At 45.2% G+C, this 72,089-nt stretch overlaps 2 pseudogenes across 2 annotated transcripts; one reads left to right on the top strand and one right to left on the bottom strand.

Moving 5' to 3' along the window:
• Nucleotides 1-12,295: 12,295 nt before the first annotated feature.
• Nucleotides 12,296-40,543, top strand: LOC311149540 (voltage-dependent L-type calcium channel subunit beta-3-like; annotated as a pseudogene). Its single transcript has 13 exons — nucleotides 12,296-12,376; nucleotides 21,514-21,606; nucleotides 31,345-31,467; nucleotides 34,503-34,618; nucleotides 35,718-35,794; nucleotides 35,931-35,950; nucleotides 36,090-36,167; nucleotides 36,760-36,818; nucleotides 37,059-37,159; nucleotides 37,324-37,475; nucleotides 37,658-37,753; nucleotides 37,994-38,164; nucleotides 40,095-40,543. The product of its transcript is annotated as a voltage-dependent L-type calcium channel subunit beta-3-like (transcript).
• Nucleotides 40,544-45,748: 5,205 nt separating this feature from the next.
• Nucleotides 45,749-63,405, bottom strand: LOC311149539 (putative ATP-dependent RNA helicase DDX23; annotated as a pseudogene). Its single transcript, XR_014615668.1, has 15 exons — nucleotides 63,338-63,405; nucleotides 60,908-61,053; nucleotides 60,078-60,203; nucleotides 59,691-59,768; nucleotides 59,542-59,605; nucleotides 59,219-59,357; nucleotides 58,463-58,596; nucleotides 57,456-57,524; nucleotides 53,089-53,233; nucleotides 52,801-52,977; nucleotides 47,578-47,820; nucleotides 47,245-47,396; nucleotides 47,062-47,173; nucleotides 46,789-46,963; nucleotides 45,749-46,627 (listed from the first exon to the last, which is right to left on the bottom strand). The product of XR_014615668.1 is annotated as a putative ATP-dependent RNA helicase DDX23 (transcript).
• Nucleotides 63,406-72,089: the final 8,684 nt, after the last annotated feature.

The raw sequence follows: 72,089 nt of genomic DNA, 5'->3' as shown, positions 1-72,089 counted from the left end.
TTCCTCACCGTTCTCATGATCATTGCAACTCCACGAGGTGAGATCTTGCATGGAGCCCCAGACCGAGGGAGATTGACAGTTATTTTGTGTTTCTTCCATTTGCGAATAATCGCACCAACTGTTGTCACCTTCTCACCAAGGTGCTTGACGATGGTCTTGTAGCCCATTCCAGCCTTGTGTAGGTCTACAATCTTGTCCCTGACATCCTTGGATAGCTCTTTGGTCTTGGCCATGGTGGAGAGTTTGGAATCTGATTGATTGATTGCTTCTGTGGACAGGTGTCTTTTATACAGGTAACAAGCTGAGATTAGGAGCCCTCCCTTTAAGAGTGTGCTCCTAATCTCAGCTCGTTACCTGTATAAAAGACACCTGGGAGCCAGAAATCTTTCTGATTGAGAGGGGGTCAAATACTTATTTCCCTCATTAAAATGCAAATCAATTTATAACATTTTTGACGCGTTTTTCTGGATATTTTTGTTGTTATTCTGTCTCTCACTGTTCAAATAAACCTACCATTAAAATTATAGACAAATTATTTATTTGTCAGTGGGCAAATGTACAAAATCAGCAGGGGATCAAATACTTGTTTCCCTCACTGTATCTCTTAACACCATCCATATTGGATTTCTATTTGCCATATATTTTTCAACTGTACTGTGATGTTTCACAAAAGTTCTGAACCCTTCTATTATCATTGTTTCTACAGATTGTAAATTGAAAATAAACATTTTTGCTAAAAGTATTATTATATTATTGATCGATTGCCTATGACTTTTCAGATCACCCAGTTGTTGTGTTACTATTTGACTGGTTCCAAACACTACAAACTTGCCAATAGGGTACACACACTTCATCACAGAAATTACACTCCTACCATACAATGCACCATCCAATGCACAACGAGGTAAAGATGCTTTTTGGAAGAAACAAAAATATGTTCTATCTGTCTGGTTGTGTGTGTCTCTGTGTCTTTGTGTGTGCGTGCCTGTCTCTTTGTTTGTCTGTCTGTCTGTCTGTTGGAGGGCATTGGGGGTTGAATGGCCACCCACAGGCTCATTGTCAGGTGATTGAAAGCTGGGGTGTTTGATTGTGACAGGCGTGAAACTCAGGAAATGGCCCCGGGGTGTCCATATGTCACCGTACACTGATGTACCCGTCACTGAGATTTAACTGCTAACCCATCTCTCTCTCTCTCTCTCTCTCTCTCTCTCTCTCTCTCTCTCTCTCTCTCTCTCTCTCTCTCTCTCTCTCTCTCTCTCTCTCTCTCTCTCTCTCTCTCTCGCTCTCTCGCTCTCTCTCTCTCTCGCTCTCTCTCTCTCTCTCTCTCTCTCTCTCTCTCTCTCTCTCTCTCTCTCTCTCTCTCTCTCTCTCTCTCTCTCTCTCTCTCTCTCTCTCCCAATTCAATTCAACTAACTCTCTCTCTGTTGAAGAGAGCCAAGTGGTTTTGGGTGTAGGAATATCTCAATCTTTAATCAAGCTACTGCCACGCTGTTGCACACAAATGGTTAGTGCCAGCAGGAGGACCTATACTAATCAGAGGCCACAACAATTAACCCTTTATAGTTAACATTGGGGTCATCAATGCACTTCACGTGAATGTACAAAACGTGACAATTTCATTAAAAAATGTCACAGCAAAGATTATTATATTATAAATGTTAGATGTTGCTATTTTTTATAGAAGAATCACAGATACCCTGTATGCTCATTGTTGCTAGAGGGCGCTGTAGGTCACAGATGCATTAAAGGATTCCAGTAAATGCTATGGGGCAATTCCATGGTAACAGAACGATGCTGAGACTCAGATTCTTAAATGTATGTCAAACAAAAGCCAATAATTGCAAAATTAAACAAACCATACAACTCTATGCATTTGACAAAAGCACATTTACTTGAACAACAGTGAAGATGCAAAGTTTGGTAACAGAATGACGGTTTGTGCTGGTTGTGCTGTCATTCCATTGCCAAACTTTGCATCTTACCCTATCCAGCCCCCCTCAGTGAGGTGAGTGAGGTGAGCTGGGCGCAGTAAAATAGGTGTGGCGCGGTAACATAGGTCCAGGGCTGTCCAGCCGCCTATGGTGCTGAAATCCTATATTTTCTTTGCACTGATCTGTCCATGGTGCTGAATGTTTGTGCGGCGGTTGAGGGCCCAATGGATTCACGCAGACTACTTTAGTATGTCCTAAGTAGTCTATGTCATTATCTACCTGCAGCCTTTGACATAGGTTACTCAAAAAATTTACTGATTAATTGACCTAAAGTACAGTACCAGTCAAAAGTTTGGACACACCTACTCATTCAAGGGTTTTTCTTTATTTTGACTATTTTCTACATTGTAGAATAATAGTGAAGATATCAAAACTATAAAATAACACATATGTAATCATGTAGTAACCAAAAAAGTGTTAAACAAATCCAAATATATTTTGTAGCCACCCTTTGCCTTGATGACAGCTTTGCACACTCTTGGCATTCTCTCAACCAGCTTCATGAGGAATGCTTTTCCAACAGTCTTGAAGGAGTTCCCACATATGCTGAGCACTTGTTGGCTGCTTTTCCTTCACTCTGCAGTCCAACTCATCCCAAACCATCTCAATTGGGTTGAGGTCGGGTGATTGTGGAGGCCAGGTCATCTGATGCAGCACTCCATCACTCTCCTTGGTCAAATAGCCCTTACACAGTCTGGAGGTGTGTTTTGGGTCATTGTCCTGTTGAAAAACAAATGATAGTCCCACTAAGCACAAACCTGATGGGATGGCGTATCGCTGCAGAATGCTGTGGTAGCCATGCTGGTTAAGTGTGCCTTGAATTCTAAATAAATCACAGACAGTGTCACCAGCAAAGCACCCACACACCATCACACCTCCTCCTCCATGCTTCACGGTGGGAACCACACATGCGGAGATCATCCGTTCACCTACTCTGCGTCTCACAAAGACACGGCAGTTGGAACCAAACATCTCAAAATTTGTCTCATCAGACCAAAGGACAGATTTCCACCGGTCTAATGTCCATTGCTCGTGTTTTTTGACCCAAGCAAGTCAATTCTTCTTATTGGTGTCCTTTAGTAGTGGTTTCTTTGCATCAATTCGACCATGAAGGCCTGATTCACACAGTCTCCTCTGAACAGTTGATGTTGAGATGTGTCTGTTACTTGAACTCTGTGAAGCATTTATTTGGGCTGCAATTTCTGAGGTGCAGTTAACTCTAATGAACTTATCCTCTGCAGCAGAGGTAACTCTGGGTCTTTCTTTCATGTGGCGGTCCTCATGAGAGCCAGTTTCATCATTGCGCTTGATGGTTTTTGCGACTGCACTTGAAGAAACTTTCAAAGTTCTTGAAATCTTCCGGATTGACTGACCTTCATGTCTTAAAGTAATGATGGACTTGTCATGATTTAACTGGATATGAACCCAAATACAGACAACTACACTGAGCCAGAGAAGGTTTAACAGGTTTATTGCAAAGTAAAATTGTCCAGGTTTCCAAATATAGGGGGAAGAGCAAGTCCAGGTCTACAGGGAGGGTAACAGATCCAGGTTCTGAGCAGGAGTGGTACCGTAACGTCCTAGTGTCCGGGGGGAGTCCAAAAGGGAAGTCCAGTAGTGGTAAACGGAATGGTGGTGGCAGGAGTGAAGCGGAGGCAGGAGTCAGGTTCCAATAATCTGTGGCACAGGAGAAATGTAATAGAACAGGCCAAAAACACAAAGAGCGAAAACAAGCAGGTGGAATCAGCAGCGAGACTAACATGGTTGTCTTGACTATGATCTGACAATGAGTGGCAAGTTTGACCGGGTCTTAAAGGCTGAGGTGATTATGGTGAATGAGCTGCAGCTGGAACCCTGACTCCCGCACACCAGACTTCACTCCTGCAATCAAGAACAGACAGAGGGGAGGGGGAGAGCAGAGAGAGAGCTACCTAGCAGCAGTAGGCCTAACAGTACCCCCCCCTCTACGGACGCCACCCGGCGGCCGACAGGGTTTATCAGGATGTAACCTATGAAACTCACGGACCAGAGCAGGATCCACAATGAAGCTCCTGGGAACCCAGGAACGTTCCTCAGGACCATAACCCTCCCAATCCACCAGGTACTGGAACCCACTGCCCCGGCGGCGAACATCCAGAAGTCGCCGGACAGTGTAGACAGGACCCCCACCCACGATCCTGGGCGGAGGAGGGGGACGAGAGGGCGGGCACAGAGGGATAACAGACACAGGCTTGATCTGGGACACATGAAAAGTGGAATGAACCCGTAGGGAGGCAGGAAGCTGTAGTTTAACCGCGCAGGGGTTAACAATAGACAGTATCTTGAACGGTCCTATAAAACGCGGTGCCATCTTCTTAGATTCCACTTTCAATGGAAGATCACGTGACTTAAGCCATACCTCTTGACCAGGAGAGTAACCGGGAGCCTGGGACCGGTGACGGTTGGCTTGCCTCTGCATGTACGCCGAAGCTCAGGACAGAGCTACCCTGGCCTTCATCCAGACCTTGAAGCAGCGGTGCATGTGTGACTGCACCGAGGGTACCGCCAGTTCCCTCTCTTGAGAAGGGAACAGGGGAGGTTGGTAACCAAGAGCGCACAGAAAGGGAGACAAACCAGAGGAAGCGTTAGTCAAGGTGTTATGAGCATATTCCACCCAGGGGAGCATGGAGCTCCATGACCCAGGGTTAGACCCTGTGACACAGCGGAGAGCGGTCTCCATCTCCTGGTTCGCTCTCTCGGCTTGCCCGTTGGTCTGGGGGTGATATCCAGAGGACAGGCTGAATGTGATGCCCAAAGCCTTACAGAAAGCTTTCCATACCTGGGAGACAAACTGGGGACCCCTGTCAGAGACAATATCAGTGGGTAGACCATGAGAGCGGAACACATGTTCCACCAAAATATCAGCAGTTTCTCTGGCAGTGGGCAGTTTAGGTAGGGCCAAAAAATGAGCAAACTTAGAAAAACGATCAATTACAGTAAGAATGACAGTCTTTCCAGTCGAGGGGGGAAGTCCAGTGACAAAATCCAATGCAATGTGGGACCAGGGCCGGCTGGGTATTGGCAGAGGTCGTAGATGACCAGCACTGGCCTGGGTGGAGTTCTTACTTCGTGCACATACCGTACAAGCAGCAATGAAGGCTTGAGTGTCCGCCTCCATCCTGGGCCACCAGAACTTCCGTCGCAAAAAGTCAAGGGTCCGCGTAACTCCAGGGTGACAGGTAAGGGGAGACGAGTGAGCCCACTGAAGTACCTGGGAGCGAACAGACTCAGGGACAAACAACCGGTTAGGAGGACCGCTCCCAGGGTCAGCTTGATGATGTTGAGCCTGTCTAACAATCCCTTCGATGTCACATGTAATGGCAGCAATACTGCAGGTAGGAGGCAAGATGGGTTCAGAGTTACTACCAGTATCAACAGCAGAATGTACACGAGACAGGGCGTCAGGCTTGACGTTGCGTGACCCAGGACGGTAAGACAGGGAAAAATTTAATCTACCAAAAAATAGTGCCCACCTGGCTTGACGGGGATTGAGCTGCTTCGCTGACTGGATGTATGCCAGATTTTTATGATCCGTCCAAACGATGAAGGGTTGTTCCGCCCCCTCCAACCAATGCCGCCACTCCTCGAGAGCCAGCTTAACGGCGAGCAGTTCACGATTGCCAACATCATAATTCCTCTCTGCCTGAGAAAGTTTTCGTGAAAGAAAAGCACAGGGATGCAGTTTGTTATCTTCAGGTGAACGTTGTGACATCACCGCACCTACCCCAGTGTCGGAAGCGTCCACCTCCACGACAAACTGGCGGTCGGGGTCAGGCTGCATCAGAATGGGAGCCGAGGCGAAGCGATGTTTCAGCTCTTCGAACGCTGATTCGGCCCCTTCATTCCAAGCGAACGGTAGTGAGATGGAGGTGAGAGCGGTGAGTGGCGCAGCAATGCGGCTGTAGTCCTTGATGAACCTCCTGTAGAAGTTCGCAAACCCCAAGAATCGTTGAAGTTGTTTGCGGGTGGAGGGGGCTGGCCAGTCCGTGACAGCAGAGATCTTAGCTGGGTCCATCCGCAACTCCCCCTGAGCTATTATGTAACCAAAAAAAGAGGTTTCAGACACATGAAATTCACATTTCTCCATCTTCACAAATAGTTTGTTCTCCAACAACCTTTGCAACACCTGGCGCACATGCAGTTCATGTTCCTGGGAGGACTTCGAGTAAATCAAGATATCATCCAGATAGACAAAAACAAAACGATTCAACATGTCCCGAAGGACATCATTCACCAGTGCCTGAAAAACAGCAGGGGCATTAGACAAACCAAAAGGCATAACCAGATACTCAAAATGTCCCAAGGGTGTGTTGAAGGCAGTCTTCCATTCATCGCCTTTACGAATGCGCACCAGGTGATACGCATTTCGTAGATCCAGTTTCGTAAAGATGGTTGCACCATGAAGGAGGGGAAAAGCAGAATTAATTAAAGGCAGAGAATATTTGTTCTTAATGGTGATGTTGTTAAGTCCACGGAAATCAATACAGGGTCTGAGGGTCTTATCCTTCTTTCCAACAAAAAAGAATCCCGCTCCTACAGGTGACGAGGAAGGACGAATAATACCTGCCGCCAAGGAGTCCCGAATGTAGTTCTCCATAGCCTCCGTCTCCGGGCGGGAGAGATTGTACAGGCGACTGTTAGGGAGCGGGGCTCCTGGCTGGAGGTCAATGGCGCAGTCGTATGGCCGGTGAGGAGGAAGAGAAGTAGCTCTGTGTTTGCAGAAAACGGATGCCAGGTCATGATACACGTCAGGGACAGCAGAGAGATCCATGGACTCCAGTGGAGGTTGAGGCACAGTGCTGGCAGGGGTCTGAGCAGAACACAAACAGTTCACATGACAAAATGTGCTCCATGAAACAATTCTACCTGTCACCCAATCAATGTGTGGATTGTGTCTTATGAGCCAGGGGATACCAAGGACCAGGGGGGTCTGTGGGCAGTCAATTATGTGAAATTGAATGTTCTCCTGATGATTACCCGACACTCTGAGACAAACAGGGACAGTCTGATGAGTAATACGGGTCAACAATTGTCCATTTAGACCCTTAGCCTGCAGCGGACGGTCCATAAGAACAGTCTCTAAATCCATTTGTTGAGCCAACTCTCGATCCAAAAAGCTTTCATCGGCACCAGAGTCAACCAGCGCACTAACAGGGAAATTCTGGGACTGCCACTGGAGGGATGCCTGGAGCAGAATGCGGGGAGAAGAGGAAGAATCCGCTGCTCGGCTCACCAAAACTTCTCCCATTAATGATGAGCCGGCCCTTTTCCCGGACGAACTGGGCAGGAAGGAACGAAATGACCAGCTTCTCCACAATACAGGCAGACACGAGCCTGAATACGACGTGCACGCTCCTCTGAGGACAACCGTGCCCGACCCACCTCCATGGCTTCGGGTTCAGTGCTCCTAGTATTGACTCGGGAAGACTCGGCCTTCTCCGTAGGGAAGAGGCGGGGAGGAGTTGGTTGACGACAGACAGGTTGCTTGGAACTAACACTCCTCTCACGGCGACGCTCCCGAATCCGATTATCCAACCTGATGGTGAGTGAAATAAGATTATCCAGCGTAGGCGATTCATCATATGACACCAATTCATATTTCAAAGTCTCAGACAAAGCATTAATGAACACTCCTTGTAATGCCTCGTCATTCCAACCACTCACTGCCGCTAAGGTCCGAAACTCCACTGCCATCTCCCCCACACTGCGAGACCCCTGCCGAAGAGAAAACAACCGTTTAGCAGCCTCCTTGCCCCGTACGGGGTGGTCGAAAACCTTCCTCATCTCAGTGGTGAAGGCAACGTAAGCGTTGCAAATGTCCGACTGACTCTCCCAGACCGCGGATCCCCAAGAACGAGCGGAACCGCTAGTAGAGTTGATAAGGTAGGCAATACGGGCTCTTTCTGAGGCGTAGGTGAGGGGCTGTTGTTCAAACACTAACGAGCATTGAGTCAAAAAATCACCACAGGTTCCCATGTTCCCGTCATAGCGCTCTGGAGCAGGAAAAAAAGGCTCTCTGATCTGGGCTGGAGGAGCAGGAAAAACAGGCGGAGCAGGAGAAGGAGCAGTCTGTATGCCATGAACGAGGGGTGCATTATTAACTTGGGTAGTAAGGGCAGACACTTGATTGGTGAGTACTTGAACTTGATTAAGCAGCATCTGTCTGTTCTCAGAAATAGTCTTAAACAAAGTATCATGTTGGCCAAGTAAAATGCCCTGATTGGCTATGGCAGTCCGAATTTGAGTGCACTCTGGGGTGGTATCTGAGCTGCTGTCTGCTGGGTTCATGTTGGTCAGATCATACTGTCATGATTTAACTGGATATGAACCCAAATGCAGACAACTACACCGAGCCAGAGAAGGTTTAACAGGTTTATTGCAAAGTAAAATTGTCCAGGTTTCCAAAAATAGGGGGAAGAGCAAGTCCAGGTCTACAGGGAGGGTAACAGATCCAGGTTCTGAGCAGGAGTGGTACCGTAACGTCCTAGTGTCCGGGGGGAGTCCAAAAGGGAAGTCCAGTAGTGGTAAACGGAATGGTGGTGGCAGGAGTGAAGCGGAGGCAGGAGTCAGGTTCCAATAATCTGTGGCACAGGAGAAATGTAAATAGAACAGGCCAAAAACACAAAGAGCGAAAACAAGCAGGTGGAATCAGCAGCGAGACTAACATGGTTGTCTTGACTATGATCTGACGATGAGTGGCAAGTTTGACCGGATCTTAAAGGCTGAGGTGATTATGGTGAATGAGCTGCAGCTGGAACCCTGACTCCCGCACACCAGACTTCACTCCTGCAATCAAGAACAGACAGAGGGGAGGGGGAGAGCAGAGAGAGAGCTACCTAGCAGCAGTAGGCCTAACAGGACTGTCATTTCTCTTTTCTTATTTGAGCTGTTCTTGCCATAATATGGACTTTGTCTTTTACCAAATAGGGCTATCTTCTGTATACCACCCCTACCTTGTCACAACACAACTGATTGGCTCAAACGCATTAAGAAGGAAAGAAATTCCACAAATTAACTTTTAAGAAGGCACACCTGTTAATTGAAATGCATTCCAGGTGACTACCTCATGAAGCTGGTTGAGAGAATGCCAAGAGTGTGCAAAGCTGTCATCAAGGCAAAGGGTGGCTACTTTGAAGAATCTCTGATATAAAATAGAGTGAGGGAAAAAAGTATTTGATCCCCTGCTGATTTTGTACGTTTGCCCACTGACAAAGATATGATCAGTCTATCATTTTAATGGTAGGTTTATTTGAACAGTGAGAGACAGAATGACAACAAAATATTCCAGAAAAACGCATGTCAAATATTTTCTACATTGATTTGCATTTTAATTAGGGAAATAAGTATTTGACCCCCTATCAATCAGAAAGATTTCTGGCTCCCAGGTGTCTTTTATACAGGTAACGAGATGAGATTAGGAGCACACTCTTAAAGGGAGTGCTCCTAATCTCAGCTTGTTACCTGTATAAAAGACACCTGTCCACAGAAGCAATCAATCAATCAGATTCCAAACTCTCCACCATGGCCAAGACCAAAGAGCTCTCCAAGGATGTCAGGGACAAGATTGTAGACCTACACAAGGCTGGAATGGGCTACAAGACCATCGCCAAGCAGCTTGGTGAGAAGGTGACAACAGTTGGTGCGATTATTCGCAAATGGAAGAAACACAAAATAACTGTCAATCTCCCTCAGCCTGGGGCTCCATGCAAGATCTCACCTCGTGGAGTTGCAATGATCATGAGAACGGTGAGGAATCAGCCCAGAACTACACAGGAGGATCTTGTCAATGATCTCAAGGCAGCTGGGACCATAGTCACCAAGAAAACAATTGGTAACACACTACGCCGTGAAGGACTGAAATCCTGCAGCGCCCGCAAGGTCCCCCTGCTCAAGAAAGCACAAATACATGACCATCTGAAGTTTGCCAATGAACATCTGAATGATTCAGAGGAGAACTGGGTGAAAGTGTTGTGGTCAGATGAGACCAAAATGGAGCTCTTTGGCATCAACTCAACTCACCGTGTTTGGAGGAGGAGGAATGCTGTCTATGACCCCAAGAACACCATCCCCACCGTCAAACATGGAGGTGGAAACATTGTGCTTTGGGGGTGTTTTTCTGCTAAGGGGACAGGACAACTTCACCGCATCAAAGGGACGATGGACGGGGCCATGTACCGTCAAATCTTGGGTGAGAACCTCCTTCCCTCAGCCAGGGCATTAAAAATGGGTTGTGGATGGGTATTCCAGCATGACAATGACCCAAAACACACGGCCAAGGCAACAAAGGAGTGGCTCAAGAAGAAGCACATTAAGGTCCTGGAGTGGCCTAGCCAGTCTCCAGACCTTAATCCCATAGAAAATCTGTGGAGGGAGCTGAAGGTTCGAGTTGCCAAACGTCAGCCTCAAAACCTTAATGACTTGGAGAAGATCTGCAAAGAGGAGTGGGACAAAATCCCTCCTGAGATGTGTGCAAACCTGGTGGCCAACTACAAGAAACATCTGACCTCTGTGATTGCCAACAAGGGTTTTGCCACCAAGTACTAAGTCATGTTTTGCAGAGGGGTCAAATACTTATTTCCCTCATTAAAATGCAAATCAATTTATAACATTTTTGACATGCGTTTTTCTGGAGTTTTTTGTTGTTATTCTGTCTCTCACTGTTCAAATAAACCTACCATTAAAATTATAGACTGATCATTTCTTTGTCAGTGGGCAAACGTACAAAATCAGCAGGGGATCAAATACTTTTTTCCCTCACTGTATATTTTGATTATTTTTAACACTTATTTGGTTACTACATGATTCCATATGTGTTATTGCATAGTTTTGATGTCTTCACTATTATTCTACAATGTAGAAAATAGTAAAAATAAAGAAAAACCCTTGAATGAGTAGGTGTGTCCAAACTTTTGACTGGTACTGTACATGTTAGCAGCATACATTTGCAGTATATTCACATATCATGTATCATTACACATATCACACATAGAATATCACCATATGTTATGAAGGGAATGTGACCAATCAATATTACTGTGTCCAAACTTTTGACTGGTACTGTAGGTCTGTAAATGTGAAAGAAAAATAATCAAAATCGTATATGACCTACTGATTTTTTTACATATATTTTTGATAATGCATATTCATCAATATAGTTATGTAAGAGGACAAACTTGTTAAATCCACTCTCACATTTAGCATGAAAAAAAGTGCTATAACTTACCCATTCCATGGTTACAACTAACCTCGACTAATAGTGTAGACCTAGCCTACTCTTAATTCTGCCAATAGTTACATTTATGTCATTTAGCAGACACTCTTATCCAGAGCGACTTACAGTTAGTGAGTGCATACTGGCCCCCCGTGGGAATCGAACCCACAACCCTGGCGTTGCAAACACCATGCTCTACCAACTGAGCTACATCCCTGCCGGCCATTCCCTCCCCTACCTTGGACGACGCTGGGCCAATTGTGCGCCGCCCCATGGGTCTCCCGGTCGCGGCCGGCTACGACAGAGCCTGGATTCAAACCAGGATCTCTAGTGGCACAGCTAGCACTGTGATGCAGTGCCTTAGACCACTGCGCCACTCTGGAGGTTGGTAGATGAATTGTTATTATGGTACATTTTCATCATAAATAGTAAAAGAAAACACAATTTATGTTACACCTGTCCCCAGTATCCCCCTGACCTATAGGGCCTACTAGATAACTATAGTTTAAAGGGTATTCCAAATTATGAAACACATAATTCAACCATAATCATATAGGAAACACCAAGCCTTTATACAGTATTGAAATAGTACTAAAACAATATGTCTGTTGTTGTTTATTTAAAAAAATATCATTTGCACAAATGTATAACCTACACTTTATAATACCAGCTTGAAAAACAGAAACATTTCATTTCTGTACGGATTAGTTGTGATGCCAATTAAGCCGCCTTCTGTAAACCAGCAAGACCCTCTCAAAGCGCGTGCAGAGTGAGAAAGAGAGAGCACGAGGATGCGACGCATATATAGGCTACTGGGATGCTCGATTGACAGCAACTGAGAGCTTATCTTCTACTATAGTAAACATCTTGACTCGATATCTTTTTATATAGTACATTTTGTTTATCATACATCCATGTAGAGCTATCGCCCCTACACCCTCACACTATTCTACTACCGTACACCCTTCCTCTTCACTGCACATTTATTTGGTATCACTGCTTCTTCCAATGACCCATGTCTGTGTGCATCCCGCCTCCCTGCGCTCTCAAATAGATGGTGCAAGTCAAAATGTCAAAATCGTCCGCAGACCCACTGTCTGGTGTCGGAACAGGCTCACAGTCTCACCATTTTCAGGTAAGGGTCTCTTCTTTTTGGATTCCATAGCACTCAGCAAAGTAGAGCTTTAAAATGGTGAACATCTTGCTACTTGTTGTTTAAATGAAAGCGTATAGCCTTGGCATTACTTTCTACCTACGCCAGTTAAACTGCCGATTGATGCCAATACAGCAGTATAAGCAATTGGCTATGCCACACGATATGATATGTTATCCGTTGAACATTATAAGTTGTCTAGGCAATTTAATTGTCGTTATAGAGACAAAGTAGACAAGATCATTTGATACAATGTTCATTGCTGAAGTGGGTTCTTCACTCACTGATTTCTAACCCCAATTCAGGCCTCTGATTATCTAAGCATTGTGCAATGGTGTTTTATTATTTATTTTAATGCATTTCCTGCTTAAGCTCTGCCTATAATGCGTTGTACTCAACCAAATCAGATCAATATTATCATGTGTCTTATATTCATCTGTAGCTGGAAATAAACCGTAAATATCAAGCACTTCTTGACAGGTGTATGTTGGAGTAGTTTAGATCACCTGTAGCCTATGTCTGCGAGCGCTTTTATTGAAACACCATTGCAAAAGCACTCTACCATCTGGTTTTGGCATTAAAGAGACTTCGGGGATTCATTGGCCTACAGTGCGATATTATGTTTAACAGTTTGTCCATATTCTGTATAGTGAATGCATGTCCATTTTCAGGTCCAAAAACCTTTCCTCCATTAAAATGCTACGCTCGCAATCACAGTCCTCTGGGCACAGACTTAATTTTAACGTCTAGTTTTGATTTACATTTGGTTGAGTTGTCAAATTGAGTTGATTAAATTGAGATTTTGTGTGACTGATCTACACACAATACCCCAAAATGTCACAGTGGAAATTAATAATATAAAATAAATAATAATGGCAAGCCTAAATACTTTCTGAAGTAGAATTGTGCTTAACAAATCACATAATAAGTTGCATGGACTCATTGTGTGTTCAATAATATTGGTTAACATGATTTTTGAATGACTACCCCATCTCTGTACCCCACAATTTCAATTATCTGTAAGGTCCCTGAATCGAGTAGTGAATTTCAAGCACAGATTCAACCACAAAGACCATGGAGGTTTTACAATGCCTCGCAAAGAAGGACACCGATTGGTAGATGTGTAGAAAATAAAAAAAGCAGATGCTGAATATCCCTTTGAGCATGGTGAATGGGGGTAGCCATTTGGTTAGATATTCAGGAGACTTATGGCTTGGGGGTAGAAGCTGTTTAGAAGCCTCTTGGACCTAGACTTGGCGCTCCAGTACCGCTTGCCGTGCGGTAGCAGAGAGAACAGTCTATGACTAGGGTGGCTGGAGTCTTTGACAATTTTTAGGGCCTTCCTCTGACACCGCCTGGTATAGAGGTCCAGGATGGCAGGAAGCTTGGCCCCAGTGATGTACTGGGCCGTACGCACTACCCTCTGTAGTGCCTTGCGGTTGGAGGCCGAGCAGTTGCCATACCAGGCAGTGATGCAAACAGTCAGGATGCTCTCAATGGTGCAGCTGTATAACCTTTTGAGGATCTGAGGACCCATGCCAAATCCTTTCAGTCTCCTGAGGGGGAATAGGTTTTGTCATGGCCTCTTCATGACTGTCTTGGTGTGCTTGGACCATGTTAGTTTGTTGGTGATGTGGACACAAAGGAACTTGAAGCTCCTCTTCTTTTTCCTGTAGTCCACAATCATCTCCTTTGTCTTGATCACGTTGAGGGAGAGGTTGTTGTCCTGGCACCACATGGCCAGGTATCTGACCTCCTCCCTATAGGATGTCTTGTCGCTTTCGGTGATCAGGCCTACCACTGTTGTGTCATCGGCAAACTTAATGTTGGTGTTGGAGTCGTGCCTGGCCATGCAGTCAAGAGTGAACAGGGAGTACAGGAGGGGACTGAGCACGCACCCCTGAGGGGCCCCCGTGTTGAGGATCAGCGTGGAGTGGCGCATACTAACCTAAATGACAGAGTGAAAAGAAGGAAGTCTGTACAAAATAAAAATATTCCAAAACATGCATCCTGTTTGCAACAAGGTAAGTCATACTGCAAAACATGTGGCAAAGAAATAAACGTTTTGTCCTGAATGTAAAGTGTTATGTTTGGGGCAAATCCAAGAGAACACACTTTTTAAGCATGGTGGTGGCTGCATCATGTTATGGGTATGCTTGAGTTCTGTCATGAACCCTGCGTCCTGAGTCGGTTCCTGCCTGTGTTGCCAGTTTTCTGCCCTGAATCTCCTGTTCCTGAAGGTTCTTGAACGCTCCCGGCCTGGTTGCCGGGCGACGTTGCTAGGCGGGAGATCTCCCGATTACCCGCACCTGCATCTCATCAGCCATCTGCACACCTGGTCCTGATCATCACCCTTCATAAGCTCTGACCTGACATCCATTCCCTGCCGGATCGTTAGCCATGAACAGTATGTTTGTCAGCGTATCAGCCCTTGAGTTTCTAGCGTTAGTTTTGTTGTTTTGCACCTTGTTGGCTTGTCGTGTACTTACCTCCGTTTGTTTCTATCTACAGTCAATCTCCCGGAACCTTCACCCAACCCCTGCCTGGTTGTCGGCGGCTGCCGAGCCATTATTGGATCTGCCACTGCACCTCCACCAACTCATCTCCGCCGCCCGCTCTGTCCCCTGGATTATTCTGCATCGTTTTGTTGAATCTGTTAATAAATACTCACCTTCGTTTCAACTCACCTTGTCCTGGTCTGCTTCTGGGTTCTGGCTTAGAAAACCGTGACAGAACGATCCGGCCAGAAATGAACCCAGCGGACCTGGACTCTGTTCGCCATGCCGTTACCCATCAGGAGAGGATGTTGGGACAACATAGCACAGCACTACAGGAGATAGCGTTGTCAGTTCGGAACTTTTCTACCAGTCTGACGAAGATCCAGGCTCAGCTCAGTTTGCCGGTGGAGAATCCACTACCGGTTTCACCCATCTCGCCTGCCGCTTCTGGAGCTGTGCCCTTCCGTGAGCCCAAGGTTCCGACGCCTGATAAATATGAGGGGGAGTTGGGAAGATGCCGTTCTTTTCTTATGCAGTGTGGATTAGTGTTCGATCTACAGCCCCACTCTTATGCCACAGACAAGGCTAGGATAGCCTTTGTCATTGAATTGCTGCGTGGTAGAGCTCTGGAGTGGGCTTCAGCCGTATGGGAACGACAGGACACCTGCATGGCTTCATACCAGGAGTTCACGGCCGAGATGAGGAAGCTGTTTGACCATCCCGTCCGAGGTAAGGACGCAGCTAAGCGCCTGTTTTCTCTTCGCCAAGGAACTCGCAGCGTTGCCGACTTCGTTATCGAATTCAGGACATTGGCTGTGGAGAGTGGGTGGAATGAGGAGTCACTGCAAGCGGCCTTTTACCAGGGGCTGTCGGAGCAACTCAAGGATGAGTTGATCTCCTATCCGGAGCCTAGTGACCTGGACAGCTTGGTAGCCTTGTCTATTCGGGTGGATAACAGAGTTCGAGAGAGAAGGAGGGAGAAGCAATGGGGCCCGTCCAATCAATCAGCTTCTCAGTTTCCAGTCGGGTCAGGGGGTGGACCAGAATGCGTCGATCATTGTCCACCACACAGGATTAGTGGAGAGGTCCTACCTCCAGATTCTGAACCCATGCAAGTGGGGCGGCACGGGTTAACCAAGGAGGAGCGCCAACATAGACGTAAGACCAACCGCTGCCTCTACTGTGGTAGTTCGGGACATTACATCTCCACTTGTTCCCGGCGGTCGTCAAACTGCTCGGCTCGCTAAAGTTGGGAGGACTTTTAGCGAGCCAGTTTCAACCTCTCAATACCTCTGTCAGACCCCGTTTCCCGGCTACCCTCATGAACAGGAGTCAGAGTTTAGCGATTAACGCTTTCGTCGATTCAGGTGCCGATGGAAGCTTTATTGATGCCGACGTGGTGGAACAGCTGGGGCTTTCCAAGGAGCGATTACCGGAAGCCATTGAAGCTACCACTCTGAACGGCAGTAGTCTGGCACGTATCACGATGAGGACTGAACCGGTTAAGATGCTGTTGTCAGGGAATCATTCTGAGGTTATCTCATTCTTCATTCTGCCTTCTTCCCATGTTCCTCTGGTCCTTGGATACCCCTGGCTGAAGGAACACAATCCCACGTTCGATTGGGTGACTGGCAAGGTAACTAGTTGGAGCATTGATTGTCATGCTAACTGCCTCAAGACTGCCTGTTCCCATTCTGTTCCCAGTCAGGTGATTGAGGCTAAACCCCCAGATTTGTCCCTGGTTCCCGAGACATATCACGATTTGGGGGAAGTGTTCAGTAAGCAGAGGGCTCTGTCACTCCCTCCCCACCGACCATATGATTGTGCCATAAACCTGTTCCCTGGAGCTGTCTATCCCAAGGGACGGTTATACAGCATCTCACGACCTGAACGTGAGGCTTTGGAGACCTACATCAAGAAGTCCCTAGCTGCTGGTCTCATTCGTCCCTCGTCATCACCCCTGGGGGCAGGATTCTTCTTTGTGGGTAAGAAGGATGGCTCTCTTCGACCGTGTATTGATTATCGGGGGTTGAATGATATCACGGTCAAGAACAAGTATCCCCTGCCCTTGATGAGCTCTGCTTTCGACTCCTTACAGGGTGCTACTGTGTTCACCAAGCTGGACCTACGCAATGCGTATCACCTGGTCCGGATCAGAGAGGGGGACGAGTGGTTGACGGGTTTCAATACACCGATGGGTCACTTCGAGTATCAGGTGATGCCGTTTGGACTGACCAATGCTCCAGCAGTGTTCCAGAGTATGGTGAATGACGTCCTGAGAGATATGATCGGTCTCTTTGTGTTTGTTTACCTGGATGACATTCTTATTTTCTCGAAGGAACCTTCCAGCCACGTCCAGCATGTCAGGCAGGTTCTGCAGCGATTGTTGGAGAATCGCCTGTTCGTGAAGGCCGAGAAGTGTGAGTTTCACGCCCACACTACATCCTTCCTCGGGTACATCATCTCCAGGGGAGAGATTAGGATGGACCAGGAGAAGGTTAGGGCGGTTCTGGATTGGGCCCAGCCCGGTACGAGATTGCAGCTCCAGAGGTTTCTGGGGTTTGCGAATTTCTATCGCAGATTCATCCGGGATTACAGTCGTGTGGCCGCTCCTTTAACTGCCCTGACTTCCAGTACCAGGACCTTCAGTTGGAATCCTGAGGCGGACCGAGCGTTCCTGGATCTGAAGAGGCGATTCACCAACGCACCGATTCTCTCTCAACCTGACACGGCCCGTCAGTTCGTTGTTGAAGTGGATGCGTCTGATGTGGGGGTTGGCGCCATCCTGTCCCAGCGATGCTCCACTGACGGTAAACTCCATCCCTGCGCCTACTACTCTCGTCGTCTTTCGTCTGCGGAGAGGAACTACGATGTGGGTAACCGGGAGCTTCTCGCAGTGAAGCTTGCCTTGGAGGAGTGGCGCCACTGGTTGGAGGGGGCGGAGCAACCGTTTATTGTCTGGACTGACCACAAGAATCTTGCTTACCTGCAATCGGCTAGACGTCTCAACTCCCGTCAGGCCAGGTGGGCTTTGTTTTTCGGACGCTTTAATTTTTCCCTGATGTTCCGACCTGGGTCTAAGAACGGCAAGGCGGACGCCTTGTCCCGGCTGTTCTCCAAGACGGAGGAGAGTGGGGCCAAGACCGAGACGATTCTTCCCCGGAACTGTGTCGTGGGGGCAGTTATGTGGAGGATTGAGGAGGAGGTTATGGCGGCCCTTCGGACGCAGCCCGGTCCCGGTAACGGTCCACCCGGTCGGTTGTTTGTGCCTGAGTTGGTTCGTTCTGCTGTCCTCCAATGGTCCCATGCCAGCAAGATGGCTTGTCACCCTGGCGTGGCTCGGACGATGGCGTTACTTCGCAGACGATTTTGGTGGCCTGCCATGGGAGAAGATACTCGGAGGTTTGTTGCTGCCTGTCCAGTGTGTGCGCAGAATAAGAGTGCCAATCGGCCCAGCTCTGGACTACTTCACCCCCTCCCTATTCCCCGGCAACCATGGTCGCATCTGGCCCTGGACTTTGTCACTGGGTTGCCCTCTTCTGAGGGGAACACGGTCATTCTGACTATCGTGGACAGATTCAGCAAGTTCGCCCACTTTGTGCCCATTTCCAAGCTTCCCTCTGCCTCTGAGACGTCCGAGATCCTGGTTAGGGAGGTTTTCAGGGTCCACGGGTTGCCCAGTGACATAGTTTCCGACCGTGGTCCTCAGTTTACCTCTGCTGTCTGGAAGTCCTTCTGTTTGGCCATTGGAGCTACAGTCAGTCTCACATCTGGTTTTCACCCCCAATCTAATGGTCAGGCGGAGAGAGCCAACCAGAAGATGGAATCCACGCTACGCTGCCTTGTCTCCTCCAACCCCACCTCCTGGGTCTCTCAGTTGCCTTGGGTTGAGTATGCCCACAATACTCTCCCTACATCTGCCACTGGGATGTCTCCCTTCCAGTGCCTGTATGGCTACCAACCTCCCTTGTTTCCTTCTCAGGAGAGGGATCTCTCAGTGCCCTCTGTTCAGGCCCAAATTCGTCGTTGCCACCGGACCTGGCATCGGGCCAGAAAGGCCCTCCTTAGAGTTTCTGACCGGTATCAGCTCCAGGCGAATCGTCGCCGGATTCCCGCCCCCACCTATACCATCGGAGATAGGGTCTGGTTGGCCACACGGGATCTTCCTCTGCGGACTGAGTCTAAGAAACTGTCACCGAAGTTCATTGGTCCGTTTGTGGTGGAGAAAGTGATCAATCCTGTTGCGGTTCGACTCAAGTTACCCAGAACGCTCAGAGTCCATCCCACCTTTCATGTCTCCTGCCTCAAGCCTGTTCTCCTCAGTCCTCTGTTGCCCCCTCCGCCTCCTCCTCCTCCTCCTCGGATGATCGGAGGTGGTCCTGCCTACACGGTGCGCCGCATTATGGATTCCAGACGGCGGGGCCGGGGTTTCCAGTATCTCGTGGACTGGGAGGGGTATGGGCCTGAAGAGAGGAGTTGGATTCCTCGGCGTCAGATCCTTGATGCTGACCTCCTTCGTGACTTCTACCGCCTCCATCCTGGCGCTCCGGGTAGTCCGCCCGGTGGCGTTCGTCGGAGGGGGGGTACTGTCATGAACCCTGCGTCCTGAGTCGGTTCCTGCCTGTGTTGCCAGTTTTCTGCCCTTAATCTCCTGTTCCTGAAGGTTCTTGAACGCTCCCGGCCTGGTTGCCGGGCGACGTTGCTAGGCGGGAGATCTCCCGATTACCCGCACCTGCATCTCATCAGCGATCTGCACACCTGGTCCTGATCATCACCCTTCATAAGCTCTGACCTGACATCCATTCCCTGCCGGATCGTTAGCCATGAACAGTATGTTTGTCAGCGTATCAGCCCTTGAGTTTCTAGCGTTAGTTTTGTTGTTTTGCACCTTGTTGGCTTGTCGTGTACTTACCTCCGTTTGTTTCTATCTACAGTCAATCTCCCGGAACCTTCACCCAACCCCTGCCTGGTTGTCGGCGGCTGCCGAGCCATTATTGGATCTGCCACTGCACCTCCACCAACTCATCTCCGCCGCCCGCTCTGTCCCCTGGATTATTCTGCATCGTTTTGTTGAATCTGTTAATAAATACTCACCTTCGTTTCAACTCACCTTGTCCTGGTCTGCTTCTGGGTTCTGGCTTAGAAAACTGTGACAAGTTCTTTAGGATAAAATGAAACGGAATACAGCTAAGCACAAGCAAAATCCTAGAGGAAAACCTGGTTCAGTATTCCTTCCACACTGGGAGATGAGTTCACCTTTTAGCAGGACAATGGCCTAAAACACAAGGCCAAATCTACACTGGAGTTGCTTACCAAGACGACATTGAATGTTCCTGAGTGGCTTAGTTACAGTTTTGACTTAAATCTAATTGAAAATCTATGACAAGACTTGAAAATGGCTTTCTAGCAATGATCAACAACCAACTTGACAGAGATTGGAGAATTTGAAAAAGAATAATGTGCAAATATTGTACAATCCAGGTGTACAAAACTCTTAGAGACTTACCCAAAAAGACTCACAGCTGTAATCGCTGCCAATGGTGTTTCTAACATGTATTTTCTCAGGGGGTTGAATACTTATCTAAAGAAGATATATAAGTGTTTTATTTTCGTACAATTTTAATAAATCTTTAATAAGTCTTCCACTTTGACATTACTTTGCCCCCCTCGTATTTTGTGTAGCTCGTTGACCAAAAATGACAATTAAATCCATTTTAATCCCACTTTGTAACACAACAAATTGTGGAAAACGTTGAGGGGTGTGAATACTTTCTGAAGGCACTGTATGATCCACTAGGCTACTAGACACACTTATTATTAGCCAGACAGTAATTACATATATCCAGCCAGAACAACACCATGCAATACAGTATGATTTGAGAAATGTAGATTTGAAGATTTGAGGATGCACTTGGCTTGTTCTAGTCTCTATCTTTAGAAATGCTTGCGTAAACATGTATATGATATAACTTATTAATATATACTGAAGCCACTAATATATTAATATACTGAAGCCATTTGTTTTAGGAAAGCATAATAGGCTAGGTGAAACCTACCAATCTATAGCTCTGCACTGCAGCCATAACACTGGTGAATGTGCCCAAAGAGAAAGTGGATAAATTACAATAGTTCACTCAGGCTTTTTACCATTGAAAAAAAAGGTAATTTCCTGTCTACTTAAGGGGGTGGCTCTCCCATAGACACCAATGTGATAGCAGCTGGGTCTGGTCTACTTAGTTCATTAACTTCCATTGAAACATAAAAAATGAAGGAGTGGGATGTCTCGCTTCCTCTTCCGTCATTGATGTGCCTACTCCAGGGTGAAGAGACAACAATGTTTATAATAATGGTGCCAAAGCCAGATATCTTGTACGATCGACTATCCCCTCTTCCCCTTCCACTCGCTTCTCTTCTTTTCTCATTCTCTTTCATCCTTTACCTTACTACTCTCTCTCTCCTCCTCCTTCCCTTTGTTCTCTTGCCTCATAACTTTGTCCTCACCTTTGTTTATACCCTTTCTTTCCCCCTGTCTTTTTATATGATTCCTGTCTGATTCCTGTCTCATCTCTCTTTGCCCCTCTTGCTTTCTTTCCTTTCTCATCCCTCTCTCCTCTGCCAAAGCTGCCCAGGAAGTTGCCTAAGAGGAAAAGTCGGTTCAAACGTTCGGATGGCAGCACGTCCTCAGACACCACCTCCAGCGTCATCAAAAGACAGGTAACTTTAGAGTTCTTCACTATCTCTTGTTACCATGTGAATGACATAACCAAGGATCTTGTGTCAATTCAGTACTCTCATACCACATTCCACAAGCACTAATAAAATGAAAGGGTGTCAAAAAGGTTTTTGGGATGCCTCCAGATTTAAAAGTGGCCATTTCCTTTGTCTTCTTCCGAGTCTTATGGGAACCAATCTCTGTGATGTCTTTATTATGAGGCTTTTAATTTGGTTTCATTGGCTTTTACTAGTATGAGTTAATTTTTTCAGTATTGTAATTCTCAACATGTCCAATAGAGTGCAGTATTGGTGTGTTAGATGAAAATCCCAACCCAGCCCTGTTTTTAAATTAATGTTTTCAGGTCAAGCAAGCGTGAGTGGCAGGGGTGGAGATTTGCTGTTATTTAAGAAAATCTCAAGAACTGGTGAGAAAAAGGAGAGAGAAATAAGGTTAAGATAACACTGCCACATAATTTAGATTCATCACCACGCCTAAACAGCACCCTTTTGGGTCTCTTTTACCCTAATAATTTCATGCAGTGAATTCAGTATGGGGAGTATGGGTGTTTTATTTCATTCTGTATGTTTGATGTATGTTTGATTGCCTGGTTCTGCATGCTCTGTGTCTGGTGATGAATCTGGCTTGGTAAGCGTGTCAGTGCAGCAACCAGCCAGGCAGCTGCAGTTTAGTGCCTGGCCCAGTAGAGGGGATCCCTGGCCTCTGTAGAAGCTCTATGTGGATAAATCAGAGTTAAGAGCTTCAATCAGGTTACAGTGCATGAGTCCAAGACTGACAACAACACTGTGGTTCAGGGGCCTCTTCTTCACAATGATTATGGGAGCAGAGGGAATGCCAAAAGCCAGGGGGTAGATTCTTACTCCCCTCGGCAAATGGAATAATGTGTGTGTGAATGCATGCCAGCCACCAGTTAGCAGGGAGAAGCTAGTGTTTTATTATGCCTAAGTAGCTAGATGTTGGCAAAATACCTATCTCCCTGCAGGTTTATAGACCCATAAAGATGCAGATTAGGAGCAGCGTGTGGAGATGTGTCTGTGTGTCCTGTCCTCAAAACATGCAGCAGGCAGACAAGTTTGCTGTCACTCAGTCAGAATGCTCATCAGCGTTTCTTCTTCTTTCCCTACTCTTGCTTCACTTGTTAGATATTATGCACATTGATAGCTTGCTAGCAAACGTCTTCGCCGATTGATTTATCATAGTAGCAGGCTAACAGGAGGCAGCAGCAATCTAAATGATCAGACCGAAACATAAGATGAGAAGTGATAGGTGAAATAAGAAGCCAGTCAATGGAGGGAGCTTCGCTCTATCCAATCAGAGCAGCTGGATCAACATACAGCCCGCCCTTTACAGACAGGCAAACTAGCCAATTTAGTTATTTAGAACACGGTGCACGATGCTGAGAAGGAAGACGATGCGCTGTTGCCTTGGCTGCCTCCTTGTAGCTGCTATTTTGGTGTTCACAATTCTTCATCATTATTACACTATTGTTCTAAATTCAATCACCCTCTTCACCCTCCTCATAATTTTTGCCTGCGCTGCCCCATGCGCTCCTCTGTGTGTGTGAGTATCCATAGCAACAGCTCCGTTTGGGCTGCTCAATGACAAAACATGAGAGAGCTGTTAGCTAACATTAGCTAGCTACTTTTTGTCACGCTAAACTCCGACAAATAGCTGTAACTTTTGATTGGTAGAAGATCATTCTGTTCTGATTCCTGATTTAAATAGCCGAGAAGTAGACCAAGATGCCATACCCTCTAAGTTTTTGTCTAAAGTGCTGCAAAAGTTGTCAACATTTCAGTTGTTTATAAAACGTTAGAGGAAATGTGGTTGATGCAGTTTATTAAACAGCTGTATCGTTAGATTGCTAGGAGATATTTTTGTTACGATTTCAGATCTGAAGAGGTGAGAAGTAAAGGAAGATTTCTTGTTTCGGAAAGTGGTCAAAGTAGCTGATTTGTGTCAAAAGTATCATTGTTCACAATGAATGGAATGTTGGAAGTCTGGGAGTTGATTATGTCACAATGGGACCTTTAGAATGTTGACTAAATCCCATGAAAGTGAATGAAGATGGACAAAAAAGGACAAAAAGCTTAATAGTTTAAAAAGTATTAAATATATCAAAAAGTTGTATGCAAGCACACTGGTCCTGACCGCTTTGCACGTTTTAAAGTTTGAATTATGTTTCTAGCTTAAACAGTATAAGAAGTTGCGTTCAAAATAATAATAATACGTTTGACGAAGAAGTGGGGACTCATTTGGAGGGCCAGGGTGAGGTGGTGTGTTTAACCTCCTATATCTCATCAGCTTCACGCCTTACATTTATACAAATACAGCTGTATTGCTCCTTCTTACCTTCCTCATTGGGGATTTGTGTTTTTTGTGTTTGTGTTTGTGTGTGCGTGCGTGCCTGCATGCATGCATGTACTGTATGTGTGCATGTATGTGTGTGTGTGGTGTGTGGTGTGTGTGTGGTGTGTGAGTGGCTCTGTATTTGTTGGATTGTTGTCACTACTTATTAGCACTTGATAATACCTTAATATTACAAATTATTAACTTTTTTTGTTAGACTATGTTTTCCTTGTGATAGGGATGGTATGGGGTTCCTTCCCATAGTGGAGCAGTATGACTCATTGCTGCAGTAGAATACAATATACTTTTAATATGTACAATGTATATGAAATATATACCACCTGATAGTGGAAATAGACATTTAAAACACTCTCATGGACATAGCTGTGTTAGAAATCTTGCTTATAATGCTGTGGAGTTAAATGCTGATCTGTTCCTATTCTCAGATGCTCTTGTGAGAGTGTGTGAGTGGAGGGGAGGGGAGGGCTATGTTAACACTGTACATGACATAACATAATGTACTGTAGGTTTCAAGTTTCAAGTTTTATTAGTCGTATGTACGGGATACACATGGTATACACCATCCAACAAAATAATTACTTGCAGGTTCCTTCTCGACAATGCAACAACAATAAGAAATAAGAAATTATAAGAATTCGAACACAAAGTAAATGGCTCAGTAGAATAGAATAGGTAGGATATAATAGGTAGGTACAGAGAGACAAAGACATAGAGAAAGAGGTGGATTTGATCAAGTGACGTACTTCAGCTCTCAGCAAAAGGTATGTGCGTGTGTCTGTGTGTGTGTGTGAGGGAGAGACAGAGAGAGAGAGAGAGCGAGAGAGAGAGAGAGAGAGAGAGAGAGAGAGAGAGAGAGAGAGAGAGAGAGAGGAGGGAGATAGGGGATCATAGGAGTATGTTCCAGTGCATGTCTTCCCTGGCTCGGGGAAGAAGCACAGTACAGTACAGCATGTAGCCTAGAGGAGGGACAGGCTGGCTCTATCATCACAATGAGTAAGTACACATCTCTTCCTCTCTCTATTTCTTTCTCTTCCTCTCCTCTCCTCAATGTCTCTCCATCTCTTCTGTTTCTATCAGCCTTTCTCCTCATCTTCCCTGTTCTTTATCTTTCATTCTCCTCTCCCCCTCCACATCTCTCTCCCTCCACTTCTCTCTTTCATTCCCTTCACATCTCTATTTATCTGTGAAGCCCCCTAGTCTTTCTGTTTCTCCATCTCTTCTCTGTCTCTTACATCTTATTCTTCCGCTTCCTACTTCATTATTTTCATTGAATCCAAATACCTCATGAATTAAAATGATGGATACTACACTCCTAGAGAAAAGGGTGCTATCTGGAACCCAAAAGAGTTATCCTATGGGGTTCTCCTATGGGAACAGCCGAATAACCCTTTTGGAACCCTTTTTTCCAAGAGTGTATAAGTTGTCCATTTCAGATCAGTTCAGATCAGATCTTAGTTGGTAGTGATTGTTGTGGCTGTGGTCTGTGATCTATGAGTGTATGTACGCCTTGTTGACTGTTAAAGGAGAAACCTGCCTTTACTTAACCACCTGTTTTACAACTACTAAGCAGATGTACCCAGTTTGCATTAGCACCTGCCTGTGTCGTATTGGAAACAGCATAGAGTCATCATCTTTCAAGACGTGTGTGTGTGCCTGCGTGCATGTGTATGCGTGTGTGTATGATGATGATTTTGGCCTCCAGAGGACTTGATTGGCTGATGACTGATACCCTTGTCACCCTGTCTCACCCACCACCACCCCCCAGTAGAGTCGGGGGTCAAAAGCTCTGGTGTGAAGGCTAGAAGACTAATCACAGAGAGGCAGAGGACAGGGGAATGGAGTCCAGGCTAAATATAGCCTGACTGAGATTAACTCCAATTCTGGAGTCTGGGTTTCAGCCAAACGGCAGCCCCGCCACTTGGTTTGGAACAGAACAAGCTACATTGTCAGGAAATTTATTAATTTGTCAAATGTATAGATGGCGCTATGAATGTAAGGGTTGATACTCCGCCAGATCAACATATACATGACAACGGAACATTAACAATGGAGTAATACAACCTTAGATTTGGGGTTATGATAGGGTAAGACGGTTGTAAAAGTGTACAGGGCTTATACTGTAAGTTACAGTGCATTTGGAAAGTATTCAGACCCTTCCCTTTTTCCACATTTTCTTACGTTACAGCCTTATTCTAAAATGGATGAAATAAACATTTTCCTCATCAATCTACACAAAATCCCCATAAGGACAAAGCAAAAACAGGTTTTTAGAAAAGTTTGCAAATTAAAAAAATTGCTATGAGACTCGAAATTGAGCTCAGGTGCATCCTGTTTCCATTGATCATCCTTGTGATGTTTCTACAACTTGATTGGAGTCCACCTGTGGTAAATTCAATTGATTGGACATGATTTGGAAAGGCACACACCTGTCTATATAAGGTCCCACAGTTGACAGTGCATGTCAGAGCAAAAACCAAGCCATGAGGTCGAAGGAAAACTCCAAATCAGGATTGTGTCGTGGCACAGATCTGGGGAAGGGTACCAAAACATTTCTGCAGCATTTAAGGTCCCCAAGAACACAGTGGCCTCCATCATTCTTAAATGGAGGAAGTTTGGAACCACCAAGACTCTTCCTAGAGCTGGCCGCCAGGCCAAACTGAGTAATCGGGGGAGAAGGGCCTTGGTCAGGGAGGGGACCAAGAAGCCGATGGTCACTCTGACAGAGCTCCAGAGTTCCTCTGTGGAGATGGAAGAACCTTCCAAAAGGACAACCATCTCTGCAGCACTCCACCAATCAGGCCTTTATGGTAGAGTGGCCAGACGGAAGCCACTCACCTAAATGACTCTCAGACCATGAGAAACAAAATTCTCTGGTCTGATGAAACCTAGATTGAACTCTTTGGCCTGAATGCCAAGCGCCACGTCTGGAGAAAACCTGGCACCATCCCTACGGTGAAGCATGGTGATGGCAGCATCATGCTGTGGGGATGTTTTTCAGCGGTAGGGACTGGGAGACTAGTCAGGATCGAGGCAAAGATTAACGGAGCAAAGTACAGAGAGATCCTTGATGAAAACCTGCTCTAGAGTGCTCAGGACCTCAGACTGGGGCGAAGGTTCACTTTCCAACAGGACAACGACCCTAAGCACACAGCCAAGACAAGAGTGGCTTGGGGACAAGTCTCTGAATGTCTTTGAGTGGCCCAGCCAGAGCCCGGACTTGAACCCGATCGAACATCACTGGAGAGACCTGGATATAGCTGTGCAGCGACGCTCCCCATCCAACCTGACAGAGCTTGAGAGGATCTGTAGAGAAGAATGGGAGAAACTCCCCAAATACAGGTGTGCCAAGCTTGTAGCGTCATACCCAAGAAGACTCAAGGCTGTAATCACTGCCAAAGGTGCTTCAGCAAAGTACTGAGTAAAGGGTCTGAATACTTATGTAAATGTGATATTTCAGTTTATCTTTTTTTATAAATGTGCAAGAATTGTCTTTTTTTTTTTTTTTTTTCATTTTGGGTTATTGTGTGTAGATTGATGAGGGGAAAAAACAGTTTCATCCTTTTTAGAATAAGGTTGTAATGTAACAAAATGTGGAAAAAGTGAAGGGGTCTGAATACTTTCCGAATGCACTGTATATTCTTCAAGATGAATGAAATTGAAAGTGATAGGGAGAGAGGGAGTAAGAGAAAAACGTGATGTCTATGGTTTAAACACAAACCAACACGAACAAGAAACCACAAACACAAAGTGAAAGACAGACAGTTAAATATGGCTCCCAATCAGAGACAACCAGCTGACACTCGTTGCCTCTGATTGGGAGTCACTCAGGCCAACATAGATAGACAACGACTAGAACCTAAACAAAATAAACACCCTGGCTCAACATACGAGAGTCCCCAGAGCCAGGGCGTGACAATAGTGAAGACATCAAAACTATGAAATAACACATATGGAATCATGTAGTAACCAAAAAAGTGTTAAACAAATCAAAATATATTTGAGATTTGAGATTCTTCAAATAGCCACCCTTTGCCTTGATGACAGCTTTGCACACTCTTGGCATTCTCTCAACCAGCTTCACCTGGAATGCTTTCCCAACAGTCTTGAAGGAGTTCCCACATATGCTGAGCACTTGTTGGCTGCTTTTCCTTCACTCTGAGGTCCGACTCATCCCAAACCATCTCAATTTGGTTGAGGTCGGGGGATTGTGGAGGCCAGGTCATCTGATGCAGCACTCCATCACTCTCCTTCTTGGTAAAATAGCCCTTACACAGCATGGAAGTGTGTTTGGTCATTGTCCTGTTGAAAACCAAATGATAGTCCCACTAAGCCCAAACCAGATGGGAAGGCGTATCGTTGCAGAATTTTGTGGTAGCCATGCTGGTTACAGTGCCTTGCAAAAGTATTCATCCCCCTTGGTGTTTTTCCTATTTTGTTGCATTACAACCTGTAATTTAAATGGATTTTTATTTGGATTTCATGTAATGTACATACACAAAATAGTCCAAATTGGTGAAGTGATATGAAAAAAGTTACTTGTTTCAAAAAATTCAAAAAAATTAATAACGGAAAAGTGGTGCGTGCATATGTATTCACTCCCTTTGCTATGAAGCCCCTAAATAAGATCTGGTGTGGCCAATTACCTTCATAAGTCACATAATTAGTTAAATAAAGTTCACCTGTGTGGAATCTAAGTGTCACATGATCTCAGTATATATACACCTGTTCTGAAAGGCCCCAGAGTCTGCAACACCACTAAGCAAGGGGCACCACCAAGCAAGCGGCACCATGAAGACCAAGGAGCTCTGCAAACAGGTCAGGGACAAGGTTGTGGAGAAGTACAGATCAGGGTTGGGTTATAAAAAAATATAAAAAACTTTGAACATCCCACGGAGTACCATTAAATCCATGATTTAAAAAAATGGAAAGAATATGGCACCACAACAAACGTACCAAGAGAGGGCCAACCACCAAAACGCCCGGACCAGGCAAGGAGGGCATTAATCAGAGAGGCAACAAATAGACCAAAGATAACCCTGAAGGAGCTGCAAAGCTCCACAGCGGAGATTGGAGTACCTGTCCATAGGACCACTTTAAGCCGTACACTCCACAGAGCTGGGCTTTACGGAAGGGTGGCCAGAAAAAAGCCATTGCTTTAAGAAAAAAATAAGCAAACACGTTTGGTGTTTGCCAAAAGGCATGTGGGAGACTCCCCAAACATATGGAAGAAGGTACTCTGGTCAGATGAGACAAAAATTGAGCTTTTTGGCCATCAAGGAAAATGCTATGTCTGGCGCAAACCCAACACCTTTCATCACCCCGAGAACACCATCCCCACAGTGAAGCATGGTGGTGGCAGCATCATGCTATGGGGATGTTTTTCATCGGCAGGGACTGGGAAACTGGTCAGAATTGAAGGAATGATGGATGGCGCTAAATACAGGGAAATTCTTGAGGGAAACCTGTTTCAGCCTTCCAGAGATTTGAGACTGGGACGGAGGTTCACCTTCCAGCAGGACAATAACCCTAAGCATACTGCTAAAGCAACACTCGAGTGGTTTAAGGGGAAACATTTAAATGTCTTGGAATGGCCTAGTCAAAGCCCAGACCTCAATCCATTTGAGAATCTGTGGTATGACTTAAAGATCGCTGTACACCAGTGGAACCCATCCAACTTCAAGGAGTTGGAGCAGTTTTGCCTTGAAGAATGGGCAGAAATCCCAGTGCTAGATGTGCCAAGCTTATAGAGACATACCCCAAGAGACTTGCAGATGTAATTACTGTAAAAGGTGGCTCTACAAAGTATTGACTTTAGGGGGGTGAATAGTTATGCACGCTCAAGTTTTCTTGTTTGTGGTAGGCATGTTGTGTAAATCAAATGATACAAACCCCCCAAAAATCAATTTTATTTCCAGGTTGTAAGGCAACAAAACAGGAAAAAATGCCAAGGGGGGTGAATACTTTCGCAAGCCACTGTCAGTGTGCCTTGAATTCTAAATAAATCACAGACAGTGTCACCAGCAAAGCACCCCCACACCATAACACCTCCTCCTCCATGCTTTACGGTGGGAAATACACATGCGGAGATCATCCGTTCACCCACACCGCATCTCACAAAGACAGAGCGTCTGGAACCAAAAATCTCCAATTTGGACTCTAGACCAAAGGACAAATTTCCACCGGTCTAATGTCCATTGCTCGTGTTTCTTGGCGCAAGCAAGTCTCTTGTTCGTATTGGTGTCCTTTAGTAGTGGTTTCTTGCAGAAATTCGACCATGAAGGCCTGATTCACACAGTCTCCTCTGAATAGTTGATGTTGAGATGTGTCTCCCGGAACCTTCACCCAACCCCTGCCTGGTTGTCGGCGGCTGCCGAGCCATCATTGGATCTGCCACTTCACCTCCACCAACTCATCTCCGCCACCCGCTCTGTCCCCTGGATTATTCTGCATCGTTTTTTTGAATCTGTTAATAAATACTCACCTTCGTTCAACTCACCTTGTCCTGGTCTGCTTCTGGGTTCTGGCTTAGAAAACCGTGACAGTCTGTTACTTGAACTCTGTGAAGCATTTATTTGGGCTGCAATTTCTGAGGCTGGTAACTCTAATGAACTTATCCTCTGAAGAATAGGTAACTCTGGGTCTTCCATTCCTGTGGCGGTCCTCATGAGAGCCAGTTTCATTATAGCGCTTGATGGTTTTTGCGACTGCACTTGAAGAAACGTTCACATTTCTTGAAATGTTCCGTATTGACTGACCTTCTTGTCTTAAAGTAATGATGGACTGTCATTTCTCTTGGCTTATTTGAGCTGTTCTTGCCATAATATGGACTTGGACTTTTACCAAATAGGGCTATCTTCTTGTCACAACACAACTGATTGGCTCAAACACATTAAGAAGGAAAGAAATTCCACAAATTAACTTTTAAGAAGGCACACCTGTTAATTCAAATGCATTCCAGGTGACTACCTCATGAAGCTGGTTGAGAGAATGCCAAGAGTGTGCAAAGCTGTCATCAAGGCAAAGGGTGGCTATTTGAAGAATCTCAAATATAAAATATATTTTGATTTGTTTAACACTTTTTTGGTTAATACATGAATCCATATGTGTTATTTCATAGTTTTGATGTCTTCACTAGTATTCTACAATGTAGAAAATAGTAAAAATAAATAAAAACTCTTGAATGAGTAGGTGTTCTAAAACTTTTGACAGGTAGTGTACATACTGCAGGAACGCATGCACACACAGACACACACACACACACACACACACTGTTAATACTAATTCATGCCCACACACACACACACTATTGGCAACACTAATTGAAACGTTAATGTTTGCTGTGCCTGCAGTCTAAACTTGTAGCGTTTGCAGTAAAGACCAATGTGAGTTACTGTGGAGCTCTAGATGGCGACTGTCCTGTTGAAGGAGCTGCAATCAACTTCGAAGCCAAAGATTTCCTACACATTAAGGAGGTGAGGAACACTCCTCAAAAGGGGAGAACACACCTCTTACGTTCTCCCCACTTCATCTCACTCCTCTTCCGGGCTCCACTCTTCTTCTCACTCCTCTTCCGTTCTCACCTCATCATCTCACTCCTCTTCCTCTCTCCCTTCTTCCGCTCACTCTTTGTCCTCTCACTCCTCTTCCTCTCTCCCTTCTTCCGCTCACTCCTCGTCCTCTCACTCCTCTTCCTCTCTCCCTTCTTCCGCTCACTCCTTGTCCTCTCACTCCTCTTCCTCTCTCCCTTCATCCGCTCACTCCTCGTCCTCTCACTCCTCTTCCTCTCTCCCTTCATCCGCTCACTCCTTGTCCTCTCACTCCTCTTCCTCTCTCCCTTCATCCGCTCACTCCTCGTCCTCTCACTCCTCTTCCTCTCTCCCTTCTTCCGCTCACTCCTTGTCCTCTCACTCCTCTTCCTCTCTCCCTTCTTCCGCTCACTCCTCATCCTCTCACTCCTCTTCCTCTCTCCCTTCTTCCGCTCACTCCTCGTCCTCTCACTCCTCTTCCTCTCTCCCTTCATCCGCTCACTCCTCGTCCTCTCACTCCTCTTCCTCTCTCCCTTCTTCCGCTCACTCCTCGTCCTCTCACTCCTCTTCCTCTCTCCCTTCATCCGCTCACTCCTCTTCCTCTCACTCCTCTTCCTCTCTCCCTTCTTCCGCTCACTCCTCGTCCTCTCACTCCTCTTCCTCTCTCCCTTCATCCGCTCACTCCTTGTCCTCTCACTCCTCTTCCTCTCTCCCTTCATCCGCTCACTCCTCGTCCTCTCACTCCTCTTCCTCTCTCCCTTCTTCCGCTCACTCCTCTTCCTCTCACTCCTCTTCCTCTCTCCCTTCTTCCGCTCACTCCTCTTCCTCTCACTCCTCTTCCTCTCTCCCTTCTTCCGCTCACTCCTTGTCCTCTCACTCCTCTTCCTCTCTCCCTTCATCCGCTCACTCCTCGTCCTCTCACTCCTCTTCCTCTCTCCCTTCTTCCGCTCACTCCTTGTCCTCTCACTCCTCTTCCTCTCTCCCTTCATCCGCTCACTCCTCGTCCTCTCACTCCTCTTCCTCTCTCCCTTCTTCCGCTCACTCCTTGTCCTCTCACTCCTCTTCCTCTCTCCCTTCATCCGCTCACTCCTTGTCCTCTCACTCCTCTTCCTCTCTCCCTTCATCCGCTCACTCCTCGTCCTCTCACTCCTCTTCCTCTCTCCCTTCATCCGCTCACTCCTCATCCTCTCACTCCTCCTCCTCTCTCCCTTCATCCGCTCACTCCTCGTCCTCTCACTCCTCTTCCTCTCTCCCTTCTTCCGCTCACTCCTTGTCCTCTCACTCCTCTTCCTCTCTCCCTTCATCCACTCACTCCTTGTCCTCTCACTCCTCTTCCTCTCTCCCTTCATCCGCTCACTCCTCGTCCTCTCACTCCTCTTCCTCTCTCCCTTCATCCGCTCACTCCTCATCCTCTCACTCCTCCTCCTCTCTCCCTTCTTCCGCTCACTCCTTGTCCTCTCACTCCTCTTCCTCTCTCCCTTCATCCGCTCACTCCTCGTCCTCTCACTCCTCTTCCTCTCTCCCTTCTTCCGCTCACTCCTTGTCCTCTCACTCCTCTTCCTCTCTCCCTTCATCCGCTCACTCCTCGTCCTCTCACTCCTCTTCCTCTCTCCCTTCTTCCGCTCACTCCTTGTCCTCTCACTCCTCTTCCTCTCTCCCTTCATCCGCTCACTCCTCGTCCTCTCACTCCTCTTCCTCTCTCCCTTCTTCCGCTCACTCCTCGTCCTCTCACTCCTCTTCCTCTCTCCCTTCATCCGCTCACTCCTTGTCCTCTCACTCCTCTTCCTCTCTCCCTTCATCCGCTCACTCCTTGTCCTCTCACTCCTCTTCCTCTCTCCCTTCATCCGCTCACTCCTCGTCCTCTCACTCCTCTTCCTCTCTCCCTTCTTCCGCTCACTCCTCTTCCTCTCTCCCTTCATCCGCTCACTCCTTGTCCTCTCACTCCTCTTCCTCTCTCCCTTCATCCGCTCACTCCTTGTCCTCTCACTCCTCTTCCTCTCTCCCTTCATCCGCTCACTCCTCGTCCTCTCACTCCTCTTCCTCTCTCCCTTCTTCCGCTCACTCCTTGTCCTCTCACTCCTCTTCCTCTCTCCCTTCATCCGCTCACTCCTCGTCCTCTCACTCCTCTTCCTCTCTCCCTTCTTCCGCTCACTCCTTGTCCTCTCACTCCTCTTCCTCTCTCCCTTCATCCGCTCACTCCTCGTCCTCTCACTCCTCTTCCTCTCTCCCTTCTTCCGCTCACTCCTCGTCCTCTCACTCCTCTTCCTCTCTCCCTTCATCCGCTCACTCCTTGTCCTCTCACTCCTCTTCCTCTCTCCCTTCATCCGCTCACTCCTTGTCCTCTCACTCCTCTTCCTCTCTCCCTTCATCCGCTCACTCCTCGTCCTCTCACTCCTCTTCCTCTCTCCCTTCTTCCGCTCACTCCTTGTCCTCTCACTCCTCTTCCTCTCTCCCTTCATCCGCTCACTCCTTGTCCTCTCACTCCTCTTCCTCTCTCCCTTCATCCGCTCACTCCTTGTCCTCTCACTCCTCTTCCTCTCTCCCTTCATCCGCTCACTCCTCGTCCTCTCACTCCTCTTCCTCTCTCCCTTCTTCCGCTCACTCCTTGTCCTCTCACTTCTCTTCCTCTCTCCCTTCATCCGCTCACTCCTCGTCCTCTCACTCCTCTTCCTCTCTCCCTTCTTCCGCTCACTCCTTGTCCTCTCACTCCTCTTCCTCTCTCCCTTCATCCGCTCACTCCTCGTCCTCTCACTCCTCTTCCTCTCTCCCTTCTTACGCTCACTCCTTGTCCTCTCACTCCTCTTCCTCTCTCCCTTCATCCGCTCACTCCTTGTCCTCTCACTCCTCTTCCTCTCTCCCTTCATCCTCTCACTCCTCTTCCTCTCTCCCCTCATCATCTCACTCATCTTCCTCTCACTCCTCTTCCTGTCACTCCTGATGTGTTTCATGGTGTAATGTTGAGTTATGTTGTATTGTAACAGAAGTACAATAATGACTGGTGGATTGGTCATCTGGTGAAGGAGGGGGCAGACATCACCTTCATCCCCAGCCCTCTACGCCTGGAAGCTATGAGACTCAAACACGTGCAGAAACAAAGGTGAACCAAAACTAACACTAAAGTTACATTATACACAATTCTTGCCACAAATGTTGTGTTCATACGATGTCCTGATGTTTGTAAGAATTTGGGACATCTAGGGAATATCGGGGGCACAATGTAATATTGTATTGTGTCCTCACACTAACATTGAACTGGCCTTCTTTACACTTAAGCCTTAACATCATAACCATAACAGTAACCTTAAACCCCAACTATGACCCAGGCTGTAACCCCTGACCTTTGTTCTGATTTGTCTGTTGTCAAAGATTGTCTATTATATTGACAAGATAGTCAAGTGACTGCTCTAACAATGGAAATACATGTCCTCAAAGATGAAAGGCAGGCAGCAGGAGGTGAGATCAGGTAAACTCAAATCAAATTGTATTTGTAATGCTTCATAAACAACAGGTGTAGAATAACAGTGAAATGCTTACTTACGGGCCCTTCCCTACAATGCAGAGAGAAACATTTTTAAATAATAGAAAGATAATAACATGAATAAATACACAATGAGTAACGATAACTTGGCTATATACACAGGGTACCAGTACCGAGTCGGTGTGCAGGGGTATGAGGGAATTGAGGTAGATATGTAAATACAGTTAGAGGTAAAGTGACTAGACAACAGGATAGATAATAAGCAGCAGTAGCGTATGTGATGAGTCAAAAGAGTGCAAAGGGGGGTCAATGCAGATAGTCCGGGTAGCTATTTGGTTAACTATTTCGCAGTCTTATGGCTTGGGGGTAGAAGCTGTTCAGGGTCCGGTTGGTTCCAGACTTGGTGCAACGTTACTGCTTGCCGTGCGGTAGCAGAGAGAACAGTCTATGAGAGAAGCTGGAGTCTTTGACAATTTTGACACGAGCGTCTACTTATATCAGTGCATTCGTTACCACGTAAACATTAGAAAACTTCTATTCAATCAAATAAGCCTCAAATAGCAAATTAGCAATTACATTTTTTGTTGACCAAATTCAACACTCTCTCATTGACCTCCATACAAAAATGCCTTACTTCGTGGGCTTATATTCGTGGACAGATTTTGGGCAGAGTAAATAACACCTCTCGCTTCGCCTCTTCCTCTCTGCTGTTGTGCAGGAAAACAGGGGGGAACTCTTCCTCTAGTTTGGGTGACATGGTGTCTGGGAGCTGGAGGACCACGTCACCATCTGGTGGTAAGTAGAAGTATTACAACATCAGACCTTTTCCACAGGAATGTAATATTGTATTATCACCTCAATCTTGATCTTTCTTCTCACTCACTGATATAATGTCTTATGTCACTGATTGTAATTCTCTTGTTTTCAAAAGACAAACAGAAGCAAATGCAGGTAGATTTTTATCATGTAGTCTTCTCTGATACAAGCATGAACCTGCCTTACATGGTGTGATTTTTAACCAATTATAGGAACTTCTAGCTTTGATTGACACTCTCTCTTTCTCTTGGTATCTGGCTCTTCTTTAATACAGGAACACATTCCTCCATATGACGTGGTCCCATCTATGCGGCCGGTGGTCTTAGTAGGACCGTCACTGAAGGGCTATGAGGTAAACGTCTCTCTCTCTGGCTCCCTTCCAGTAAGGCCTAAAACAGTGTTTCTCTACCAGGGGCAGACAAACTATGGTCCTTCTTCCTTGGGGGACCGAATTACACCTGAGATTTGACTAAATGGGTGTCAGCTAAGCTAACCATCTGAGGTAACGGTTGGTTGAGAAACACTTTCCTAAAACCAGTTAGGGGCAACCTCTAGTCTGCTCCAACTAGTGATACGGATTCACATTCACATTTCTCTCTCTGCTCCACAGCTGAATAATATCTAATTCAGACAGTGGAATTAACACCAAACATGGCTAATTCATTGATCTATATTTAGCTGCTGTGTGATGTTTATTTGATCTAGGGTTCAAATTCAATACATTTCAAAGTATGCTTATTTAGGGAAGAGGATTTCTCACATACACTTGTTTATTGTTTTGCCAAGTATGCATGTTGAAGCTGGAGGCTTAGAGTTAGAGATACTGGGGTAAAGTTGTATGTTTTTTACCCTAATGCTTAGCTAGTTTCTTTGACAATGATATGTGTGTATCCAAGACCTTTCTCTCTCTTTCTCTCTCTTTATCTTTCTCTACCCTCTCTCAGGTGACAGATATGATGCAGAAAGCTCCGTTTGACTTCCTGAAACACAGGTTTGATGGAAGGTTAGTATAGACAGGCATCATGATTAACCTACAGCTGCTCATTAATGTAGTTAGTTGTTTACTTCTCTATTTTATGTACATCTATGACAAAAGTGTTCTTTTGTTTGCTTGCTCTCTGTTTGATCCCTTTCTGAATCTTCATCACATTTACCACTGTGGTCTTCTATCTGTAGTGTCTATAAGCAGCGTATTTGTGTTATTTTCTGTGTGTTTATCATGTTTCGTTTTGGACGCCTGCAGAATCTCCATTACACGCATCACGGCAGACCTTTCTCTAGCCAAGAGATCTGTCCTCAACAAGAGGCCCATCATGGAGAGATCCAATACTCGCTCCAGCCTGGGTGAGTACTCACGCATGCACACACACACGCACACACACACACATTCACTTTAACATACACATTTGCTCATGTTAACACTATTACGAAATGTGTTAAGCGGCCAGAGTGCATGGATAGATCTCAAGGTCAGGTACAGTAATGTTATGCATCTCTCTCCCCTACAGCTGAGGTCCAGAGTGAGATAGAGAGGATATTTGAGCTGGCCAAAACCCTGCAGCTGGTGGTTCTGGATGCAGACACCATCAACCACCCGGCCCAGCTAGCCAAGACTTCCCTGGCCCCAATCATCGTTTACGTCAAAGTTTCCTCACCAAAGATACATAGACACAATCAGTCACCTCATACGTGTCCTGCAGATGTAGTGTAAGTGGGCCTCATTGAGGATATATGAAGATATATTTTCATATTTTGAATTTGTCTTCTTTATTAAGCCTTTATAAAGCTACCTTCTCCCTCTATCTCCCTCTCTCCCTGTCTCTCCTCCCCACTCTCTCTCAGGTGCTCCAGAAGCTGATCAAGTCCCGGGGGAAGTCTCAGAGCAAACACCTGAACGTGCAGATGATGGCTGGGGACAAGCTGTCTCAATGCCCCCCTGTAAGTGGACACATTTTAAGTTTTAGTCATTTATCAGACGCTCTTATCCAGAGCAAGTTACAGAAGCAATTAGTGTTAAGTGCCTTGCTCAAGGGGAACATCGACAGATTTGTACCTTTTGGTTACTGGCCCAACGCTCTTAACCGCTAGGCTACCTGCTGCCCCACCATACAGTACTATTCACCATTACAACCCAACCAACTGTCTGACTTTGTTTACCCTCCCACTGTTCCCTCATAGGAGATGTTTGATGTAATTCTGGATGAGAACCAATTGGAGGATGCATGTCAGCACTTGGCTGAATACCTAGAAGTCTACTGGCGTGCCACTCATCTTCCCGGCACCACCCCTATCAACGTGCTATTGGAGCAGAACCTCATGATCCCGCCCTCATCCATCTCTAGCCTACAGGTGAGATGCTTCCATATGGATGGAGGGTTAAGGTGGAGAGGAACAGAGATAGTTGGAGAGGGGAGAATGGAAAGAGGACAGATTATGGGATAGTGAGGAGTTTCTTTAGAGGAGGGGGGTCTTTATGTGGTTGTTGTGTTGCATCTGTCCTTACCAGCTCTTACAGTACTATGCCAGATTCCCCCTCTCCCCTCCCATGTCTGTCTGTCCATCTGTCTGTCCATCCATCCTCTCACTCATCCCTGCTTAACGTTTTTGCAGTTTTCTGAAACACAGGAATTAATTGAATGAGCGCTTACCAAACGGGGTGAGTAGGAGGGTTTCTGTATGTGCATTACTTCTCCCCTGCCCTCCTTAACCCCACCACCCCACCACCCTACACCAACCACACTTGGTGGAATAAGATCAACCAATGTGTCTTATTTCCCTCTCACACAATAAACTCTCCTCCACACACAAAAGTCATTAATACCTAAGGTATCTAGACTCCGTCCCATCTCTTATCCACCTGCCACCTCCAAGCCCCTGCATATTTGTTTGACACTGTGCTACAAGCTTCAAGGATTCTATGATGAAATCCGCAAAGCAGCCACAGGTTCAGGGCTTGACAGGGTAACATGCTAGGTAACATGCTATATTAAACAAAGTGTAATAATAAGAATGTCATAATGTCTGATAAATGGCATATATGTTATAATGCACACAGTGGATGTATTAGATGTCTGCTGTAAACAAATGGACCTGTTCCATGACCAGACTCATGCTTTTTGAATGGCACACCCTCTCACGCTGACACAGAATGCTACACTGAATGAAACCTTTGGCTTGCGTTAAAAAAATGGAAGTACGTCTAAACAATTCATAAACAATTTAATTGTTGAGCGGTGACCCGATCCTGCAGGTTCATGCTCTACAACATTTGCAGAGTACGACCCTACCTTACACAGAAAGCGGCACAGGTCCTAATCCAGGCACTTGTCATCTCCCGTCTGGATTACTGCAACTCGCTGTTGGCTGGGCTCCCTGCCTGTGCCATTAAACCCCTACAACTTATCCAGAATGCTGCAGCCCGTCTGGTGTTCAACCTTCCCAAGTTCTCTCATGTCACCCCGCTCCTCCACACACTCCACTGGCTTCCAGTTGAGGCTTGCATCTACGACAAGATCATGGTGCTTGCCTATGGAGCTGAGAGGGGAACGGCACCTCCTTACCTTCAGGCTCTGATCAGACCCTACACCCAAACGAGGGCACTACGTTCATCCACCTCTGGCCTGCTAGCCCCCTACCTCTACGGAAGCACAGTTCCCGCTCAGCCCAGTCAAAGCTATTCGCTGCTCTGGCACCCCAATGGTGGAACAAGCTCCCCCACGACGCCAGGACAGCGGAGTCACTGACCACCTTCCGGAGACACTTGAAACCCTACCTCTTTAAGGAATACCTGGAATAGTATAAAGTAATCCTTCTTCCCCCACCCCCCATTAAAAAAAATAAAACAAAGTGGTTGTCCCACTAGCTATCATAAGTTGAATACACCAATTTGTAAGTCGCTCTGGATAAGAGCGTCTGCTAAATGATGTAAATGTTGAGATTGCTCCAGTTTAAAGTATATTGTTAAGAGGTGTGTTCAAGGTGATTGGTTCAGAACATAAAAATGTCAATGCAAAACATGCCACTAATTTAAGAGACTGTATTAACACTGTAATACCATGGAATCCTTGTAACTGTTCCACTGTCATTAGTGGTATTTCCTTTGTGTAGAGTATTATCATCTGTCTGTTAGTCTTATGTTTGCTGCGCCCACCAGTTGTAGCTTCTTTGGTGTGATGAGGATAATAATAGACGAGGAGGCTACTTTTGGAAGCTGCCCCGGATACTGTGATGGAGCTCTCATTTAATCTCGCCCCCCCCTCTCTCCAACAACAAACCCCAGACCCAGAATAAGAACCAGCCTCCAGTGCAGCATGGCGGTGTGGGGGTGGAGGGTGAGGAGGAGGTAGGGGAGGAGGCCCACTCCACCCTGGAGCAGGACAGCCTGATGCCGTCTGAAGAGGGCAGTGACTCCCTGTCCCGCGGCCTCAGGGAGGGCCCACCCCGGAGGGCCCACCCCTCCGGGGGGGTGAGGAGGACAAGGAGGAGGAAGAGCTGGTGGAGGAATTAGAAGAGGAACTAGATGAGGAGGAGGAGGATGAGTTCGAGTCTCCCTGCCACGCCCAAACTTACAGGGACAGGTACCCCCCTCACCGCGGGCACCCCGGGGGCGTCCACAGCGCCAACGGGCATGAGTCACAGGACCGGCTGCTCCAGCGTGAAGCCCAGCAGGGGCACAACCAGCGCAACAACCGCCACCGCAGCCGCCCCTGGCTCCGAGACAACTACTGACATCTCTAATGTACCCCTGGCCCAGAGACAACTACTGTCATCTCTAATGTACCCCTGGCCCCCAGACAACTACTGTCATCTCTAATGTACCCCTGGCCCAGAGACAACTACTGTCATCTCTAATGCACCCCTGGCCCCCAGACAACTACTGTCATCTCTAATGCACCCCTGGCCCCCAGACAACTACTGTCATCTCTAATGCACCCCTGGCCCCCAGACAACTACTGTCATCTCTAATGTACCCCTGGCCCAGAGACAACTACTGTCATCTCTAATGTACCCCTGGCCCAGAGACAACTACTGTCATCTCTAATGCACCCCTGGCCCCCAGACAACTACTGTCATCTCTAATGCACCCCTGGCCCCCAGACAACTACTGTCATCTCTAATGTACCCCTGGCCCCCAGACAACTACTGTCATCTCTAATGTACCCCTGGCCCCCAGACAACTAGCTATACTCAAACTACAATACTACCTAAGACACAATAATATACACAACTTTGGCCACAAGACACCCACTTATACACAGCACGTGTGCTCTATGTCCCCCCACCACTCACCCCTCACTACGGAAACAATGGAGTTTCAATTGGCCTCATAACAATTACTGCTGTGTACATTGCCACCTTCTACAATCACACACTTCCAGGCTTCCGGTTTCACTAATTCTGATTAGCTGGGGTCATGTTAATCAGATAAAGGCTATACATCAACAGGGCTAATCACCTCTACAATGGAAAGCCAGTAGCAGGTTATAACTACTGGCTGTAGGTCAAGTCAAACCTTAAGCTGCTTCACGCAAGGTTTCTCTATTGTAGGACAATACATTTACTGGCCTTAAATCCCTAAGACATTTATGTATCTTTATTATTGCATGTATGCATATGATTATTGTAGGACTATTTGCACGTTATGGTCAGAACAGGAACCATAGGCTCTTTCTGAATAAACAAAAGTAGGAACGTCTACTTTTTAGTAACCTGCAATGGGAAATAATAATGCATCCGAATGTAATGTACATATTGAATGGGAACCTGGTTATAATAAGTATAATTGATTATTATTATTGAATTTCGTCAGTATGGACTTGTTCTTCGTTTCAGAGAAATGTTGCCATGTTTTTTAACGGTAGTGTGTATATATATATACTACCGTTCAAAAGTTTTAGAACACCTACTCATTCAAGGGTTTTTCTTTATTTTTACTATTTTCTACATTGTAAAATAATAGTGAAGACATGATGACAGCTTGATGACAGCTTTGCACACTCTTGCCATTCTCTCAACCAGCTTCACCTGGAATGCTTTTCCAACAGTCTTGAAGGAGTTCCCACATATGCTGAGCATTGGTTGGATGCTTTTCCTTCACTCTTCGGTCCAACTCATCCCACACCATCTCAACTGGATTGAGGTCGGGTGATTGTGGAGGCCATGTCATCTGATGCAGCCCTCCATCACTCTCCTTCTTGGTCAAATAGGTCTTACACAGCCTGGAGGTGTGTTGGGTCATTATCCTGTTGAAAAACAAATGATAGTCCCACTAAGCACAAACCAGATGGAATGCTGTGGTAGCCATGCTGGTTAGTGTGCCTTGAATTCTAAATAAATCCCAGACAGTGTCACCAGCAAAGCACCCCCTCACCATCACACCTCCTCCTCTATGCTTCATGATGGGAACCACACATGCGGGGATCATCCATTCACCTACTCTGCGTCTCACAAAGACACAGCGGTTGGAACCAAAAATCTCAAAATTGGACTCATCAGACCAAAGGTCAGATTTCCACCAGTCTAATATCCATTGCTCGTGTTTCTTGGCCCAAGCAAGTCTCTTCTTATTATTGGTGTCCTTTAGTAGTAGTTTCTTTGCAGCAATTCGACCATGAAGGCCTGATTCCCACGGTCTCCTCTGAACAGTTGATATTGAGATGTGTCTGTGTCATGAACCCTGCGTCCTGAGTCGGTTCCTGCCTGTGTTGCCGTTTTTCTGCTCTGAATCTCCTGTTTCCTGAAGGTTCTTGAACGCTCCCTGCCTGGTTGCCGGGCGACGTTGCTAGGCGGGAGATCTCCCGATTACCCGCACCTGCATCTCATCAGCTATCTGCACACCTGGTCCTGATCATCACCCTTCATAAGCTCTGACCTGACATCCATTCCCTGCCGGATCGTTAGCCATGAACAGTATGTTTGTCAGCGTATCAGCCTCTGAGTTACTAGCGTTAGTTTTGTTGTTTTGCACCTTGTTGGCTTGCCGTGTACTTACCTCCGTTTGTTTCTATCTACAGTCAATCTCCCGGAACCTTCACCCAACCCCTGCCTGGTTGTCGGCGGCTGCCGAGCCATCATTGGATCTGCCACTTCACCTCCACCAACTCATCTCCGCCACCCGCTCTGTCCCCTGGATTATTCTGCATCGTTTTTTTGAATCTGTTAATAAATACTCACCTTCGTTCAACTCACCTTGTCCTGGTCTGCTTCTGGGTTCTGGCTTAGAAAACCGTGACAGTCTGTTACTTGAACTCTGTGAAGCATTTATTTGGGCTGCAATTTCTGAGGCTGGTAACTCTAATGAACTTATCCTCTGCAGCAGAGGTAGCTCTGGGTCTTCCTTTCCTGTGGCGGTCCTCATGAGCCAGTTTCATTATAGCGCTTGATGGTTTTTGCGACTGCACTTGAAGAAACTTTCAAAGTTCTTGGAATTTTCCGGATTGACTGACCTTCATGTCTTAAAGTAATGATGGACTGTCATTTCTCTTTGCTTATTTGAGCTGTTCTTGCCATAATATGGACTTGGTCTTGTACCAAATAGGGCTATCTTTTGTATACCACCCCTACCCTGTCACAACACAACTGATTGGCTCAAACGCATTAAGAAGGAAAGAAATTCCACAAATTAACTTTTAAGAAGGCACACCTGTTAATTGAAATGCATTCCAGGTGGCTACCTCATGAAGCTGGTTGAGAGAATGCCAAGAGTGTGAAAAGCTGTCATCAAGGCAAAGGGTGGCTACTTTGAAGAATCTCAAATATAAAATATATTTTGATTTGTTTAACACTTTTTGGGTTACTACATGATTCCATATGTGTTATTTCATAGTTTTGATGTCTTCACTAGTATTCTACAATGTAGAAAATAGTAAAAATAAAGAAAAACCCTGGAATTAGTAGGTGTGTCCAAACTTTTGACTGGTACTGTATATGTTAGCAGCATAAATATGCAGTATATTCACATATCTTGTTTCTGTCATTACACATATCACACATAGAATATCACCATATGTTATGAAGGGAATGTGACCAATCAATATTACTCTTACTGCATACACACAGGCATGCGCACACACACACACACACACAGGCATCAAATACTTTTATATTGCACGCCTTTGCACCTCTCTCAGCCCCCTAGTGGTAGGCTGATCTCTCTCCTTCCACTGATTGTCCTTCACTTGATTGTAACACATTTTTGATTGTAGTATCCACACCAGACAAAGATGACAGCACCTCATACCAAGTATAACCTATTCAGGCTGTTTGGAAGTGTTTGTCACACCCCTTTGTTTTCACCATCTCTATACTGTATGTGTACTGCAGTTTTACTGTCAACCTCAGTGGTTCATGAGGCAGATCCTCAAGTCTCCCTGTACAGGCAGGTTTTTGTTCCAACCATCACTTGTCCATGCTTGACTGATCACTTATTTTATTGGCTAATCACGTGTGAACTTGTGGCTTCTGTATTTCTCTTTTATTTCAAAAGGACTCACAGCTGTAGCAACTGTCAGATGTGCAGTGTATACACAGGCAGCCAATTCTGATCTTTTTTTCACTAATTGGTCTTTTGGCCAATCAGATCAGCTCTGAAAAAGATCTGATGTGATTGGTCAAAAGACCATCGAGTGAAAAGAATATCAGAATTGGGCTGCCTGTGTAAACGCAGCCATGATGTCATATACCTGCATTTTTAGTCTATGAACAGATCAGTTGGGGATATTGTGGAACAAAGACCTGCATGAACAGGGGTCCCTGCAGACCATGTCTGGGGACTAACTGGTCTACTACTTCCATGTCTAACAGGTAACTTTATCTAGTGTTCATATTTTTTGAAAAATCACAGCATGATTGAAAAAATAAGAAAACAAAATCTATGCAAGTGTTGCGTGAAACCTGATAGTTTTTTTCAGCAGTTTCTCTATACTTTATTTAGGCATAGATTCTGATTCTCCTATTTATATCTTAATAATATTGTCGTTAGGACAATTCTCTGTTTGTAAAAGGCATCGAGTCACTCCAAGTTACAAATCAATCACCACTATTAACCATTTAAAAAGCAGAATGCATCTCAAATATGGAATAACCTGACAACAGAGAATAATGTATTGAATTAGATTTTTCACTCAACATTAAATGAATAAGGATTAATGTGGATAAATGTCAACACTTTGTATTCCTAAAAAAAAGGAAGAAATAACAGTTCAGTACTTTCCTCCCCCAGAATCCTCTCTTAACGATACAAACTGATTTTAAAAAAATGTCTTACTTTAGAATCAAATGTGTTCTATTGAGCACAACTTGGATCTTAAGTTATTTATTCCTACTTCCTCCTTGATCTCTTGTGTGAGTGTGAGAGGACTTGCATGTCTTAGGCCACTTAGCTACTTTCACTGTACTTCGGCAGAATATGATTTACAAAGCAGACCAATGTAGTAATTGATCAAAATAATGTTTTTTTGATTTATGAAGCACAATTTTTAAAAGGGTTACAGTTTCCTCTGTCTTAAATTCTGTATGCAATACAAAGCCTAAGATTGAAAGACTTAAAACGCCTTAGCCTATTGGGACTTCCACTTTGTGTGAGTAGAAAAAAGTTATTTGTTGATGGTTGCTTTGTAATGCAATAACTGCACTAAATATAACCATGTATTATCTATCACAGTGTGCTAGCGTGAACCAACACGCTCCTTTCCTACATTTCTGAGAACAAAACAAAAATGTAAAAAAATAGAAATTTCCTGCCTGATGCTGTATCAAATGCTTTCTATTTAATACATTTAAAAATGCTAAGTAAAATAAACATTACATTTTATGTAATTTTAACGCGGCTGTTGTGCTTTCTTGAACGTTATAGTTCTTAAGACACCGATCTTGTTAGTCGAGTCCATGAAGTTGATAGAGAACCTTTGTAGGGCTATGAACAATATTTTTTTTTTAAGGTGTCAAAGTTGGTTTTATTCATTTCATAGATATCAATGTAGCAAACATCACATTCCAATATAATCATCATAACCAGCTGACTGAAGAAAGAACACATCACATCTACCAGGTATTCACTGTATTGGTCTCTTTACACAATTGTTTAACTGGCATAACTCAAATATTGTAATTTTTTTTACACAATGACATCACACTACCACTTTTCTGTGTTGGTGTTTTGGGGCCGCTTTTGTTTGGTTACAGGGCCTCTTTGAAATATGTGTAGACTTGGAGCTCACATGACGTTCCATACCTTCCCTCCCCACACATCAGACCCAGAGCCCTCTATTCTCCTGTAGTTAAACCAGACAGCTATATGACCCCCCCAGGCCCTAACATCAGCCTAACATTTCATACAGCAGCCGGAATACAGAAGAGAAAGACGAACTATGGAGTTATGAGAAAGGACGAGGACTGGAGAGTGGCAAGAGGCAGACAGGAGCAACAGAAAGAGGATGAGAAAAGTATAGAAGAAACGGAGGGAAGGAGGGGGATACAGTACATGTTGAGCCAGCAAAAGAGAGACATGATAAAAAAAGACTGAAAACCCAGTGTGTGTATGGGGTGGCATGTCAAAGCGAGGTGTATACATATAACTTGATCTGGCACTTTAGGCAAAGATGGTCTCCTCTCGTCTCTTCTTGGTGAGGATGGTCCCAGGCTTGTGCTGGGCATCGGGGTGGTTGGACAGCTCTGGGGGACAGGTGGACACTGGGCTCTCCAGGAAGGCCTGCTTCAGGTCGTAGAACACTGACGAGTCCTCCTTGGTGAGGAAGGTCAGGGCCACACCGCTCTTCCCAGCACGACCCGTGCGACCAATACGATGGATGTAGTCTGGAGTGGTGGGAGAGGGGGCAATGTCACAATATGTAAAAATAAACCGTCTACAAATATGGAGGGATGTGCAATGGCAGCCTGTGTAAAGTCGCTATGACGTAACAATCCAACAGACAGGTGAGTGACCCCAGGGTCAAAGGTCATGGTGGTGGTCTTACCCTCAATGTTCTTGGCCATGTCGTAGTTGAGCACCATCGAGACATCGTGGATGTCGATACCTCTCCCAGCCACATCGGTGGCCACCAGGATGTCCTTGGCTCCAGCCTTCAGGTTGGACAGAGCAAACTATCTCTGCTCCTGGCCCTTACCACCGTGAAACATGCAAGCATTGTACTGAGAGAGACAAGGAGAGAGGGAGAAAGTAGATAGATGTATTTGACCCAGGTCAGAGTGGTAAACATATCCTAGAATAATAGCGCCTGAGGTCTCACCCCCATCTTCGCCAGAGACTTAGCCAGCACGTCGACACCCTTCTTCTGGTTGACGAAGATGATGATGATGGGAGGCTCAAACCCGCGTGCCAACACTTCCAGCTGCCTCTTTCTGGAAGACGAGAAAACAAGGGAGACTCAGCATTAGCTACAGCTTCAGGGAAAGCAGTGTGTGTGTGCTACCTCTTCTCTCCCTCTCCCATGAGCAGGACCCTTTGTTCCACTCTCTCGTGGGGTTTCCCGGCTGAGCCGATGTACACCACAGCCGGACGACGCAGGTAATTACGGGCCAACCGCTCTACCGCTGCAGGCATGGTAGCTGTGAACATGACCGTCTGAAAAAGAGACAGACAGATGGAGGAAGGAAGGAAGAGAGAGGGAGAGAAGAAAAGGCAGGGGAAAGAGATAATTTTCTTCTTAAGCTGACATTTTCTTCAGTGTGTGCGTTTATCTGTTTAGGCTTTAACTCTGTCATACATCACCTACTGTAGCTGAATGTGTGGAACAATCTGTTACCTGTCTGTACTTGTGTTTTCCCATCTCTAAGTTAATCTTCATTTTCTCTGGGTCCTCTGCCTCGTCCGTGTCTGGTTTCTGATTGGTCACAGGGATGTACTCTAGGATCTTCTGGACATCAGGCTCGAAGCCCATGTCTATCATGCGGTCAGCCTCGTCCAGTACCACGTAGGTACAGCGACCCAGGACCAGGTATCTGTTTTCCAACACGTCTATCAGACGACCCAGGGTGGCTATCACTATCTGGAACACACACACACGTTTACGCAGACGTCACATACATGAGTCTTCATATTGGCATTATTATTGTGTGTGTGTGTGTGTGTGTGTGTGTGTGTGTGTGTGTGTATGTATGTATGTATGTATGTACAGTGAGGGAAAAAAGTATTTGATCCCCTGCTGATTTTGTACGTTTGCCCACTGACAAAGAAATGATCAGTCTATCATTTTAATGGTAGGTTTATTTGAACAGTGAGAGAAAGAATAACAACAAAATCCAGAAAAACATGTCAAAAATGTTATAAATTGATTTGCATTTTAATGAGGGAAATAAGTATTTGACCCCCTCTCAATCAGAAAGATTTCTGGCTCCCAGGTGTTTTTTATACAGGTAACGAGCTGAGATTAGGAGCACACTCTTAAAGGGAGTGTTTGTTACCTGTATAAAAGACACCTCTCCACAGAAGCAATCAATCAATCAATCAGATTCCAAACTCTCCACCATGGCCAAGACCAAAGAGCTCTCCAAGGATGTCAGGGACAAGATTGTAGACCTACACAAGGCTGGAATGAGCTACAAGACCATCGCCAAGCAGCTTGGTGAGAAGGTGACAACAGTTGGTACGATTATTCGCAAATGGAAGAAACACAAAATAACTGTCAATCTCCCTCGGCCTGGGGCTCCATGCAAGATCTCACCTCGTGGAGTTGCAATGATCATGAGAACGGTGAGGAATCAGCCCAACACTACACGGGAGGATCTTGTCAATGATCTCAAGGCAGCTGGGACCATAGTCACCAAGAAAACAATTGGTAACACACTACGCCGTGAAGGACTGAAATCCTGCAGCGCCCGCAAGGTCCCCCTGCTCAAGAAAGCACATATACAGGGCCGTCTGAAGTTTGCCAATGAACATCTGAATGATTTAGAGGAGAACTGGGTGAAAGTGTTGTGGTCAGATGAGACCAAAATTGAGCTCTTTGGCATCAACTCAACTCGCTGTGTTTGGAGGAGGAGGAATGTTGCCTATGACCCCAAGAACACCATCCACACCGTCAAATATGGTGGTGGAAACATTATGCTTTGGGGGTGTTTTTCTGCTAAGGGGACAGGACAACTGCACCGCATCAAAGGGCCGATGGACGGCGCCATGTACCGTCAAATCTTGGGTGAGAACCTCCTTCCCTCAGCCAGGGCATTGAAAATGGGTCGTGGATGGGTATTACAGTATGACAATGACCCAAAACACACGGCCAAGGCAACAAAGGAGTGGCTCAAGAAGAAGCACATTAAGGTCCTGGAGTGGCCTAGCCAGTCTCCAGACCTTAATCCCATAGAAAATCTGTGGAGGGAGCTGAAGGTTCGAGTTGCCAAACGTCAGCCTCAAAACCTTAATGACTTGGAGAAGATCTGCAAAGAGGAGTGGGACAAAATCCCTCCTGAGATGTGTGCAAACCTGGTGGCCAACTACAAGAAACGTCTGACCTCTGTGATTGCCAACAAGGGTTTTACCACCAAGTACTAAATCATGTTTTGCAGAGGGGTCAAATACTTATTTCCCTCATTAAAATGCAAATCAATTTATAACATTTTTTACATGCGTTTTTCTGGATTTTTTTGTTGTTATTCTGTCTCTCACTGACTGATCATGTCTTTGTCAGTGGGCAAACGTACAAAATCAGCAGGGGATCAAATACTTTTTTCCCCTCACTGTATGTATGTATGTGTGTATGTACAGTGAGGGAAAAAAGTATTTGATCCCCTGCTGATTTTGTAGGTTTTCCCACTGACAAAGACATGATCAGTCTATAATTTTAATGGTAGGTTTATTTGAACAGTGAGAGACAGAATAACAACAACAAAATCCAGAAAAACGCATGTCAAAAATGTTATTAATTGATTTGCATTTTAATGAGGGAAATAAGTATTTGATCCCTCTGCAAAACATGACTTAGTACTTGGTGGCAAAACCCTTGTTGGCAATCACAGAGGTCAGACGTTTCTTGTAGTTGGCCACCAGGTTTGCACACATCTCAGGAGGGATTTTGTCCCACTCCTCTTTGCAGATCTTCTCCAATTCATTAAGGTTTCGAGCCTGACGTTTGGCAACTCAAACCTTCAGCTCCCTCCACAGATTTTCTATGGGAATAAGGTCTGGAGACTGGCTAGGCCACTCCAGGACCTTAATGTGCTTCTTCTTGAGCCACTCCTTTGTTGCCTTGGCCGTGTGTTTTGGGTCATTGTCATGCTGGAATACCCATCCATGACCCATTTTCAATGCCCTGGCTGAGGGAAGGAGGTTCTCATCCAAGATTTGATGGTACATGGCCCTGTCCATCGTCCCTTTGATGCGGTGAAGTTGTCCTGTCCCCTTAGCAGAAAAACACCCCCAAAGCATAATGTTTCCACCTCCATGTTTGACGGTGGGGATGGTGTTCTTGGGGTCATAGGCAGCATTCCTCCTCCTCCAAACACGGCAAGTTGAGTTGATGCCAAAGAGCTCCATTTTGGTCTCATCTGACCACAATACTTTCACCCAGTTCTCCTCTGAATCATTCAGATGTTCATTGGCAAACTTCAGACGGGCCTGTGTATGTGCTTTCTTGAGCAGGGGGACCTTGCGGGCGCTGCAGGATTTCAGTCTTCACGGCGTAGTGTGCTACCAATTGTTTTCTTGGTGACTATGGTCCCAGCTGCCTTGAGATCATTGACAAGATCCTCCCGTGTAGTTCTGGGCTGATTCCTCACCGTTCTCATGATCATTGCAACTCCACGAGGTGAGATATTGCATGGAGCCCCAGGCCGAGGGAGATTGACAGTTCTTTTGTGTTTCTTCCATTTGCGAATAATCACACCAACTGTTGTCACCTTCTCACCAAGCTGCTTGGCGATGGTCTTGTAGCCCATTCCAGCCTTGTAGGTCTACAATCTTGTCCCTGATATCCTTGGAGTGCTCTTTGGTCTTGGTCATGGTGGAGAGTTTGGAATCGGATTGATTGATTGCTTCTGTGGACAGGTGTCTTTTATACAGGTAACAAGCTGAGATTAGGAGCACTCCCTTTAAGAGTGTGCTCCTAATCTCAGCTCGTTACCTGTATAAAAGACACCTGGGAGCCAGAAATCTTTCTGATTGAAAGGGGGTCAAATACTTATTTCCCTCATTAAAATGCTAATCAATTTATAACATTTTTGACATGCGTTTTTCTGGATTTTATTGTTGTTATTCTGTCTCTCACTGTTCAAATAAACCTACCATTAAAATTATAGACTGATCATTTTTTTGTCAGTGGGCAAACGTACAAAATAAGCAGGGGATCAAATACTTTTTTCCCTCACTGTATGTATGTATGTATGTACAGCTCTGGAAAAAATTAAGAGACCACTGCAAAAATATAAGTTTATCAGATTTTACTATTTATAGGTATGTGTTTGGGTGAAATTAACATTTTTGTTTTATTCTATAAACTACTGACAACATTTCTCCCAAATTCCAAAAAAATATATAGTAATTTAGAGCATTTATTTGCAGAAAATGACAACTGGTCAAAATAACAAAAAAGATGCAGTGTTGTCAGACCTCGAATAATGCAAAGAAAATAAGTTCATGTTCATTTTTAAATAACTTAGGAAGAGTTCAGAAATCAATATTTGGTGGAATAACCCTGATTTTCAATCACAGCTTTCATGCGTCTTGGCATGCTCTCCACCAGTCTTTCACATTGATGTTGGGTGACTTTATGCCACTCCTGGCGCAAAAATTCAAGTAGCTCGGCTTTGTTTGATGGCTTGTGACCATCCATCTTCCTCTTGATCACATTCCAGAAGTTTTCAATGGGGTTCAGGTCTGGAGATTGGGCTGGCCATGACAGGGTCTTGATCTGGTGGTCCTCCATCCACACCTTGATTGACCTGGCTGTGTGGCATGGCGCATTGTCCTGCTGGAAAAACCAATCCTCAGAGTTGGGGAACAATGTCAGAGCAAAAGGAAGCAAGTTCTTCCAGGACAACCTTGTACGTGGATTGATTCATGCGTCCTTCACAAAGACAAATCTGTCCGATTCCAGCCTTGCTGAAGCACCCCCAGATCATCACCGATCCTCCACCAAATTTCACAGTGGTTGTGAGACACTGTGGCTTGTAGGCCTCTCTAGGTCTCCGTCTAACCATTAGACGACCAGGTGTTGGGCAAAGCTGAAAATTGGACTCATCAGAGAAGATGACCTTACTCCAGCCTCTACGGTCCAATCCTTATGGTCTTTTGCAAACCTCAGCCTGGCTTTTCTTTGCTTCTCATTGATGAAGGGCTTTTTTCTAGCTTTGCACGACTTCAGCCCTGCCCCTAGGAGCCTGTTTCGAACCGTCCTCGCCGTGCACTTCACCTCAGATGCCATTTGCCATTCTTTTTGTAGGTCACTTGATGTCATCCTACGGTTGTTGAGAGACATTCGAATGACTTGGCGGTCATCCCAGTCAGTAGAGAGTCGTTTTCGCCCTCTGCCGGTCTGTAGCTTTGTAGTCCCCAATGTCTGCTGCTTGACCTTGTTCTTATGAACCGCCGTCTTTTAAATTTTAAGGATGGAAGCAACCTGACGCTCACTGTATCCCTCTGCCAGTAAAGCCAGAATTGAACCCTTCTTTTCCTCACTCAAAACTTTCCTTTTCAACTCTTTTGACATTGTCAATAGTTATATTTTTTATTAATATTACTTTTGAGGTACTATTAGCACTGTTTTTGCCATCCAGCTGGTCCTATTGCAAGAGGATAGTGATGACCACAGCAGTGGTTTTTATACTTTTCCTCGTTAAATAAGATTTGGTTCAGATGATCACCTAAACAGTACCTAATTCAGTAGAATGAGGTGTGCCTGTGTTTGAATTCAACAGACACTGGAATGGAATGGCTGTCATACATGTAGAGATGCTGATTTAAGAAACATTTGCAGTGATCTCTTCATTTTTTCCAGAGCTGTATGTATGTATGTGTGTGTTTTCTAGCGTCTGACCTCGTAGCCCATCCGGAGGCGGAAGCCCTGGTCCTCCCTGGAGTACCTCTGATGACAGCCACGTTGCGGATGCCCAGAGGTTTACCAAACTTAAGGGTCTCCTCCTCAATCTGCTGGGCCAGCTCCCGGGTGGGGGCCAGGATCACTGCATACGGACCCTGGTCCGAGTCCTCAATCCTACAGGGACAGGGGAAAGACGAGGTGAGAAGATGTGGTTCGAAAGAAGGACATGCAACTGTTGGCTGAGTAGTGAGGGGTAACCCTCTGGCTGGGGAGATGTGGCCTCACCTTTCATCCTTGGGCAGGGTAGTGATCCAGCCAATAGCGGGATGAGGAAGGCAGCCGTTTTACCGCTACCAGCCCCAGCCACACCGATGATGTCACGGTTCTGTAAGCCAATGGGGATAGCTTGTCTCTGGATAGGCATTGGATCCTGGGTAACAAGGGAAACAAAGAGGAAGACATTTTAATACAGCGAGTAATGGCTTCAGTGCTGATCAGGGGAAGACCCAAAAGGTGGCATGTGCGCGCGCATCAAATCAAGTTTTATTGGTCGCTTACTCATATTTTGCAGATGTTATTGAGGGTGTAGCTAAATGCTTATGTTCCTAGCTCCAACAGTGCAGTAATATATAATAATAAAAACAAATCTAAAAAGTAAAATAATGGAATTAAGAAATATATAAATATTAGGAAGAGCAATGTCAGGGTCCGGAATATAAATATATACAGTGGGGAGAACAAGTATTTGATACACTGCCGATTTTGCAGGTTTTCCTACTTACAAAGCAGAAATTCACATTGTATGATTTTTAAGTAACTCATTTGCATTTTATTGCATGACATAAGTATTTGATACATCAGAAAAGCAGAACTTAATATTTGGTACAGAAATCTTTGTTTGCAATTACAGAGATCATACGTTTCCTGTAGGTCTTGACCAGGTTTGCACACACTGCAGCAGGGATTTTGGCCCACTCCTCCATACAGACCTTCTCCAGATCCTTCAGGTTTCGGGGCTGTCGCTGGGCAATCCGGACTTTCAGCTCCCTCCAAAGATTTTCTATTGGGTTCAGGTCTGGAGACTGGCTAGGCCACTCCAGGACCTTGAGATGCTTCTTACGGAGCCACTCCTTAGTTGCCCTGGCTGTGTGTTTCGGGTCGTTGTCATGCTGGAAGACCCAGCCACGACCCATCTTCAATGCTCTTACTGAGGGAAGGAGGTTGTTGGCCAAGATCTCGCGATATATGGCCCCATCCATCCTCCCCTCAATACGGTGCAGTCGTCCTCTCCCCTTTGCAGAAAAGCATCCCCAAAGAATGATGTTTCCACCTCCATGCGTCACGGTTGGGATGGTGTTCTTGAGGTTGTACTCATCCTTCTTCTTCCTCCAAACACGGCGAGTGGAGTTTAGACCAAAAAGCTATATTTTTGTCTCATCAGACCACATGACCTTCTCCCATTCCTCCTCTGGATCATCCAGATGGTCATTGGCAAACTTCAGACGGGCCTGGACACGCGCTGGCTTGAGCAGGGGGACCTTGCGTGCGCTGCAGGATTTTAATCCATGACGGCGTAGTGTGTTATTCATGGTTTTCTTTGAGACTGTGGTCCCAGCTCTCTTCAGGTCATTGACCAGGTCCTGCCGTGTAGTTCTGGGCTGATCCCTCACCTTCCTCATGATCATTGATGCCCCACGAGGTGAGATCTTGCATGGAGCCCCAGACCAAGGGTGATTGACCGTCATCTTGAACTTCTTCCATTTTCTAATAATTGTGCCAACAGTTGTTACCTTCTCACCAAGCTGCTTGCCTATTGTCCTGTAGCCCATCCCAGCCTTGTGCAGGTCTACAATTTTATCCCTGATGTCCTTACACAGCTCTCTGGTCTTGGCCATTGTGGAGAGGTTGGAGTCTGTTTGATTGAGTGAGTGTGTGGCCAGGTGTCTTTTATACAGGTAACGAATTCAAACAGGTGCAGTTAATACAGGTAATGAGTGGAGAACAGGAGGGCTTCTTAAAGAAAAACTAACAGGTCTGTGAGAGCCGGAATTCTGATTGGTAGGTGATCAAATACTTATGTCATGCAATAAAATGCAAATTAATTACTTAAAAATCATACAATGTGATTTTCTGGATTTTTGTATATGATGGGATTTAGAGACATTGCAGTATATGTATAGAATATGTAGTATCTCTCAAGAATACGTGGATAGAATAGTATATGTACAGCAATAGTTGAATAGGATGGACTTGACTAGAATACAGTATATACAGTCGTGTTCAAAAGTTTTGAGAATGACACAAGTATTGGTCTTCACAAAGTTTGCTGCTTCAGTGTTTTTAGATATTTTTGTCAGATGTTACTATGGTATAGTGAAGTATAATTACAAGCATTCCATAAGCGTCAAATACTATTATTGACAATTACATTACGTTTATGCAAAGAGTCAATATTTGCAGTGTATGTAAACTTTTGACCCACTGGGAATGTGATGAAAGAAATAAAAGCTGAAATAAATCATTCTCTCTGCTATTATTCTGACATTTCACATTCTTAAAATAAAGTGGTGATCCTAACTGACCTAAGACAGGGAATTTTTTACTAGGATTAAATGTCAGGAATTGTTAAAAACTGAGTTTAAATGTATTTGGCTAAGGTGTATGTAAACTTCCGACTTCAACTGTACAGTTGTGGTCAAATGTTTTGAGAATGATACAAATATTAATTTTCACAAAGTCTGCTGCCTCAGTTTTTATGATGGCAATTTGCATACAGTGGGGAAAAAAGTATTTAGTCAGCCACCAATTGTGCAAGTTCTCCCACTTAAAAAGATGAGAGGCCTGTAATTTTCATCATAGGTACACGTCAACTATGACAGACAAATTGAGAGAAAAAAAATCCAGAAAATCACATTGTAGGATTTTTAATGAATTTATTTGCTAATTATGGTGGAAAATAAGTATTTGGTCACCTACAAACAAGCAAGATTTCTGGCTCTCACAGACCTGTAACTTATTCTTTAAGAGGCTCCTCTGTCCTTCACTCGTTACCTGTATTAATGGCACCTGTTTGAACTTGTTATCAGTATAAAAGACACCTGTCCACAACCTCAAACAGTCACACTCCAAACTCCACTATGGCCAAGACCAAAGAGCTGTCAAAGGACACCAGTAACAAAATGGTAGACCTGCACCAGGCTGGGAAGACTGAATCTGCAATAGGTAAGCAGCTTGGTTTGAAGAAATCAACTGTGGGAGCAATTATTAGGAAATGGAAGACATACAAGACCACTGATAATCTCCCTCGATCTGGGGCTCCACGCAAGATCTCACCTCGTGGGGTCAAAATGATCACAAGAACGGTGAGCAAAAATCCCAGAACCACACGGGGGGACCTAGTGAATGACCTGCAGAGAGCTGGGACCAAAGTAACAAAGCCTGCCATCAGTAACACACTACGCCGCCAGGGACTCAAATCCTGCAGTGCCAGACGTGTCCCCCTGCTTAAGCCAGTACATGTCCAGGCCCGTCTGAAGTTTGCTAGAGTGCATTTGGATGATCCAGAAGAGGATTGGGAGAATGTCATATGGTCAGATGAAACCAAAATAGAACTTTTTGGTAAAAACTCAACTCATCGTGTTTGGAGGACAAAGAATGCTGAGTTGCATCCAAAGAACACCATACCTACTGTGAAGCATGGGGGTAGAAACAACATGCTTTGGGGCTGTTTTTCTGCAAAGGGACCAGAACGACTGATACGTGTAAAGGAAAGAATGAATGGGGCCATGTATCGTGAGATTTTGAGTGAAAACCTCCTTCCATCAGCAAGGGCATTGAAGATGAAACGTGGCTGGGTATTTCAGCATGAAAATTATCCCAAACACACCGCCCGGGCAACGAAGGAGTGGCTTCGTAAGAAGCATTTCAAGGTCCTGGAGTGGCCTAGCCAGTCTCCAGATCTCAACCCCATAGAAAATCTTTGGAGGGAGTTGAAAGTCCGTGTTGCCCAGCGACAGCCCCAAAACATCACTGCTCTAGAGGAGATCTGCATGGAGGAATGGGCCAAAATACCAGCAACAGTGTGTGAAAACCTTGCGAAGACTTACAGAAAACGTTTGACCTGTGTCATTGCCAACAAAGGGTATATAACAAAGTATTGAGAAACTTTTGTTATTGACCAAATACTTATTTTCCACCATAATTCGCAAATAAATGTGATTTTCTGGATTTTCTTTTCTCATTTTGTCTGTCATAGTTGACGTGTACCTATGATGAAAATTACAGGCCTCTCATCTTTTTAAGTGGGAGAACTTGCACAATTGGTGGCTGACTAAATACTTTTTTTCCCCACTGTATACTCCAGAATGTTATGAAGAGTGATCAGATGAATTGCAATTAATTGCAAAGTCCCTCTTTGCCATGAAAATGAACTTAATCCCCAAAAAAAACATTTTCACTGCATTTCAGCCCTGCCACAAAAGGGCCAGCTGACATCATGTCAGTGATTCTCTCGTTAACACAGGTGAGAGTGTTGACGAGGACAAGGCTGGAGATCACTCTGTCATGCTGATTGAGTTAGAATAACAGACTGGAAGCTTTAAAAGGAGGGTGGTGCTTGAAATCATTGTTCTTCCTCTGTTAACCATGGTTACCTGCAAGGAAACACGTGCCGTCATCATTGCTTTGCACAAAAAGGGCTTCACAGGCAATAATATTGCTGCTAGTAAGATTGCACCTAAATCAACCATTTATCGGATCATCAAGAACTTCAAGGAGAGAGGTTCAATTGTTGTGAATAAGGCTTCAGGACGGCCAAAAAAGTCCAGCAAGCGCCAGGACCGTCTCCTAAAGTTGATTCAGCTGCGGGATCGGGGCACCACCAGTGCAGAGCTTGCTCAGGAATGGCAGCAGGCAGGTGTGAGTGCATCTGCACGCACAGTGAGGCGAAGACTTTTGGAGGATGGCCTGGTGTCAAGAAGGGCAGCGAGGAAGCCACTTCTCTCCAGGAAAAACATCAGGGACAGACTGATATTCTGCAAAAGGTACAGGGATTGGACTGCTGAGGACTGGGGTAAAGTCATTTTCTATGATGAATCCCCTTTCCGATTGTTTGGGGCATCTGGAAAAAAGCTTGTCCGGAGAAGACAAGGTGAGCGCTACCATCAGTCCTGTGTCATGCCAACAGTAAAGCAACCTGAGACCATTCATGTGTGGGGTTGCTTCTAAGCCAAGGGAGTGGGCTCACTCACAATTTTGCCTAAGAACACAGCCATGAATAAAGAATGGTACCAACACATCCTCCGAGAGCAACTTCTCCCAACCATCCATGAACAGTTTGGTGACCAACAATGCCTTTTCCAGCATGATGGAGCACCTTGCCATAAGGCAAAAGTGATAACTAAGTGGCTCGGGGAACAAAACATCGACATTTTGGGTCCATGGCCAGGAAACTCCCCAGACCTTAATCCCATTGAGAACTTGTGGTCAATCCTCAAGAGGCGGGTGGACAAACAAACTCCAAGCATTGATTATGCAAGAATGGGTTGCCATCATTCAGGATGTTGTCCAGAAGTTAATTGACAGCATGCCAGGGCAAGAAATGGGCTTAACCTGTGTTCCTGAAGCCAGCCCATGGTTGAACCTCAATCTCCAGACTAACCTTGATGGTCTGGAGCTCCTTGCCTTTATCCTTCTCCTCTCTGATCTTCTGTCTTCCGTCGTCCTCTTGGTCCCCGTTGTTCTCACGCTCCATCCGCTCTCTCCCTTCTCGTATGTCCCTTTCCTGGGGGTCCTCTGGGACCCGTACAGCCTGGCTGCAAGCCTTCAAATAATGTTAGAGACCTAACCAGAGGTTTAACAGTGTGATACCAAACTGCCAGAGACGTAGGCCATGTTCAGTGGGGTGCAACGTTACTGAACGTTCAGATAGAAATACATGATGTATTTGTAAAATAGGGAATCATTTAAGCTCTTTAGAAGACATTTCTGTCAGTAACTTTCAGAATGTTGCAACCTGACTTACCATCTCCCACTCACCCATCATCTTCTTCCAAACACTAAGCCCCTCCTATTCACCCAACATCTTCCTCCTAACCCTAAGCCCCTCCTATTCACCCATCATCTTCCTCCTGACTAACCCCAAGCCCCTCCTACTCACCCATCATCTTCCAACTGACTAACCCCAAGCCCCTCCTACTCATCCATCATCTTCCTCCTGACTAACCCCAAGCCCCTCCTACTCACCCATCATCTTCCTCCTGACTAACTCCAAGCCCCTCCTACTCACTCTACATCTTCCTCCTGACTAACCCCAAGCCCCTCCTACTCACCCATCATCTTCCTCCTGACTAACCCCAAGCCCCTCCTACTCACCCATCATCTTCCTCCTGACTAACCCCAAGCCCCTCCTACTCACCCATCATCTTCCTCCCGATGTCCTGGAACATCCTCCTCTTCTTCCTGTCCTCATCGATAGTCTTCTTCCTCTGCTCCGTCTGCTGCTGCCTCCATTTCAGAGCCTCCGCCTCACGTTCCGTCTTGGACAGGAACTTGGGCTGAGAGAGAGAAAGAAAACGAGGTGGAGAGAAATAAAGGGAAAGATGTTTTAAACTTCAAACACATTCACATTTTGTGTGGAGAAACGTAGTTTAAGATTTTTGATTGTTACACTCCCATCTTGCTCCTTCATCACTGCAACACCAAACAGAGACTACTAAATGGGCACTCTTATGGTCTCACCTTTGCCTCTGCCTCCTCCTCTGCCTTCTTCTTGGCTAGAAGCTCTTCTAGAGAGTGGCTGTACCTAAGAGAGAGATACCATCACAACTCAAGATACATCACTAAGTGGTAGCTATCTGGGCTTTGGAGAGACCATTCCCTTGTCTTACCTTTCATTTCTTCTTTTTCTCATCTTCCTCCTCTCCGTCTCCCTCTTTATCCTGTCCTTGGACTTGGGGGAGATGCTTCTGTAAGGAGAAGCAACCACTCAAGTTGAAAAGGTAAAGAAAAAAGCCCTGAAAATGGCTCTGCATATTACGTGAGGGATGTTTTAAAGACACAAAGCTCACACTCAGTTACTGGATGGCACACAGTGGGCGAGTTCCAAATACACACATTCTGCTGAGAATATCAGATCTTTATAATGCCTACAGAAGTTTTTAACGTCTCTAGTTGGAACCATATCATTAGGACACAATGATCTTGTAATCTGCTCAAGCCTGCACCGAATAGTCACCCTGGGACTAAAAACAGCAGTCTGACTCAAGCCTACACACCTGGATTTCTTACTGTGGTCTTTGTCTCTGCGGTGAATGTCCTTGTCTTTGTCCTTGCGACCCCTCTCTCTGTCCTTGTCCCAGTCGCGCTCCTTCTCTCTCTCCTTGTCCTTCAGACAGCGATCTCTGGAGGGGAAGGAAAGGTCAGATACATAGAAATATTACCAACCTGTGATACACATTTTTAGAAACCCACTGGACACCTTTCACATACAGTGGGAAGATAGAGTCAGATACCAGATCTTGTTCACTAGACAGAACCGGTCGGTCGCAGCAAGTACATCTTCGCTACAGGTCGAAATGCACTGCTGCCATAATCAGGGCAGCGCGGAACCGGCGTGTAATTTGGCTAGAAAAACGTACCTCAATCCAGGGATGGAAGTTGTCGCTGTACTCCTAATTCTCACATTATCCAAAGAGATAAATTGAGAAGACTGAAATAGTTTTTTAAAAATTAAACTGCCTTTTTTTCGTCCTCATGCTAGGTAGCAGAAGCCACAGCAACCATTTTGGAATGGCACGTAGAACGTCGCATTAAACAACAAAGGAGAGTCAACCAATCAGGCTCCGTATGGACTACGTCGTCACGCTATGGAAATGTCATAAATACAATTCCCAAATGGATGCTGTGGCTTCTGCTATTAAAAACTAACTGTCACAATGGATAATGGGAATATTAGGAGTACAGCGACGTCTTCCATTCCTGGATTGAGGTACGGTTTTCAAGCCATATCGTTGGGAAGATGTACTCACTGCAACCGAAAGATCGAAACTATTCTGGCTACTTGTTTGCATGCACCCACTACCAGTAAGCAGTGCATTATTCAAACCTTTCTGCCGATTTGGATCTGTTGCGTTCACGAGAGAGTTGGCGTGGTTTCCAGTCCTTCGATGGGGAGCCTTAGCGTTTCCACTCCTTATCCTTGACTCCAGAGGTATCTGCTGCATCGTTCTTGTCGGTTAATTCACCAGCCATCTGTGAGGACAGAAGGAGCTTTGAGTTGTAGGTCCTCAAGTCCACGTTGCCATCGCCTCAGTGTATTAGGTTACCAACCCCCATTAAGTTCTGACTGTCTTCATTTATCGATTTCATGTCCAACACCTAATGGTGTTACCATCATCCTATCAACTAGCTAATCATCAAAGACAATGACAATTTGAGTCAAGTGTTTAGTGCTGGAATAAAGCACACTCCATAACTAGCCCTTGATCATGACTCTCAGTTACATTACATTGCACATACAAGTCGTTGGACAAAGGAGTCTTCTGTAGGGAGGAGTTTTGTTAAAAGCCGCGACGCTCGGTCTGAACATTAACATGCATCGGACCTTATCTTTCATATCAGCAAGTAATAATTTTCAAAAAACAAAAGGTTAAATTGATACACAGCTTTATAGGGTTAGGGTTCCCACATGTCCATATTTCCATGTTACAGCGCTTGTTCAGGGAAAACAGATGGAAGACAGAGTGGACTACCTGTGTTAATTAGCTATCTGTGTCTCCGAACACCTGTGTGTAAACGGAAGACAGACTCCACAAACATGTCACTGAAAAATATTGTTGACTGCAACCGTTTTAAAACCGGTTAAAACAGTGTACACAGTAAGTGTGTATTTTGCATTTGTGAAAATGTTATGTGATATGAAAGTAGATGGATTTATGTTTCTAGAACCGTAGCGCAAATGAGAATCGGTTCACGTTTAGATGGCATATTTTGGCTTGCTAATTCACCCTTTAAACCAGAACATGAAGCTAAGGTCCTTGGACTAAGAAGTAATGTTAGCAAGGCTCCTTTAGTCCAATATTGGGCTATCCATAACTATACTGAACAAAAATATAAAAGCAACATGCAACAATTTCAAAGATTTGACTGAGTTACAGTTCATATAAGAAAATCAGTCAATTGAGATGAATTCATTAGTCCCTAATCTATGGGTTTCACATGATTGGGAATACAGATATGCATCTGTTGGTCACAGATACCTTAAAAAAAGGTGGGGGCGTGGATCAGAAAACCAGTCAGTATCTGGTGTGACCACCATTTGCCTCATGCAGCGCGACACATCTTTGCATATGTTGTCCCACACCTCTTCAACGGCTGTGCAAAGTTGCTGGATATTGACGGGAACTGGAACATGCTGTCGTACATGACGATCCAGAGCATCCCAAACATGCTCAAAGGGTGACATGTCTGGTGAGTATGCAGGCCATGGAAGAACTGGGACATTTTCAGCTTCCAGGAAATGGGTACAGATCCTTGCAACATGGGCCATGCATTATCATGTTGAAACATGAGGTGATGGCGGCGGATGAATGGCACGACAATGAGCCTCAGGATCTCGTCATGGTATCTCTGTGCATTTAAATTGCCATCAATAAAATAGAATTGTGTTCGTTGTCCGTAGCTTATGCCAGCCCATACCATAATCCCACCATGGGGCACTCTGTTCACAACGTTGACATCAGCAAACTGCTCGCCTACACAATGCTATACACATGGTCTGCAGTTGTGAGGCTGGTTGGACATACTGGCAAATTCTCTAAAACGTTGTTGGAGGTGGCTTATGGTAAAGAAATTAACATTAAATTATCTGGCAACAGCTCTGGTGGACTTTCCTGCACTCAGCATGACAATTGCACGCTCCCTCAAAACTTGGAGACATCTGTGGCATTGTGTTGTGTAACAAAACAGCACATTTTAGAGTGGCCTTTTATTGTCCCCAGCACAAGGTGCACCTGTGTAATAATCATGTAGTTTAATCAGCTTCTTGATATGCCACACTTGTAAAGTGGATGGATTATCTTGACAAAGGAGAAATGCTCACAAACAGGGATGTAAACAATTTTGTGCATAAAAGTTGAGAGAAATACGCTTTTTGTGCATATGGAACATTTCTGGGATTTTATTTATTACCGCTCATGAAACATGGGACCAACACTTTAAATGTTGCATTTATATTTTTGTTCAGTAGAACTAGCTAGTTAGCAAGCACTCTTGAATGAGTTGTTGTCCCCTGGCTTACATGGTTGGCTAGCGAACTAGCTAAATGTCAGGTAATTAGCTAGCTAGGTAACTAGTAAGTATGATATCATACTCATTATTATTGCAAGACTCACTCGCTAGCTACCTAGCAAGAAAGCTTGTTTACAACGACTAGCTGACAGATAGACCACGTCCAAACATTATTTATAAATACTGCACCTTTAGGGTTTTACAGCATACAGAGGTAAAATGCATGTATAAAACTTTAAGTACGAACCTTTGACACTTGAAAACTAAATGCTTGCGAACTACCTTCGTTTTACCAAGCCGCATTCTTACACGACGCCACAGGAAATTAACAGCGGATTCCGAGTATGGGAATTGTAGTTTTCTAAGGGCTTAGGCACAGATATAAAAAAAACGGGGGTCGTTGCACAGTGGAATTTCAGCCATACCTCATACAGTAGTTCAAGTTTTAATGTCACATGCACAAGGACAGTGAAATGCCTTTCTTGCAACAATGCAATAATCAATAACAATGTATTACTAGAAAAAAACACATGAGAAATAAGAATAAGAAATACACAATAAAGTAAGTAAGTAAGTATACTATATACAGGAAATATTTAGAAAGTCAGTTCTAATACCATATTTACATGTGAAAGAATACTGAAGTGATGGAGGTAAATATGTATACGGGTAAGATGACTAGGCAACAGGATATAAGATAAACAGAGTAGCCGCAGCTTGTAAGTGAGTGGGTGTGCTGGTGTGTAGAGTCAGTATAAATGTATGTCCATATTATGTGTGAGTGAGTAAATTATGGAGTGAGTGTTTGTGTGTTGGAGTGACAGTGTGTGTGAGTGTGCATAGAGACAAATATTGCAAATATAGTGCAAATATTTAAATCAAAGGTTAATAAAGATACAAGGTAAACTCTGTCCGTGTAGCTATTTTGTTAACATTTTTCAGTCGTATTGCTTGGGGATAGAAGCTGTTCAAGAGCCTGTTGGTGTCAGACTTGATGCACCGGTACCTCTTGCCGTGTGGCAGTAGAGAAAATAGTCTGTGGCTTGGGTGGTTGGGGTCTTTGATGTTTTTCCGGGCCTTCTTTTCACACCGCCTGATATAGAGGTCCTGGATGGCAGGGAGCTCGGCCCCAGTGATGTACTGGGCTGTCCGCACAACCCTCTGTAGCGCCATGCGATCGAGGGCGGTGCTATTGCCATACCAAGCAGTGATGCAGCCAGTCAATATGTGCTCAATGGTACAGCTGTAGAACCTTTTCATGATTGTATTGTGTGTTTGGACCATTTTAAGTCTTTAGTGATTTGGACACAAAGGAACTTGAAGTTGTCTACCAGCTCCACTGCCGCCCCGTCAATGTGGATGGTGGCGTGCTCGCCACTCCGTTTCCTGTACTCCATGATCAGCTCCTTGGTCTTGCTGACGTTGAGGGAGAGGTTGTTCCTCCGGCACCACACTGCCAGGTCTGTGGTTTCAGCGTTGTGTTAAAACTATTTTCACTACATATCCCAGGAAACAGCGGTACAAGATTAGGACCTTGGCCTGCGTGGTAATTCATTGAGCTGTTACGCACTTTTGAAACACAAGGTGGCAAACTTGCTTAATGTGTTTTCAACAAGACGACAGAAGCTGCTTTAGTCTGGAGCTCTCTGACAGATACGGTCAAGTAAATGATGTAGTGGCCCATGTAAACAACCTCATACAGCCTATGGATACAGTAGGCCAGATATAAAGAGCTTTACACATATATTCATTGAAGATCGCTAAGAGAGGAATCCTTATGTTATGAGATGCATCCTGTTTGGTCCCTAGTTTGCTTTGTTAATCCCTGGTCTGCCATCTAAATGGAACAAACAGTACATGGAGTCTGAGTCTTGAGCAATTTTCAGCAAATTGGTATGTAAACACAGCCCCTCACTCAGACAACTGACTGGAAAATTGCATTATTTTTAGGTAATGGATGTGATATGTGTTCAATGGTTTGTTAATCTGTGTTTCCCTTCCTTTGAGTGAGGAACACTCCCTTTGAGTAATCTTATTACAATGCTCTGGAGAACAGAACGAAAACATTCTATCAATAGATATCCATTAATTAGGCCTACATTGGTTGGAATTAATTTGTGGCATTCCCCTTCTATATTTCACTATGCAACAGTAAAAGGAAAGGAAATCTACCATGCAACATCTAAATCTTCACCTAATTGTGTATCTCCTACTATTGAAAGGGCTTCTAGCTCCCCATTCCTGTGCAATATCATGAAACAGGTAGGTGGTAGAGACAGATGGAGGGAGAGGGGAATAGAGATATTAGATAGAGCCCAGCTCTATTTCTCCAGCTGAGATTTAATCAGCCCTCTGTTAGTGTAGAGCCTGTAGATCTGGTTCCAGTCAGTGAATGGCAGGTGTTTCTCTCCCCTCCCCCATTTGTCCTTGGAGTTATTGTTCCCCCTTTACCTTCACTGTATAGTAACTTGCAGCCGCTACTAGAATCATGTGCCCGCCTCTCCCTATCTCACTAAAAGCCACATGCCCCATTCCCCCCACCCTCTACCTACCATCTCTGCACTGTAGTCAGCAGATTTTTAAAAGTGAATGGCTCTCTCTGTGATTGAGTGTCATTTTATCTGGATGATCTGATTAAAGGATGATTTGTTTTATCTGCCATTTGGAGCCACAATCCCACAGCCACTCCCACAGAGGACACACACACAAGCAGGCAGGAACAGCAAGGCATAGTACAGAATGCTACTACAGAGTTAGAATAGGTGACAAGTAATTGATGGCTTTTGCAGTGTATGTCAGAGTATCAAAGTCACTGTACAATAGTACACTCTTCATATCAGGCCTCTCAATATTTACTATAGTCTGTGCAAGGGTAAACACAGAGTTTGGAGACAGCCTCGCCAGGCACTGAGATGAGAAAGGAGCTGATTCTTATTCTGGGACTGCCTTTGGCTCCAGGGGAGTGTGAGAGAGAGGTGTGGAGCAGCTATGGTGGTGAAACTATATCAGCATGGAGGCAGATCAAAGTTGATGCTAACCAGGGGTGAAACTGGCAAATACAAAGGGGGAACAATACAATGGTTATTCACTAGGTTGCGTAGTAACGGTGGATCCTGTTATGAATATGGGGTGAGGCGGCTAATGAGAATCTTTCTCTCTCTGAATTGTGTTTTGTCTTTTCTCATCTGTGAACAAAAGAGGATAAATAATAAAAGGTGAAAATGAGGCGCAAGTGTAGACGGGGTTAATACTGTATCTCCATATTCATACATAGCTTCAGTGTCAGTCTTGTGAAACAAAGCTATGTACAGTGGCTTGCGAAAGTATTCACCCCCTTGGCATTTTTCCTATTTTGTTGCCTTACAACCTGGAATTAAAATGGATTTTTTGGGGGTTTGTATCATTTGATTTACACAATATGCCTACCACTTTGAAGATGCAAAATATTTTTTATTGTGAAACAAACAGGAAATAAGACAAAAAAACAGAACTTGAGCGTGCGTAACTATTCACTCTCCCAAAGTCAATACTTTGTAGAGCCACCTTTTGCAGTAATTACAGCTGCAAGTCTCTTGGGGTATGTCTCTATAAGCTTGGCACATCTAGCCACTGGGATGTTTGCCCATTCTTCAACGGCAAAACTGCTCCAGCTCCTTCAAGTTGGATGGGTTCCGCTGGTCTCTTTGTTGCCTCTCTGATTAATGGCCTCCTTGCCTGGTCCGTGAGTTTTGGTGAGACGGCCCTCTCTTGGCAGGTTTGTTGTGGTGCCATATTCTTTCCATTTTTAAAATAATGGATTTAATGGTGCTCTGTGGGATGTTCAAAGTTTCTGATATTTTTTTATAACCCAACCCTGATCTGTACTTCTCCACAACTTTGTCCCTGACCTGTTTGGAGAGCTCCTTGGTCTTCATGGTGCTGCTTGCTTGGTGGTGCCCCTTGCTTAGTGGTGTTGCAGACTCTGGGGCCTTTCAGAACAGGTGTATGTATACTGATATCATGTGTTACTTAGATTGCACACAGGTGGACTTTATTTAATTAATTATGTGACTTCTGAAGGTAATTGGTTGCACCAGATCTTATTTAGGGGCTTCATAGCAAAGTGGGGTGAATACATATGCACGCACCACTTTTCCGTTATTTAATTTTGTACATTTTTGAAACAAGTAATTTTTTTCATTTCACTTCACCAATTTGGACTATTTTGTGTATGTCTATTACATGAAATCCAAATAAAAATGCATTTAAATTACAGGTTGCAATGCAACGAAATAGAAAAAACGCCAAGGGGGATGAATACTTTTGCAAGGCACTGTACATCTACCAAACAAAGTTGTAAGTATAATGGAATATAGACTATGTAGGTAGTGACAAAATACAAAATACATCTCAAGGTGAAGGATTTTCTCACAAAAGAATGTATGGACACATCAAGGTCAACGACATGATTGTGTATTTTTTGGTGTATGAAAAACCTCAGCAGACTGTTCACACACACACACACACACACACATTTTATACCATAATACTGTTGCTATGACTACCTAGTTCTTGCCACAAAATAAATTGTCTGACAAAGAGAGATTTGAGAGAAAATGTAATGTTATCACGTTCTTTGCTTGCTCCTGACCAGGGACGGCTTGTTCAATAGGGCGATATGGGCGACGCACTGCCAAACGGGAAAAGGAAGGGATTTTTTTTCTAATCAATTATATCACGGCAACAGCAGTTATCAGTGTTCACGTCTGATCTGCCAGCCACTAAATGTCAAATCAGGCTAAAGTCGTGCTTCAAATGGCCCCGCCCGTTTTTTGGGCGATTTCAGTCAGGTTGAAAATCGCCCAGAAGTCTCTCATAGCCTGTCATGTAAAATCTATTTTTTTCAAATTTCAAAGCTTTCAATACATTCTCTATGGGTGTCTGTGGGCATGCACTTACGCGCTTTCGTCATACGTGACGTAACGTTGAACATAACTAAGACAATGGCGGCTAACAGCGTCTATGTTGCGACCTGCAGTGTGGCGTTATTTTATGTTTTTAATTTGTAGACTTAGTTTACAAACATTCTGCAAACATTCTGCTTTGGACTGATCTTCGGTTTTGGACTGATCTTGTTGATCGTGTACATACCCGCTACGAACGGACTAAATAATGAAAACGCTGCTGGCAGCGGAATCCCAATACAGCTGGGAGACTTGGCTGGATGACAGAGTCCCGGACAGAGAGGTGGAGCCGGCCGGCTTCACCCTGGTCAGAGCGGACCGCGATCCTGGTAAGAGAGCGACTCTGTACCCCGACATTGAACTGCTTTCTGTGTCATTGAACCTTACTATTGTTGATAAAACAAGTTTACTGGAGAACGGAGACCAAGTAGAGACTTTTGGACAAGGTGGATAATTGTATAATATAAGGCAGTTTATTCAGAGGTAAAGATATCTGGAATCGCGTGCACGGACCCGTTCGTCAAACTCGTAGGGAGTTTATCAGAAGAGCCCCTAAACATTGTGTGCTGACATTTTATACAATAAAATGAAGTAGGTTGAATCTAGTAGTTCTGATCTTCTGATTGGTCCTGATGAGTTGGGCGAGGTCACCTCCAGGCTAGTGTCACTGTTGCATTGGCTCTGAGTCGGGTTCTCTGTCTTCAGATGTTCAGCCTAAGAGAAGAGGATTTGTGTGTGTGTGTGTGTGTTTGTTATCAGTGTGTGTGTGTGTGTGTGTGTGTGTGTGTGTTTGTTATCAGTGATGATGTGTGTGTGTGTGTGTGTGTGTGTGTTTATCAGTGATGATGTGTGTGTGTGTGTGTGTGTGTGTGTGTGTGTGTGTGTGTGTGTGTGTGTCCTCAGGGCAAGAACTCGTGAGTTGGAAGAACTGAGAGACCTATGGCGTGGGTGTTATCCTTAGCCACCTGCTGACAAGGCTGACAAGATAGGACTCTTGTTCATTGTATTGAATACAAAGGCCCAACACAAAATGGGTCATGCACAAGATTTTAGTCAGACCAAGCTATAACATTATATATTTACTACGACAGTACATTCAACCAAAAGCTAATATAACAAAGGCATCAGAGATTATTTATAATCTGTCACAGAAACTGGAATCCATCTCCCCAGATCAGTCAATAAATGCTTCTGGTATTGACTTATATGCTGCCCCTGTCTTCATGTTGTTGCTGGACATATCTTTTTTTAAATGTGTGTAGGTCACCTAAATCATCAGAAAAATTGCCCCTCCTGAGAATTTTTTCAGGAGCCGCCACTGCTCCTGACTAAATCATAATAAGTACGGAGTGAAAATTAAACAAATCTCCCACAAGCTCTATCATCAACCTGATACTGTGTGCTCTTACTGGATGGACGTTCTTTCCTACTTCTCCTGTGTAAGGAAGGAATGCCTCAATCCCAGAGAAATGTCCAGAGTTCATACACCTTGGCAGAGGGCTCAGTCTTTCTCAAGGGCATATAGTCATCAAACAGCAGAGTGGACAATTTGTTGTGCAGTGTATACCGTTGGCATCCAATAACCACAGGGTAGCTGTAGTTGTCTGTTCTACATTATGTACTGTATGCTGCAGTGAGAGTAGTGAGTAGCCAACACAAGAACTGGCATGAACTGGATAACACACAGGTGACTCTCCATGAATATTCTAATGCGATTGGGAATTCTAACTGACCTAATTAGCTTCTGTTTATCCAGCAAGCTTAATTCACCTCTGTCATGGTACATGGTTTGGTAGCTCTGCCATGTGGGATCATTGGTCATTTTGCAGGATCGTTCGGTGAATTCAAGGACGTCAATACTATAGGCTTTTGGACCAGAGGACGTCAATGATTGGTTGTATAAGGCAATGTAGTGTTGCTTAGTGTTAATTTTGGTACTTTGAAACGCACACAAATGGTAGGCAGGGGGAGGCGGAGGATGGCAAGGTGAGGGGGGGCAGGATGGGTAAACATATGGGGTCTCTGTAGTAGGGCAGAGGGAGAGGGTTTGCCTGGGGGGGACCCCTGATAGTCACATAGGAGGACATCAATCCAGCAGACGTGAACAGAGTGCAGGCATGTGTGAGCCAACCGGGCCGCTGCTGCTCACCTCTGTCGGCTACACATGGGAATGAGAGATATGCAAAGTACACAGCATAAACTGCTTAGTGGTATACACAGGATAGAGATGCACACACACACGCAAACAGATAAAAGGAACCCCATAGGACTGAACTTACAAACACATGGGTACGAGACAATGATGCAGGGTTCAGGCCATAGCACACATTCTAATAACCACTATTGCTAACTCTCATCCCACTGCTCCAATTACTATCACCATAATGTAGCAATACAATATAAACCAGACAGAGAAGACTGATTGAAAAATAAGAGCATAGCAGTAATAGAAGTGATGTACTATCAGTGGTAGACATTTTACCATAAATGCTGTAGAACTTTGGTTTGATTGTGATAATATTAAGTATGCTAATATCGTTGAATATAGTTCATATTTATATGGCTCTGTCCTGCGGGTGCGGGGCCTACAGAAAAGCCCTGGCGTATGCTGTCTGGGGAAGTCTATATGCTTCATTGGGCAGCCCAGAGCACACAGCCATGCACATCAAAATAGCTCTGGATAGAGATATCAAACTGAAATGTATGGGATGTCATGACAGAGGTTCACTTAGATGAAGTCCTATGTGATCCTAGAAGGCGAGCGCTCCTCTTTATTTCTTGTTACACTTCTGTGTGTCACTCCATCTTACGATATTAAATTGGTGTGGACAACCAGACCTGCACACAGGCAAACATGTAGATACAAATAAACACACAAACAAATGTAGAAACAAACAAACAGAAACATGCAGATAAACACACACACAGACACACACACACACACACACATGGTTGAAGCAGGGAGAAGTAGGCAGACACACCCAATGCACATACACAAACATACTATGTGCACGCACGCACGTACACACACTAGGATGGAAACATGGGGAGACAGACGCTCAGAGGGTACAGACACAAACGTCAGTTCCCCCTCCTCGCTCTACTGAGCCTGTGTCATAGAGACCCATTTAGGAGACAGGAGTTATGGTACTGTCACAGCGGCCGCAGTAGCACTCGCTCAGGGGAGGCTTTGTGTGTGTGTGTGTGTGTGTGTGTCTCACTGGGTGCAGATAGCTCATCAGTAATCAGGCAGCATAGCTCTGACTCCCCTCCCTCGCCCCCTTTCTCACTCTCCTGCTGTCTCGGTGACATATCTGATAGAGGCGGTGTGTGTGTGTCTGTGCGTGTGTGTGTGTGTGTGTGTGTGTGTGTGTGGGAGGCCATATCTGATAGATGATGTACTTATTTGGTAAAGAGCAACACTGTAGATCGGCCATTTTCCCAGGCTAATAGTTGAACCCCCGTCGCTTCCCAAGAGGATTTCAGACCACTGGGGTAGAACTCTCCCCCTAAATCACCCTCTCTCTGGCTCCTAATTTCCCCCTGCCTGCGCCCCAACCTCGGCTACCCTCTCATCGCCCCCCTCCACCCTGGGCCCTTCTCTTCCATCCACAAGGGGAAGAGAAAATTGCCCTTTGTCTAGACTTCACAGATCAGTTGAAGAAATACAGTGCAAAAGTATTCATCCCCCTTCGCGTTTTCCTATTTTGTTGCATTACAACCTGTAATTTAAATGGATTTCTATTTGCATTTCATGTAATGGACATACACAAAATAGTCCAAATTGGCGAAGTGGAATGAAAATAAATAACGGAAAAGTGGTGCGTGCATATGTATTCACCCCCTTTGCTATGAAGCTCCTAAATAAGATCTGGTGCAACCAATTACCTTCAGAAGTAACATAATTCATTTTAAAACAGTCCACCTGTGTGCAATCTAAGTGTCACATGATCTGTCACATGATCTCAGTATATATACACCTGTTCTGAAAGGACTCAGTGTCTGCAACACCACTAAGCAAGGGGCACCACCAAGCAAGCGGCACCATGAAGACCA

The sequence above is a fragment of the Coregonus lavaretus genome (genome assembly GCF_964263955.1).
Source record: "Coregonus lavaretus genome assembly, chromosome: 22".
Taxonomy (NCBI): Eukaryota; Metazoa; Chordata; class Actinopteri; order Salmoniformes; family Salmonidae; genus Coregonus; species Coregonus lavaretus.
This window is presented reverse-complemented; position numbering and strand designations above follow the sequence as displayed.